This window comes from Meriones unguiculatus, chromosome X, assembly GCF_030254825.1.
Source record: "Meriones unguiculatus strain TT.TT164.6M chromosome X, Bangor_MerUng_6.1, whole genome shotgun sequence".
Lineage (NCBI taxonomy): Eukaryota > Metazoa > Chordata > Mammalia > Rodentia > Muridae > Meriones > Meriones unguiculatus.
This window is the reverse complement of record NC_083369.1, coordinates 139,510,391-139,582,479: the sequence shown is the minus strand read 5'-3', so window position 1 is coordinate 139,582,479 and position 72,089 is coordinate 139,510,391. Positions and strand designations below refer to the sequence as shown.

The 72,089-nt window shown below is 38.0% G+C and overlaps 1 protein-coding gene and 1 pseudogene across 1 annotated transcript; both read left to right on the top strand.

Annotated features, from left to right (window-relative positions):
- Positions 1-26,412: 26,412 nt before the first annotated feature.
- Scml2 (Scm polycomb group protein like 2) lies at positions 26,413-64,122 on the top strand. Its single transcript, XM_060374733.1, is given in 18 exon segments — positions 26,413-26,434; positions 30,143-30,211; positions 31,925-31,995; positions 33,005-33,163; positions 33,165-33,208; positions 33,210-33,232; positions 36,514-36,602; positions 40,339-40,401; positions 40,403-40,633; positions 45,107-45,166; positions 46,133-46,257; positions 48,253-48,469; positions 53,767-53,881; positions 56,095-56,204; positions 56,206-56,263; positions 56,678-56,716; positions 61,750-61,814; positions 63,994-64,122. Coding segments are annotated over 18 exon segments (1,689 nt in total).
- Positions 27,299-28,652, top strand: LOC110542791 (protein dispatched homolog 1-like; annotated as a pseudogene).
- Positions 64,123-72,089: the final 7,967 nt, after the last annotated feature.

Here is a 72,089-nt window from a genome sequence, read left to right as displayed (position 1 = left end):
CTACTCTGCCTCGTTCCAAGCTTGGTTCTTCCTCGACCCTAGATCCTTTCTCTCCCTTTGTATCGTTTTTGCCTTCTGCCTTGCAGTTTATTTGCTTTCTCCCTGCCCAACCCTTTCTCTCTTACCACACCCCCTTCCCCATGTGGCCCTTCCGCCCACCTGGTCTCCCTGCTTCCCCCTGACTGCCTCTAGCCTGCATTTCCAACCTCTTTTCTGTGCACCCTCAGGTTTTCTCCTTTTTGTTTTCCAGGCTTTCTAATACTCTACCCATCTCCTCCTCCTTTTCCCACCTCCCTGTCCTATTCCCTTTTTCTCTTTGGATCTCTGCAACTCCTTTACCTGTCCTCCCAATCATTTTCCCACCTTTTAAAAAACCTCCTTCTCCCTCCAACTTATTCACAGCTTTGCTTTTCTTCCCTCTTAAAAATAGCCCTTTCTATCATTTTCATCTTGTTTCTTTTTTCTGACTTTTGTTTTAAAGACTGTTTCACTATTCTTCCCGGGGGGGGGGGGGGTTTAATCTTTTCTTGGCCACTAATATTGAGAATTGAAACAGGGTACTGTATATTCAGTTTTTATTTTTTTTATTTTTTAATTTTAATTTAATTTTGTTTTTAATTACACTTTATTTACTTTGTATCCCCACTCTAGTTCCCTCCCTCCTCCTGTCCCAATCCCTCATTTCCTCCCCCTTCTCCACGCATGCCCCTCCTCAAGACCACTGATAGGGGAGGGTTTCTTTTTCTTCCTTCTGATCCTTGTCTGTTAGGTCTCATCAGGAGTGGCTGTATTTTCTTCCTCTGTGGCCTGGTAAGGCTGCTCCCCCATCGGGGGGGGGGTGATTAAAGAGCAGGCCAATCAGTTCATATCAGAGGCACCCCCTGTTCCCATTACTATGGAACTCACTTGGACACTGAACTGCCATGGGCTACATCTGTGCAGGGGTCTTAGGTTATCTTCATGCATGGTCCTTGATTGGAGTATGAGTCTCAGGAAAGACCCCTGTGCTCAAATTTTTTTGGTTCTGTTGCTCTCCTTGTGTATCTCCTGTCCTCTCCATATTCAGTTTTTTGAACTGATTTGTGTGTATGTGTGTGTGAGTGCTTTGTGTATGTCTTTATAGCACATGTGTGAAGTGGCCACTGTGGCCTCTTTACCTGCTGTTATAGATATTTTTGAGACATTGTGTGGTTTTGAGATTTGAAATTAGATCCTTTGGTAGGTTAGTCATTGCTCTTAACCTCTGAGCCTTTATCCTCCTAGGTTCTCCTGATAGCTAGGCAAATGTGAGCTCACATTTCCTATTTTGGAAATTTGCATCTTTCTTCAGCTGACCTAATAACTGAGAACCATAAGGAAGGAAACTGATTTGAAATGCAAACGCACACTCATGTTTATAAAACTTACAAACAGAAGAGCAGATTATACCATGTATTAGCTAAATATAAATACACATTTGAAAGCTAGAACGAATATTTTTATAGAGTGAAGGAAAACTTTCATTTTTGCAGATGGTGGAGCTGAGTTATAGAGAATTTAGTAGACCTGTCAAATATTGTTAAAGTATTTGTTGTTAGTGTTAGAGCTATAACACATCATTGATTTTTTTTAGAATAAAACCTTTTGAAGAATATCTTAAACAAGTCAAAGCGTTTTTTTCTCAATTTTAATCAGTTTAGCTTATGAAGTAATGAGTTTTATTCTGCCATCTTCATCCTTGTATATTATTATGCTTCATTCGTATTCACACCCATTACATACTCTTCTCCACATTTTTCTTCCATCTGCTCCCTTTCTTCCTCACCTCCTTGAATTCCCTCCTCTGTTTCCCGGATTTATATTTGGGCATACATATGTTTAAGTTGGTCCTTCTCTTATTAGCCTATTTTTATATGATAATCTTCATTTCCATCCACTCTTTGGAAATAGCATAACTGAATTTTTTCTGGCTGAAAAATACTCCATTGTATATATGTTTGTATGTGTATATCATGCGTGTTTCGTGTTTGTCTATGTGTCTGATGATGTGCACCTAGGTTTGTAGTACTGGGAATAGTATCATAGTCAACATGTTTCTGTGGGTACCTACCTTTGGTTTTTGGTGTATGTACCCAATTACTGTCGAGCACTATAATTTATAGTTGTCTTTTTAATCAAGGACTACCCACAGTGATTTTCAAAGTGGATGCACTAATTTACATTCCCATCAAGAATGTCTTAAGGGTCTATTTTCGTCACATTTTAACAGATGTTTTTAACCGCTTATTTTTTTTTTTTTTCATAGTAGCCACTCTGAAGATGATGAAATAAACTTGGTGTGTTATTTAGTGTATTCCTCCCTGGCTAGTATGTTCAACGTTTTACCATGTAGTTATTGGTAATTTGTATTCCATTTGTTTACTACCTGTTCATTTCACTTACCTGCTTAGTACCTGTTTGTATTTTGGTTTTGTTAAATTTCTTATGTATCCTGGTCACAAGCCATTTTTTTTCATATTAATAACTAAGAAATATTTTTGTTGTATTCTGTGGACTGTCTTTTACTCTGAAAATTGTTTTCTTCTATTGTGAAGTGCCTTGTTAATTTGATCTATCCCCATATGTGAATTCTTGAAATTGGTACCCTATTTGGGAAATCTTTGCCCTATGTCTGTATTTTGAAGTCTTTTCATTTAGTAGTATAAACATTTCAGATGTTGCATTAAGGCTTCGGATCCATGAAGAATTATTTTCTTGTACAGGATGAGAGGTTGGATCTGGCTTCATTCTTCTCCATATGGATTACTAGTTTTCCCAGTACCCGGAGTGCATGTCATCTTCAAAGCCTTTCTAGAATCTGCTGCTCGATTACAAATGTCTACATATCCTTCTGATATACTACTGTGCCATCCAGGAAATGCTGCTGTGATCATCTCCCCTTTTCTCAGAAACCTTTAATATGGCTCTCCACTTACTAGTTAATAGTATGCAGACTGCCCTTGCTTGCTCTTAAAAGGACCTCTAGGAAATGGAACCCGCTGTCTTTTACTCTGGCACTCTGCTCTATGATATTTCCTATATTAAATTAAATGGCTTGTAGCTTTCTCTGTGTTTCTCAAATTTCCTCACCTTTGTGTTTATTGTTTTGTATTGTTGGAGATTTTTTTATATGCATACAATATATTTTGATCAAGTCTACCTCCCATTCCCTGTTCTGATTCCCCTCCTATTTCTCCCATTTCATCCTACTATTTCTCCCTCCCATGTCCTTTGTTTTAAATACACTAAATCCACTTAGTGCTTGCATCGAAACCCCTAAAAGTGGAGTTACAAATATTTCTTAACCATTTGACATGAGTGCTGGGAAGCCAATTTGAGTCCACAGGAAGAGGAAACAAGCGTTCTTAACTACTGAGTTACTCTAATCCTCATTTATCTTCCTTTACCTTCATGTTTTGGAGGCATCAGAAAATGAGGTTTTCCCCCCCAAGCATGGTTGGCTACCATAAAAAGCTAAAATGTTATGCTCAGGATGCGAGGCTAAGCACTGCACTCAGGGTCAGCTGCTTTTGACCCAGAGAAGAGCATGTCTGATTGCATGCGGTTGATGCCCCAGGTCCCGCCTCTGAGAAAAAGGTATCAGACGGGTCTGATGCTCTTTGGGTGGATGACACCTAAATGAATATCAGTACAAAGTCCCAATTTATTTCTAATATCAGAGATCAGACCTCTACTCTTGCCTGATGCGTCTAAAACAAAAAGGGGGAACTGTAGAGAGCTGCGGAATGCTATGCCTTAAAGATGGAGCTAGTTTCCGCCTTCACCTTCCCGATGGTGAGTGTTCTCTGTCACAAACAACTCCACATTTGGCTAAGGCTGAGGATCTGGCTTGCTTCCATGTATGTGGACCTATCTGCATTGCCCATGAGGCACGCTGGGGTTGACTACCCAGAGGCTATTTAAGCTGTGGGCTGGCTTTCCCCAGGGTCAGAAGATTGTTCAAGGTTCCTGAATAAACTGCATTGAAAAAAAAAAAAGAAAATGAGGTTTCAGTACATGGCTCAGACTGACATTAAATGGTCAGTATATGCTGTCTTTGAGCTCCTCCTCCAGCCTCCTGAGTGTGAATAGGTTCTTTTCTTTCTTTGCTTTTAGTTAAAAAAAAAAAAATAACCTTTTTTTGGTGTGTGTATGTGTGTATGGGGCCAATTGCAGATTCATTGCAGGGACTCAGAAAAATTGTGGATAGTTGGATTATAAGCCCGTACTACCAGTCAAGAGCTAGCTAAAACCCCAATGTTAGTACTTTACTAATGTGTATCAGGTTTGTGTTGAATATTTGCATGTGTTCTGGTTCATATTGTCATCTTGTCAACCACCCCTACAAGTTTGTATTGCTGTAATTCATGAGTTTTGTAGGCACATATAGTTTACTGTTTTATGCATATCCTATGGATTGATGCCTTCTTGGGTCAGTGGCCATTTCTGTGTCATATGGATTGATGCATTCTTGGGTCAGTGGCTATTTGCTATTTTTTTACAATGCTAAATAAGTTTATGTACTGGTCTCTGGATAAACTTGGAGCAGTTTGTTTGGGGCATATAAAAGAGCATAATTATTGAGAGTATGTGACTTTCACACTTCATGATTTATGGCAAAACTATTTTTTAGGTAATTGTATCACTTGTAGCTAAGAGCAAGGTATAAGATTCTGTTATTTATATTCTGGAAGCACTTACATATTTAAAGGTTGTCAAGTAAAGAACTTTAGTAACGTGTGGCTGTAGAATCGATTTGAATTTTTCTGGATCGGTAATGGATCTAAATAACTTTTTGGTTTTTCTCCTCCCTGCCCCCCAATGAGTGCTTGTTTGGAGACTCTAGCAGCAGATTACAGCTACTACTTTCCATCAGCCAAATAATAGCTTTTTGTACAGGGGAATAAGGCCCACTGTGGGGAGATCTTTCTGTTACCAAGAGTAAGTAGCTTAATGAGGGAGGCCCATGGAGCAATGATGGGGGAAAGGAACGCCTGTCTGTCCAGCTAGATTATCTGAAGTCACCGTGGTTATCAGTGGGTAGCAGATGCTTCATCTAGATCATCCTTTCGATGCTTAATAGAAATGGCTTTTGGATGTGTAGCCTTGGCTAGCTTCTAACTCTCTGTCATCCTGCCTTGACCTCTTGAGTGCTGGGGTTAACCACCTTAAACAGTGTTGACTTTTAAATTCAAGGTACAGTATACATGTAACCCTGAATGGTCCAGGACTTGCTATGTCTCAGATGGGCCTGCACTTTCATGTTTCTCTCACCTCTGTCATCATAATACTGGGATTACAGTCTTTGTTTGTATACTCAGTCTACTGTCTTTGTTAGATAGTTCTTGCATATAAGCTAACCTGAGGAACAGTGCTTACCAAACATTCATACCCCCCATCTTTGGCATTTGTTATAATGTTCTTGTGGAATGTATACAATTTACCCTTGTTCATTTAAATGCTGATTTCTCTACCCCACTATATGGTTTCAATCTGGACATTGCATTGGGATGCTTATTCTAAGCATCACCTGTCTCAAGTCTGTGTAAACATGCTACCATTTGTTCTCTGTATTTTCAGTTAAACATCCAGCCAGTGCTGAGCAATGGAGAGAATAAGGTGGGACATCCCGGTCCAGAGGGGAGGAGAAAGAAGCAAGGGGTGAGAGCTAGAGAGGAGAGATCAGCAGAAGAGGACTTAGAACCACAAGGAGAAATGAACCAGACTTAAGATATGACTAGAAGCAAGTATATGTGGGAAATCTGAATGGGGGTTTAGGATGGAGTAACTATTGCCCAGAATGTGCTCTAGGTTAATTAACTAAATTCTAGTCTCTGTGTGTTGGTTTGGGTACACAGCTGGTTTAAGAATAACAACTTTTTAACTAAAAGATAAATCAATAATAAGTATTAATATTCAACAACAGGCATCTTTTAAAAATGAAGATTTTTTTTCTTCATTAGGTTTAATCTAGAGTATAAGATTCTATCTTTGTAACAAGCAGATCCTTGCTAGTGAGTCTTGATGGTCTGTTTTTGTTTTTTTGTGTTTTGTTTTTGAGACAGAGGATGGTCTATTCCTTAAGTAGTAAGGATAGAGAATACTTTTGTCCAGTACAAAAGACTGTGGTTTTCTTCCTCCAATTTAAAAGATAGTACCTCTATTTAGCTATATATTATTTGGAATCAGGATAGTATAACAAGCTGAATAGTTTCTTTTAGTCTTCACAGAATCAAGATTTTTGCAATGATGTTATCAAATTATTTTAATACTTACCTCTTATGGGAGAACAATAACATTGCTTTTTGAGTTTATTAAGTTTTCTTATTTTACTAAGTTAGTCATCTTCATGAGTAATTATTGCCAACAAATCCTGGGTATCTACAGGTTGAGTATTCTTTATCCATAATGCCTGTGGAAAGTGGTTGTTTGTATTTGGAACTTTTAGGATATACATGATGAGATATTTAGGGGATCATATCTGTCTGTGCATAAAATTCATTGATATATATATATGATATAAAGTACAGTATTTTTTTTTACAATATTTTTAACAATGTACACAAAACAGGTTTTTATGGTTTGCGTTTTTCTTGAAGCAATGTGTTTGCACTGGTTTTGGATATTGGAACATTTTAGATTGTTGATTTCAAGTTAGAGATGTTGAAGTTACACTATGCTAAGCTACTACTAGAAACATATTTTAAAATAATTTAAATTTTTTATGAACTGCTTGATAATATAGAACTATTTGGCATTAAGTGTTCTTATGCTTGAATATTAAATGTAATATTTATTTCTAATTTATAATCAGTTTTTATAATTTTCTTGCATAATAAAAAGTTTTAATCATGGGTATATTGAATCATCTTATGTTGAAGTACAATCGTTCTACTGCTACTGGGTTCTCATTTGTTTTGTTTATCAGTCCTGACTTACAGGAATGCCCTGGCCTCAATTGGACTTTAAAGAGCAGAAAGATTTTTCAGTTTTTTTCCTACTTATGTTTCTTCAGGTTGAAAATATTTTTGTCCTGTTTTCTTTGGATGTTCACATTTTTAAAATGAATTTTTAAGACAGACATAACTAAATTATTCACTTTCCTCTTTGTTGCTGTGGTACAGTTTTGTCATGTCTTTGTCTCAAACCATGTTATACAGCCTCTCTGCTCGTCCTTAGTTTCTGTCTCTTTCCTTGTAGTAACCTTTCCAATTTTACCATGCTTGGAAAACATCTGCTATAAATCATTGTCAAAGTAGAGGGAAATTTGTGCTCTCACTTGCCATTAACCACTAATCATTTCTTCAGGTAACGAAGACAAAAGAGACAAACCATGATATTTCTTTATGCTCTTTAGTGGCTTTGCCATCTTGCCATCATAGGCTTAATGAGACTCAGGAATTGAGATCAGGTGGGAGCAATAGAAGTGTTTCTGGATCTTCTTGCTGTAATTTTAATTAAAATTTCTCTGTTCAGTACCAGGTTTTTTTTTTTTTATTAATTACAGTTTATTTAGTTTGTATCCTAGCTGTAGCCCCCTCCCTGATCACTTTCTAATCCCACCCTCCCTCCCTCTTTTTCTCCTACGCCCCTCCCCAAGTCCAATGATAGGGGAGGTCTTCCTCCCATTCATCTGACCACAGTCTATCAGGACTCATGAGGACTGGCTTCTTTGTCTTCCTCTGTGGCCTGGCAAAACTGTTCCTCCCTCAGGTAGAAGTCATCCAAGAGCCAGCCCATGAGTTCATATCAGAGATGGTCCCTGGTCCTATTATTGGGGAAACCACTTGGATACTGAACTTCCTTGGGCTACATCTGTGCAGGAGTTCTAAGTTTTTTCAATGCATGGTCCCTCTTTGGAGTATCTGTCTCAGAAAAGACACCTGTGCCCAGATTTTTTTATTCTGTTGCTCCTTTGCGGAGCTCCTGTTCCCTCCAGGTCTTTCTATCTCCCCCTTCTTTCATAATATTCTCTGCACTCTGCCCAAAGTTTGGCTTTGAATCTCAGCAATATCTATAATCTGTTTGAGAGTGCCAGGGTTTGAATCTGGAGTCTTCCACATGGTAGTCAAATGTTCTACCGCTGAGCTAACTTTCAATCCAATTAATTTAAATTTAATTTTAAATATCCACATGTTTTCAGAGCTATTCTAATAGAAGCCACATTTAGAACTTGTTTTCAGGATACAGTGTTGGGGGAAAACATACTATAGAATCATTTCAGGTTCATAAGTGATGGTAGTTTTTTCAGTTCTTCAGTTTCAAAATCAGCATCCTCATGCTGTAAAGACTGTGTTCTTCCTTGAAGTCACAACAGTACACTGTTTTTATGGTTCGAATTCCAGGAAAGACAATTCTATATGTACGTGTGAGGGTGAGTGTGCTACTGTACTGTGAAACTCAGAGGTCATCAAACCTATGCACAGGCACCTTTAGTGCCTAAGTCATTTTTCCAACCCTGGTTTCTAGGAAAACTTTTATCTCAACATTTGAAGCTTGCATTCTAAAATGTGTTTCTCAAAAAATTCCCGAAGTTACCAATGTTTAAGAAAAAAAATAGGATAATCCATTTACATCAATATTTATTGAGAAAATACAGCTAATATAATCTTGAATGTACAGTTCAGAAATAGAAAAATATACCAGAGACAGGCAGCCACTTTGTTACGAAGGATTTAAACTACTTAATGTTGTTTAAACACACACACACACACACACACACAAACACACACACACACACACACAAAGGGAAATAATTTTCTAGGACTGCCAGAAAACTGGCTCATTCTACCCTGCCAAAATATTTTTTTGTGTGTGTAATTCAATAGAACAAAGATTTATTTTCTTTCAATATGAATTTAGGCTTTTTATAATATTAAATATTTGTTTTGGGTAATTCTAGCTCGTTTGATTATGAACATGTATATTTTTAGGAAAATATTTCTAAGAAACTTAAACTGTATGTTTGTATTATTTTTAAATTTATTTTATTATTTTATTACAATTTATTCACTTTGTATCCCCTCTGTTGCCTCCCTCTCATTCCCTCACAATCCCACCCTCCCTTTCTCATCTCCTCTCATGCCCCTCCCCAAGTCCACTGATATGGTAGGTCCTCCACCCCTTCCATCTGACCCTAGCTTATCAGGTCTCATCCAAAATATTTTATGAAAAATGTAGTGCTTGGCAGTTATTTGTGGAAACTGTGCTAACAAATATTAGATGACAAGAACCTGATAGTTCCTGACACAGGAAATTTGGAAATTTGCAGACTTTCATATATTTTTCTTTTACTTTCTTAGCTGGTACTGTATTATATATATAAAAAAAAAATGTTTTTACCTGTGGGTTTATACAAAGCATTCCACAAAGCCACAGGTTCCAGCTTCTTTTCTCGGTCATATGGGTTGAAGGTGTCTACCACTGGAAGGGAGAAGACAGAATAATATGGTATTCAAGGCTGGTGAGACGCAAATCTCTAGATCATCTACGTGGCTGAGTGACTCTAGCTTCCCAGAGCGAAGATTCAGAAAGAAACTTACTGGGGGGTCGCTATGGTAAATTTGCATTTTATTTTTTTGAATTTTCTAAAAACCAGGAGACAGAAAAATTTGAGGGAAATGTTTTCTCCATGATAGTGTTTGTCTTCCTTCCCTTCCTTCCTTCCTTCCTTCCTTCCTTCCTTCCTTCCTTCTTCCCCCTCTTCCTCTCCTCCCCATCTCTCTTTCTCTCTTTTTCTTTCTTTTCTTTCTCTCTCTCTTTATTTCTCACTTTCTTTCTCTTCTTTCTTTCTTCCTCTTTCTCTTTCTTTCTTTCTCTCTCTCTTTCTCTCTTTCTTTCTTTTTCTCTCTTTCTTTCTTCCCCTCCCTCCCTCCCTTCCTTCCTTCCTTCCTTCCTTCCTTCCTTCCTTTCTTTTTTCCTTCCTTCCTTCCCTCCTTCCTTCCTTCCTTCGTTCCTGTCTCTCTTTCTCTCTTTCTCTCTTTCTTTCATTCTCTCTTTCTCTCTTTCTTTCTCTCTTTGTTTCTCTTTCTTTCTTCTTTCTTTCTTTCTTTCTTTCTCTCTCTCTTTCTTTCTCTCTCTCTTTCTTCCTTTCTCTTTCTTTCTCTCTCTTTCTTTCTCTCTCTCTTTCTTTCTTTCTCTCTTTCTTTCTCTCTCTCTTTCTTTCTTTCTCTCTCTTTCTTCCCCTCCCTTTCTTTCTTTCTTTCTTTCTTTCTTTCTTTCTTTCTTCCTTCCTTCCTTCCTTCCTTCCTGTCTCTCTCTTTCTCTCTTTCTTTCATTCTCTCTTTCTCTCTTTCTTTCTCTCTTTGTTTCTCTCTCTTTCTCTCCCTTTCTTTCTTTCTTTCTCTCTTTCTTTCTTTCTCTCTCTTTCTTTCTCTTTCTTCCTCTCCCTTTCTTTCTTTCTTTTTTTCTTTCTTCCTTTTTTCCTTCCTTCCTGTCTCTCTTTCTCTCTTTCTTTCTTTCATTCTCTCTTTCTCTCTCTTTCCTTCTCTCTTTCTTTCTCTCTCTTTCTTTTTCTTTCTCCTTTCTTTCTGTCTTTCTTTCTCTCTCTCTTTCTTTCCTTCCTTCTTTCTTTCTTTCTTTTCTCTATTTTATATCAGCTTTTTTTGTATATTTGGCAAACTATCTGTTCCTCACCTTTCAACTTTCACTCCTTTATTCTCTTAAGAAATAGTAAGCAACAGAAACAGCCAAGGGGAGGTGTAATAGCCATGTGGGGAAATAATTATAGATGTAGGAATATTATTAGAATGTAGATAATTTTACACATTATCTAAACATTCTCTCCCCAAATTAAAACTATTTATTTGTAGCTTTTTAACATATGGCTAGAAAACCCTTAGGTACTGTGTGGCTAGAGTGCCTCTAGTCTGTTGTAAGTTCTCAGGGGACTCACAGAAATATTTTAGGCCACCATTTTACAGTTGATTGACTTGAAATAGATTTTAAGCGGTTGAAATAATGGTCCTATCAAGAACAGTAGGTACAGTCATATGTGATTTTGAAGAGAACTTAATGGATTATTTACAGAGATATGCATAGTTTCAAAGGAAGAAACACAGGAAATCGAAGGTACGTGGACACTAGTAACCACTAGAAATTGGCCATGGTACCTGTCTCCAACCTACAACCAAACTAGTGAACCCTTATTAGAAGCTGTCATTATAGAACCATTGTCACTATAATTTCTAGGACCCAGAATAAAGTGGGGGAAGGATGGCAGCTCAAATGGAGAATAAATTGCACAAAAAATATAAAATAAAAAATGGCATTTTGAATTTGTTTTTGTTTTCATGTCCTAAGGACCACTTGCCAGCTGGCCAGATGCTTTTCCTTTCCATCCAATATTCCATTGACACGGGTTGATTGCAGACTGATACATGAAGCATGAGATAAGAGGTTCTAGTTCCCGTTAACAAATCTTAAAATGTCTTTGTTTTTTCTCTGACGCTAAACTCCCAGATTTTTCAAACTGTCTCCATCATCTTACTGTCTCTGTTTTTAGCAAAGCTACATTCAATACATAAACCTGTCTGAATAAAGAACGAGTACATCTATTGAGGGCTAAGTGTAGTACAATGTGGTTCATGGAATTCATGCCAGTTTACACAGCCTCTAAAATACTTGACTTTGCTAGTTAGCACAGATGTCAGATATGTTGTTAGTAAAAGACTATTTTCTAAAAGTATGAGTATCAGTTAAACAAAATCTATGTGGCTTTCTAATCAGCTTGAATATTTTCTTACCTATGACTTAAATGTAATCGATTTCCTTACTACTGTTTTTATTATTTTTAAGTAAACACTTAGAATTGGTTGTAAAGAAATAGCTAATTGATGGGATCTGGATTTCAGATAATAACTCATGGCTCCTGGTGCTATTCTTATCCTTTCAGTTTCTTTCACCTCTTAGGCTAGCTTCTCTGGCCTCACTTTGTGTTACTTTTTTAGAGAAGTTACTGTTTCGATGTTATGAAGAGGGTTGTTAAGAACCGACAGTAATGATAAAGCCAATTTATGTTTTTGGTGTGTGCTTCCAATTTTAAAATTATATTTAAGGTTCTTCAACAGTCTACAAGCATTTATAAATTCAGTTAACTTTTTAAGCTAACTTACTAGTTATTTATTACCTAACGTGGTTTTTTATTACTAAGGTGGAAATAGACAATTGGTGTTTACTGGTTATACCTTGGATATCTAATTTCTTCCTGATGTAGGCTTTTGTGTTTTAGTAAAAAATACATGGTGCAGGAAAAAAGTTTTTTAATATATTTTATTTTTAATTGTATATTAGTTTATTTACTTTACAACCCAAGGGTACTCCTTTCCTCCCAAAAGTAGTTTTTATAATTCATAATTCATTATGTATGCAAATAGTATTCTATACAAACTGTAAGAGTGGATTAAGTCTGTGTTAAACTTAGGAAACTTAGGAAAGAATATCTTTTCATTCTGTTTGACTGTTGTGAAATACTGAAGAAAGAGTGAAAACTAACTCACCAAATACAACTGAAATAGAGGATTTTACATTGGACTTGGCTTAGGACAAGGACCTGGTAGGGTGATATGCCAATAAAGTTAAGAGAACTATCAGAGAATATTGATAAGGGTAAATCTGATGTTTACTTGAGAAATCACTAAAAAATGGATTATTCCAAACTTAGTTCTTACCCATTCAGTTCAAATAGTCTTCTCTGTAAATCAATCAATGAAATTTGTTCTCTGACAGGTTTACATATGTGTGTAATGCATACTGACTGCTCTCACCTCTGGCTCTCCCATCTCCCTAATACCCCTCTCTATCCCCCTTCCCCACAAATATTTTTTGGCTCATCGTCATATCTATTCATTTTGTTTTGTGATCCGCTAAGTTTAAACAGAAACATAATATGACCACAGGTTCAGAAATAACTCTTCAAGCCTGGAAGACCTAATAGTTGGTACCCAATTCAGGGCAACGGCTCCCCTTATTTCAGAATGTATCATAGTCAGTAGTTCAGCAGTAAAGGATAGAGGCCGGTGAGCCTCTTCCATAACTGACTGTTGACAGGTTCAGTCTTTCTGTGGGGGATCCAATATAGGTAACTACAGTTGCATGGGCTTGATTTCAATGGTTGCATTAAGCCTAGAGAATCTTCACCCCCCTATTTTCTAAATTTTACATATTTCCTGTCTTCATTTTTTTTCAAAAACATTTAATAGGGTTGTATATATGTCTTATTTTAGGGCTGAGCCCTCAGCCATGACTTACTGTACTCAGCATCTTGGGCAATCACGAGTCTCTGCATTCACCGCTCACTCTTGTATGGAACTAGAGAGATTTTATATGACAGCAGCTGTGACTCAGGGGTCTGGAAGTGGCAGGCTCAGAGTGTCTTATGTTAAAATGTTTTCTAGGCAAAATTTATTCAACATAATGAAGGGCATTCATTCTCTAAGTCAGTAAATTATTAGGTACCTGCTACATGTAATATGCTGCCATATAACAGGAAAGGGTGATGCTCTGATCTCTGCTAACATTATTTAAAAGAGATTCTATTTCAACAAAGGAGGAAAAGTAGGGTCTAAGTATCCAAAATATTTATTATTGAAAATACATATGTATAGGATATGATGAAATCTACTGCTGATAACAAAGTGGGAAGATTACTTAGGAAACTTTTGAAAGTATGTATAGAAGCTAACGCTGACACTCAATGTGTGAAATTTGTTTCCCTCGTCTTTAATGCAGGGATAAGAATATCTAACATAACTTTTATAATACTGGAGGTTTAACGTTTTAAAAATGTAGTCATTTTTATATTTGTGGTGTGTAAGGTGTTCATGGTGGGCCACCGTAGCACTCATGTGCAGGTCAGAAGAGAGCTTGCAAGAATCGCTTCTCTGTTTCCAACATACGGGTCTTGCGGACAGAACATAGGTCATCAGGTTTAGTAGCGAGTGCCTTTATCTGCTGAGCAATTGCCGTTGACCCTAGAGGTTTCCCTCTAAGTATATTTTGAACACAGGTGCTAATTAAATGGTAGCTTGCCGGCAGAGTCGAACAGCTCGTGAGTGGGGAGTGTGGATTGAAATAAAATAATATTAAAAAAAAACACACACTACACATGGGATCAGTTGGAGGGGGCTGTCAGTAGAAACCGTCATACCAGTTTATTGCAACATTCCTTTTTATAGTCAGAGCAACGTACCTCGATACAATGAAGGGGTTCATCGAGAAGTCAAACTTGTTTACCTCTACCACCTGTCTGTGTGATCCTCACACAAACAACAGGAAATGAATAAACTCGGCAAAACATCCTGCCTATCCGTGTCTCCAGGTGAAGGCCAGGGTGAAAACAAGCAGCTCTCCACAGTAGCCGTCATTATCAATAGTGCATTTAACATGATATGACTATAAATCCTTTGGTGAGATGGGTATAGTTAGTGAGAAGATATTCTAATGTAGATGGTGCAAATTATGCTTCCCGAGTATGGAATTCAGTAATTATGCTTTAAAAACAGGGATTGTAGTGAGGTATCAGTAGATGGGAAATTTATCAGTATGTACAAATTAATAATTATCTGTATATTAAAAGAAGTGATAGCAAGCCAAATCTTTAATCTGGTGTAGAGCTGAATTTCAAATTTTCAGAATTAGAAAGATAATGGTCATTTATTAAGTATTTAAGTTCATCTAGTATAATTTGTAAAGCACTTACTTAGAATAAAACTGTTCATTTTGGTTTTTTTTTCTGTTGATTTTTTTTTTTTTGTGCTTAGAAAATTCACTGGTCCTTCCTTTTAGATAATATAAACATTCTTTATGCAACAATGGTTGTGATCAGATATTTCTTTAATATTTACCTATCACTGACCCAGTGATTTTTCCACCTATAATTTTACATTAACATAGATTTTCTTTCATTTTAAAAGGATTTGAGAACAATCAGTACTTTAATGTAGCTTTTGTTTAATATTTGTTGGTTTTTGAAATGGGAATCTTAATATGTAGCCCAAGTTGGCTTTGAACTAGTTACCTGCTTCAGTGTGTCTGTAGTGCCAGGATTACTAGTAAGTCTCTTTTCTTTTCATTCTTTTTTTTTTAAGAAAAAACTTTATAAAATTGCTGTAATTCCAAAAGAATGCAAACTACAAACACACACACACACACACACACACACACACACACAGACAGTTCTCATTCAGTAATTCAAACAGTGAATGAAATAATTTTCTGTAACATACAACATTAATATTTGTTTCTTTTAATTATTGCAATTCCCTTTTTGTATATATACTATATGTAATAAGTTTTAGATTTAAGTGTCTGAATATTTGAATACTTATATAACGACTGCTTTATACTATGGAGGTTAAAAACATTGGAACTTGAAATGGTCTCCTACCTTAAATCCAGTTCCTCTGAAGGAAAAATTTTACATATTAGTAAAGACCTGATTCTACATTTTAGTAAAGTTTCTGCAAATAGGGAAATGTTAAATCCTGTTATTTGTTAATTTGTGATGCAAGAAATATTTTTATTAAAAAATTAAAACAAAACTATAGGAAAGTGGTATTTGTAGAAGAGCTCTTATAAGCTATCAAAAGATCTAATAAGCAGCTAGCTATATTGCTCAAGAGAACAAAGAGTATTTCAGTGTGTTTATTTATAGTTATCAAATGATTTTCAAAATTTGAAGCAAATCAACAGTAGTAAGTTCATTATGTTTCAATCTTTTTTGGACTAGATATGTTATAGAAATCAAGAATATCTGATTTTCTGATAAAACAGGGTCAGATGAAAGGGGAGGAGGTCCTCCCCAAGCAGTGGACTTGGAAAGGGGCAGGGAGGAGATGAGGGAGGGATGGAGGGTGGGGTTGGGAGAGAATGAGGGAGTGGGATATAGCTGGGATACAGAGTTAATAAAATGTAACTAATAATAAAAATAAAATAAAATAATATCTAATATCTGATTTTAACATATCTAGAGAGGCTTGGAGTTAGGCACTCTATGGCCCCCAAGTCATCAGCTAAGTTACACCATGAGAATTTTGTATGATCATCTTCATGGAAAGTGTTAGGAAGAGCTAAAGAATTTAAATACCACATTCTTTTGGAGATCTTCTGGTGGCAAGCCTGTTCAGTTTCAAAAGAGTAGATGTCGGGAGCCAAAGCTATTTACTGAAGCCAAAGCCAATTAGTGAGCCAAAGCCATTTAGTGGAGCCAATGCCGATTAGTGGAAAAATTGCCAACAGCTGCACTAGGACCCTAGGTCATGGGTGATAGATTTATATGAGAACATCTGCTCGTTAGTCTTGGAGCATCCTTGAGATATCTTAAGGAAACATTCTTGAGGTATCTTGCAGGTGCGGTATCTCAAACCATAAAACACTTTTGCCATCTTCTGCGGCAGTAAATTAGCCTTCACCCTTTCCTGCCTTCTCCCTATATAGTTGTGTAAAATTTTCAAATAAACGAGTCCTTGATCAGACAAATAAACTTGGCTTCCTTCTTCGTGTCTCTTTGTCCCCCATTCTTCTCACACACACACCCCCTTTAGGACCCCGTTGAACTCCTGTGGGTCTGGACAAGTAGATGTACCAGAGTACATTCTAGTTTATTGTCTTAGGCACTACTGGCTTCTTAGGGAGACAAAAATTTCTTACTGTGAAAGTTGCATATGGCAATCATTTTATTCCATATTGTAGAAAAGTGATATACTCTTTGTTGCTGTGGATATATACTTTTAGTTTTAGGCACTAACTTCAGAATTGTAATTTTGAAAGTCCATTATACATTAAGGTAATATTGGAGGTACCTGGCTGGTTGAGGTTGCAGTTCTTGCCTGGACCAGACAGCCATTAATGAGCTCAGTGCTAAAGGCAGAGTCCCTCCCCTCTGCAGGGTTGGTCCCCTCCTCTCTGCCCGACTTCATCTAGACAATGCTTTTAGATAACAGATTCTTCTAGCCACACTTAAGTTTTGGCCATGCCACAGCTTCCTGCTAGCACTTGCCTCCCTCCGCTTATCTGTTTGTTAATCAAGCACTGACATTCTACTCTTACTATCGGAGTGTGCTGTATAATGCAAATCAAGCATCCTTGGAGTGCTTAGTTTCTGTAGTTTCTGTCAATTATGTGCACCTAATCTTGGACGCCCCTAAACACTCCCCCTACATTCTTTGTTCTCTGGAAGTCAAGTTGAACTAGCCATCATCTGTCCTTGGGTGTGTGATCCCTGTACGATTCTTGTATGCCAGCCAGGGCATTCCAGGTACACTTCTCATCTCCAGCCCCTCCTGACTTCCTGGGCTGCTGCTAGGCAGCCCTCAGGCAGGAAAACTACAAGAGGCAAAACCCATACTCATTTTGCAAAGAGGTGTAGAGAGACAACAAGATCTTTTGGCTAACATGGCACATTGTTTATTTTTTAAACAAAACTTTGAAATTGGCTTATCATAAACTCTGAACTAGAGACAAGTGTTTTCTGTGGCCTTTTGTTTGATGTATTTTGTGCAGCTTGATGGGTTGTTTTAAGGCATTGTTTTTTCCTTCCTCTCTTCAGAGCGATCTCCATTCATGCTGCAGGTTCCTCTCAGGTGAGGAAGCATGTGCGGGGGAAGAACCCCAAATTGCACTAGTTTCTTTTAGGATAAGCATAAATGAAGAGCAACAAAATCCAGAAAGTGGGACTATGAGGACATTGGTGCCAAAAACCCACGGTGAAGAAGAATAAAGCTGAATGTTGCTGGAACCACGGAAGGATTGGTTTTGTTCAAATTCCGTAGTAGGAGCTGAGTTTTCGCTGCTCCTTGGACTTGGTTTCTTGGAGAAAGCATTCATTTTTTGGGTCAGTGGCCAAAGTAGGAGTCTAAAAGGTTGGAACTTGATGCTAGACCCTGGGGGTCTTAGGTGCGTGGACTGCTCCTAGGAGCAAGAAACCAAAGGCTTTTTCAGGATCGCCAAGTCTTCATGGTGGCCACCGCTCCAACTTGTGCAAGGAGGTTGCTGGGTCTAGGGCTCAAGCTCCACCCGCAGCAACAGCGTATTCACAGCAATCCCGGGGCACACAGCCGGCTGTGGGAGGGCGGGGTGGCTACACTGGTTTTGGGGCATGCACAGCTCTGTGCGCGGCTCCTCCAAAAAATGGCGGCGGCAGGGTAAAGTCTGGTGCCTGCTCCGAGAAATAGCAAGACAGAGTTTTGTTGCTCAGGCCGGAGGAGACCCGGGCTGCGTGGTGGCCACTTTCTCCCATGGGGAGTGCAAATGGAGTTCTGGTGTCAGAGTTCTGATGGCTGTCTGCAGGGCTGGCGGCGGGGAGCCTTAGGGTCACGTCTGCGCGGGGAACGCCCCCTTACTGCTGCGCCAGCATCCTGCCTCTGTTCCGACACCCCTGTCTCACAACCCTGGACACTTTACCCCAGATGCCACGGCTAGGCTGCTGTATCTCACTTAGTGTTCTCTGTGGGCCATCTCTGCTGCTAGCGTGCACTGTTGCCCTTTCCTGGAGCCCCTTCACTGGCCCGTCTTGTGGGAGGCATTCAGGCCCCTGGACCCGCTCCCTCCAGGGATCCCTCTCTAGGAGCACCGACAGCGCCCTCGCCCTCTGCAATCCTCCCCGGGGTAGGTAAGGCCAGGCTGGAGCCTGGGGTCTTTGAGGGTGGTTGGTAAGGCTGAGGGGCAGGGATGACTTCGAAAGGTTTGGGCTCAGACCAGGGCTTGGGAGGTAACTTGGATGTTAGGAGGTAATGCCATCTTAGAATGATGCATTTGTGGCCGGGAGCCTATGCAGGTCTGGTGCCAGGCATGTGCCTTGGGGCTTGTCACAGGGTTAGCCCGAGAGAGTGGATGATTCCTGGATGAAGCTGGACAGGAAGGCAAGGACCGATTCCCTCTGAGAGGATTAGGTGAGGATATGTATATACTCAAGGCAGTGGTGGTAAGCAGGCAAGCGAGGCTTGAGTCTAGTGACCACTGCTTCCTTTACCTAGAAACAGCCTTGTAAAGGTCCATCTCCTTTTTTGATTCTTTTTTAAACCTGAATAGTACTTGTACTCCAAGAGTCAGAAAAAGATGTTAGAATTTGATTGACTTTTTTTTCTTTCCTCGGAGGGTTGGGTTGCCTTGAGGTATATATGTAGTTTCAAAGGCTGAACAGTAATCACCCCTCTCCCCAATTCCCTCCTGTCTTACTTGTATGTGGGCAGCTCATATATACTTGCAGGTTGCCCTCTGAGGCTTGATGCTTTAAAGAAGGTTGTTAATCATTTGTCATATATCAGAAAGTATGATTACAATTTGAAATCTGTTTCTACTTTTGAAGGACGACTTGCATCTAGTGTGAATTTAGAATGCCTTCTGGAAGTAAAGAGATGGGTTACTAAGGGATATCTGAAGGCAAGGCGATTATCTTATGGTACATGATTTTCAAAAGTACTGAAGATGCTTGTTGCCTCGAAGACACTCAGCTCTTGCAATTTCATTTTCTCAGGGACATTATTCTTTTCAGTTTAAAGGAAGACTATCGAAAGATGCACTTGAGTACGAGCAGTTGTTTTATAGTAGTAATTCACTGCCATATACTTGATTCTTTACAATCGCCTGAAAATGTTAAGTAATGACGATTTGATATTGCTGTTCCTTTTTTTTAAGCACCTTTAATAAAGTATTGATAACGATGGGAGTTTCTAAAGCTATTCATGGTTTTCTGTTTTTTTAATGGGAGTAATGTGAAAATAAGCTTTTGGAAGTGAGTCTAATGAAGATTTTGAGAAGACAGTAATTTTGTAAAACATCTTACTCTATAGCTTTCCCTTTAAAATAGTCTTAAATTTATAAAAACTGAGTTAAACCATTTAAAACAGCATAGAAATGTTTGAACACCATGTGTGCCCTCCAACCATACTTTCCTTGTGTGCCTGTTTACCCTAGAGAACCTGTTTTGCTTTACAGTTGTAATTTGGAGGGAAAAATACTATAACTGGTATTGCACTATCTATATGGGATGTTTTATAACTGCTAATGTCTTATATGTACACAAGAGTTGCTGTTAAGCATCTATTCTTATATGTCATGAGACATTTGGTCAGTGCTTTTCATTTGTGGCTCAGTTTACAGGTCTTCATTAAGCACCAGTGCTCTTTTATTTTATGGAATTCACCTAGTTCAAGGTATATTCAAAGCTCACATTATGCATTCTTGTTTCTGGTATTTAAGGCAACCAAACCACCAATACCTTATCTCTGCATATTTCAGATTTGCTAAGAAAATCCTAATTGATAAAGAACAATGGACAAACTCAAGTATTTTGCTACTGTTGTTTAAATTCTGGTTGTAACCAACAATTATTTCTGACTTCTTTGATCTTTGTGCATTTTGTTATGATTACATGAAGTTATATATTTTTATGAGAGATTTTTTTTCCTGCTTAGGCCTGTTGAACACCAGGGGTATTTTGCTAGTGTTAGTAGAAATCAGTATGAACATTGGAAATTGAGTATTTTTAAATGCTAACCAACTGCACATTTCTAACCAATTAACTTAGGTTGTAACTAGACTTAAAGTACTTTTTCAAACTATCTCTTAAATGTCAGACTAGATGTGACTCTCCCTTTCTATCGAGTTTGTTCATTTTTAGCTGCTTGCCTGTTCCTCCCAGATGCTTCCAATCACCCCTTTCCCTGCCTCTGCTCTCTTTTGTTGGTGTCTGTTTCCGCATCAGTGAAATGGTCTGGGTAATTCAGGTCTGTCTCACTAAGAAATAATTGATGATAGTAAAACCTATTGAAAAAGGCTAGGTCTTTTGAATGAAAATGACTTATCCCCTTATTCAATGGAACAAGTCAGTTTTAAATACAAATTTTTTGTTTGAATTCTTGGGGTGCGTTTTTTTGTTTGTTTTTTTTTTTTTTTGTGTGTGTGTGTGCTTTTTATTGCCCCTATCTTTGGGTTAAGGGAAGTTGGTAGGTGCAAGAGTTCTGTTCTTTGAGTAACTGTCTCTTAAAAAACTTAAATCATTATAAATGTCATAGAGTTAGTGCATGAGATCTTCAGATTTGAAGTGATCACACAAACAGAAAACCTGGAAATTTGAGAATTGATGTTGGTGATTTTTAAAAGTTTACCTTTCACGGAAAGTCTTGATAATCTTTTTAACCTTTTATCCTGAGAGAACTAGAAGAATGCCAATTTCATTTATCTTATAGCCAAAGTGGTATAATTTATTTATTTGATGTATATATATATATATATATATATATGCATAAAATAGTGTTAAATATGTTTTCTATACTTGGTAGCTTTATTTCTGGTTACTTGAGGCATAGAAATGCTTTTACCTCTGTCTCATTTGAAAAAAAAATCTAACAGAAATGAATAGTTTTTAAGCAGGGTAACTTGAACAAATTTGAGAAATTGTCTAAGATTTGAAATGGCATATATCGTTTGATTTTCATGAGTAAGGCATTTTTTTATTTTTGCCTTTGTTATTTAGTATAAGTAAACCTTGGTAGCCATAGAAATAATCATAATGATGTTTATGTTATGATTTCTATAAAACATAAAATCCCTAAAATATTTCTCCTACCATTGTTTTTGGACATGTGGTAGGAAGTTTCTTGCTGTTGTTGTTTTTGTTTTTACAAGAAAGTCATTCTCCCAACTCTTCCCATATGACTCCCCAAGCTCTGTCTAATGTTTGGCTGTTTCCATCAGCTGCTGGGTGAAGCCTCTCAGGAATTATGCTAAGATGCTGTCTCCAAGTGAAATGTCTGATAATTAGAAACCTATATAGCCCATCTCACTTTGTTTCTGTCTTTAAGTTCTCACACTAGATTGTTCAAGACACTAGATTGGGTGCTATATCTACATGGCTATATCTAATTTTCACAGCTTCGTGGTATATATAGTTTAAGGAATGTTAGCCATAATTTAACATGGGTAAGCCTCTGAGCCATCGTCATGGCCTTGCATCCTTCTTAATTATCTCCTAGACTCATGTAGCTTGTAGTTCTAGCTGGCATCATTCAGTCTTGATTAGTCTAACTTTTAGAGATGAGGTCAGAGATGAGAATGTTGTATGAGATGTATGTATGGGTAGCTTCTAAAGCTATGAGCTCTGAGAGAATGCAGACAGAACTGAGGACCAAGATGACACCTGGGTAACAATGGATTTCATAAGCAGGAACTTCTTTAATGTCTTTAATCTGAAATTCTACTTTGTTCTTTCTCTGCTCATTGAAACTACGAGCTATGTGAATGACTCACTCACAACCCCCCCAACACTGCATGCTTGCCCACACAAATATAACCTCATGTCATTATAACAAAAGATGGAACAGAATTGAATCACTTGACCCTTTTTTCATCTTAGTATCCATTTTATAGCCAGAATTCGCTTAAATCTGCAGTTGAGTTCCAAACATTCCAGCCTCACTAAAATCTTTTTTTGTATGTAAAGTTTTAGCTTCTTTTTTCCTCTGAAAACTTGTGTTTTGTTGCCCATAAAGCCGCCTTGCTTCCTGTTAAAATTCCTCCTTCTGTAGGCATACAAGAAATCCTTGACCCTCTTGTACTATGTTACTATGTTCTGTGTGGTGGGTTGGAGCAGGCAGGTGGATCTCTGTGAGTTCGAAGCCAGCTTGTTCTACAAAGTGAATCCAGGGCATCCAGGACTATACAGAAAAACCCTGTCTCTGAAAAAGAAAGGGTGGGGGGTCTGCGGGTTTTAGGAACATTTATCATGTTTATAAGGGTGCTCTAAGCCCCAAAATGAAATTATATTCTTCATATAATAAATTCAAGAAGCCTTTTATATTTTAAGTTAATTGTTCTTTCTATCTCAGAATAGAATATCACTTTAATCCCCTTTAATGCCTATAATTTTTTGTTTAATAATGAACCCCTGCACAGATGTAGCCCATGGCAGTTCAGTGTCCAAGTGGGTTCCATAGTAATGGGAACAGGGACTGTCTCTGACATAATCTGATTGGCCTGCTCTTTGATCACCTCCCCCCTTGAGGGGGAAGCAGCTTTACCAGGCCACAGAAGATGACAATGCAGCCACTCCTGATGGGATCTGATAGACTAAGATCAGATGGAAGGAGAAGAGGACCTCTCTTATCAGCGAACTTGTGGAGGGGCATTCGTGAAGAAGGGGGAGGGGAGGGTGGCACTGGGAGGGGAGGAGGGAGGGACTTATGGGGGGATACAAAGTGAATAAAGTGTAATTAATAAAAAATAAAAAATGTTATTTTCTTTTTGTGGAATTCTTATCTTTAAAAAAATATAGTTTGTGTGTGTCTGTCCATTGCCATGTTTTGTGCCTATGTTCTTGGAGTTCAGAAGATGTCATCAAGACCCCCTGGAGCTGTAGTTACAGGCAGCTTTGAGTTCCCTAACATGTTTGCACGGAAGTGAACTCCAGTCCACTGTAAGAGCTCTTAACCACCGAACCATATCTCTAGCCCCAGATTCCCAGCTTTTATGGAGTAGATTGTATATCTACCCCCTCCCCCAACTCCATCTTCTTCTTCCTCAGTCACAAGGTCTTGTTATGTAGCAAAGCTAGCTTCAAACCCCTGTTTAAACCTTTTAAGGTTTGGGATATAGGCATGTTCCTTGCTGCTAACTCTAGAACATGTATCTTCTGTCTGCATATTGACAAGTACATTGTAGGAATTATATGAATATTTGTTAAGTAAATGAATAAACCAAACCTGCAATCGGATCCTTGTACTGAATTAAGGAAACAGTAAACCTTTCAGGAAAAAGTTTTATTTATTGATGGTCTCAAAGCACTGGTAATATTTTAAGAAGCAGGTAGTCAAACAATATGAGGAGTCATTGGAAAAGTCTTTTTGAGTTGGTGTGTGCAGTGTGTATCACTAAAGTGTGTCTGGTGGTTTTGAAATTGTGGAGGATCTTAGTGTTGCCACATGGAAAGCGCTCTCTCTCTCTCTCTCTCTCTCTCTCTCTCTCTCTCTCTTAATCGCATAGCCAGTTAAACAGGAGAGTGACTTGGAAGGAAAACAGCCCAGGCTGTATCTGACATATCATGCTCTACTATGTTAGAAAAGTACACTGCTGGCCGAACCAGTTAGATAGCTGTGTTGTTACACCAGGCAGAACTGAAAGAAAGTGTTAACCAGTGAGTGTCAGCAGGAAGGAAAATGAGCATGTAATCACCTAGTTAGGTGTTGGCCACTGACTGGATAGATGGGTGAAAGAAGAATGATGTAAGACAAGCATTAAAAGAAGTGTTGATGTTGATGAGAGAGAACTATCCAAAGATGTAGAGTTGGGGGAGGTAAGACTGGAAATGCAGATAACTTTCTTGGGTTAGAGGTATAGAAAGCTTTCTAGATGATTTCATGAGTATATCCCTTTAATTATCAAATTACGTTCAATCCACACACCATCACATGTTAACTACAAGCATGTAGAGTTGGCATGCTGCATTGAGGGTTTTTTTTTTTATGTATCAGCATCTTGTATAATGCTTATTCTGTGCGTTTTATTAATACATCGATTTGGCCTGGATTGAGCTCTCTAGGACACTCTAATAAAATCTCTTTGTTTTAGAATATGGGTTATGTTAAGGACATGCAGGAAAAAAAATCAGACTAATAGTGGTTTAAAACTATGCAGGCCCTCCTAAAATTAATTTGTTTCTAAAATGAATTTCCTTGAATTTTTGAGACAGAATATCACTATGCAATGCAGGAGAACTTAAAATTCAAGAGCCTCTGTTAGAAAAATGACACCAGAGAGGTGCTTAAAGACAGACTCTGAGCTGCTACATAGATCAGCCAATGGAGGTACTGGTGGGTTTGCAGGCAAGGGTTAGATGGCGGTAGAAAACACCGAGAATAGTCTGATGGGAATGGTGTAGTGTAAAACAGCAGAGGCGGAAGAGCTGTGTGGAAGGACTGTCAGGTAGGTTGAGTGATGTGGCTAACAACAGAAGTGAAAGGCATGACTAGTGAGGTCCTGACACCACGTGGCCAGAGGTCAGAGAGCTTTGCACCTGCACAGAGGATTCGGACCAAGTTGCTGGAGCAGATCTCCTGACAGCCTAAATGGAAAGGTCCATCTCAGCTTCCCATGAGCGGTAGGAAAAGAGATGATGGAGAGATGGCTCAGAGGTTAAGAGCACTGGCTGCTCTTCCAGAGGTCATGAGTTTGATTCCCAGCAACCACAACTATCTAAAATGAAATCTGGCGCCCTCTTCTGGCGTGCAGTTGTACATGCGGACACACATTGTATACATAATAAATAAATAAATCTTAAAAAAAGAAGCAGAATCAAGGAATAGGGTGATATGAATCAGGTACGTTATATAGGGTAAAGAAGAACAAATAGCAGAGGAAGCAAAACACATTTCTGGGTAAGATGTGTTTTTCAACATTAACATCAGGTTCTTTATTTCTTTGTTTCCTTCAAATACCCTGTATAGTGAAAAAAGGCTCAAGAAATGTTCAGTGAATAAATCAGTAGGGTTCTCAGTCTTGTTTCTAATGTTAGCAAATAACAGAAGCTCAAAAATGTAGATTAATTGGAAATTGGCTTATCTGAACTAGAAGGAAGTCTTAATGAATAAAACATATTTAAAGAAAAAAGGTTTTATTATACTCAAATGCTCACAATTAACATTTATTAATTGAAGAACTGTCAAAAGGTGCTTGAAGTTCTGTTGTAATAAATAAAAATTTAATATATGCTACCTATTTCTAAGAAATTCAAGTTAATATATATGTATATACACATATTCTTTTTTTGAAGTCCTCATAGTCTTATTTTTCATTATTGTTTTTTTCAACTCATGTTGATCCTAGCTTTTAATATTTTATATATGTGCATTTGCGTGATTGTTTTGTGAATATCAGTTACTTCTATTACATCCTATTTATGTTTCTTAAAAAAATAAAAATAAAAATTTAAAAACAGAAAAATCAAGATCCTCCTGCCTCATCTTCCTGAGCGTTGAGTTTATAGGCCTATACCACAGTAATTACTTGCAATTACAAGCAATTCTTGTTAGAAGATTGAGCCATGTAACTTCTCATTGCATTCATGAGTTTTCTACTTCTCAGTGTCACTATGTGGGCACTGGCATTGGTCTCAATTTGAACACCAGTGACGCTGGGCTACCATCTACTCTGCTTTACCCTTTCATTTCTGATACCCTCTCAAAGGAAGCCCTATACTTACCCAGGTTCCATTAGCAATTGCTACTCTTAAACTATTTTTTTTTTCTAGCTCAAAACTACCTTACTATTTTTGCTTAAGGGGAAGCTATTGAAGTGGTCTGACTCTTGAACTCATTTTCTGCTATCACCTCTCAGAAATTTATAGTGCTTAAAATAAGGCATTAATTCTTTTTCATTATAAAAAGTAAAGCAGAAGTAGATACCATGGAACAGACAGTAAATGAAGGTAAGATTTACTTATCTATGTGTTGTTTTTAGTTATTTGTTTATAACAAGTATGTTACTATATGTTGACCTTTTAAAATGAAGCCTTTAAAATTTTAAACAAATATCAGAATATTAAACTATCTGCTGAGTTATATACTCTTTTCCCCATCAAAATAGTATCACACTTTGTTTCTCATGTTTTTTCTCCTTAAATTATTTCCTTTTGCATATTTTATTAAAGAAATCCTGTCTTAGATTTCTCTTTAGACATATTTTGTCAACAACTGAATAGGATACAGCATTCCTGGAAGCACCTTTATCTAGAGGATATTTATCAAATTATTGCAGACCTAAGTGACTCTTAATCTCAATAAACTCTTTGTCACATTCTGGGCATTCTTATATTTGTTTCTTAAGGTCATTTTTTTTTTTTGCCCTTATTTATAGTGCTGTCCCTTAGGGGATTCAACTGAAACCTTTTTTTAAAAATTATTTTTATTTTTAATTCCAATCAGATGTGTATGTCTTTGTGGATGTGCGCATGTGAGTACAGTTGCCCATGGAAGACAGAGGAAAGTATGAGATTCCCTAGAGTTGTAACTTCAGGCAGCTATGAGGCAACTAAAGTGGATACTAGGAGCCAAACCTCTGTCGTCCAACAAGAGCAGTAAGTGCTCTTATTTGCTGAGCCTTCTTTGTCACCTCCAAATAATTTTTTTTTTTTTAATATTAGAGATACATGCTTAGAATTTTCAAATAAATAAGGAAACTAAAACTTGTAGAGGTAAGTGAAGAGGTCATAGAATATTCTTTGACAAAGCCAACGTAAGAATTGAAATCTCCTGTGCCTGGGATGCAAGTTTACTGTTAAGAGTATTTCACTATGGCTCTGGATCCCGACCGAGAAGGCAAGGTCATCTTCTCTCTGGGTCGCATGCGCTCTGCAGTTGCCATGGCCGCACTGACCACCTTTGTAGCAGGGGCCATGATGATGCCCTCCATGGTCCTGGCTTACACCAGCGGGGCACCTTCATGATGCTTGTCATGTGCATCAGTTGGACCTCCGCCGCCGCCTTCTTCCAGCGTATTTGTCGGTGCCAGATCCCTTTACCTAAAAAGCTTCAGTGCAGTGCCTTTGCCCACACCTTGTCTGCAAGTCCTGGCAAAGTCCTGGGGACCAAGCAAAACACACACTTCCAGTGCTTGACACCAGGGGCCAAAAGTCCGAACTGGAACATGAGTTTTACGAGTTACAGCCGCTGGCATCTCACAGCTGTGCCGCCTCAGAGAAGAACACTTACAGAGAGCCACACATCTGCTCTGAGTTTTTCAACGGCCAAACAAAGAACTTAAGGATGCGTGTGCCTGAAGCCTACAGCAGCGAACTCACCAAAAGCCCCAGGAGTGAAGCAGGCTCAGCCCTGTTACAGCTCTGTCTGGAGCAGGACGCCATGTGTCACTTCTCTGTCAGTCTGAAGTGCAGCTGCCCAAATGCCTACACACACTTACAGTATGCCCCATACTCTTGTCAGCAGATGGGTGACTCCCTATGTCACGAGTGTGCCTCCACTGCTGGCAGCTTTGTCCAGATTCAGAATGCAGTGGCGCCAGTGAAGGCCACACACCAGGCCGCTGAAGACCTTCTGCATCCCATTTGACACACGCTTCTGCCAGGGATGCAAAATTCACTGCTGAGGAATTTCTTTCTCCACCCATTGCAGCACATTCAGGCCCAAGAAAAGCTCAGTCACACCAGCATACACAGCCTTCAGGACACGGATGAGCATCTTCCCAGGAGAGCGGAGCCACCTCTATCTGCCAGCAGGAGCACTGAGTCTTCCCAAAGAGCTTGTTGCAACCCTGAGATTAACCAAAGGGGGCTCTGCAAAAGCAGAGACACGGAGGACACACAGAGCAGTGGAGGGACTGAAACCAAGGTCTCTAGTTTCCCAAACCAGACTGACGAGGCAGAGAAGGTAGAGCCAGGCCTGCTGCAGACCAATGAAATTGTGAACTCAGAACACTTACGTCATAATGAACCCAAACTTATTTTCAGCCATTTTACAGGGGAGACCAGCTGCAGGTCCTGCCCAAACAGTCCACAAAGTTGTAGAAGCCTTCTGAGATTGAAATGCGGTTCCGTGGACTGCCAGGTGCCAAACCTCGAAGCCAATGTGCCTGCTGTACCAACATACTCAGAACTGTCTGGCGAAAGTCAGTTAATAAAAACACTATAATAAATCCAGCTTTGCCTTCAGGAAAAAAAAAAAAAGTATTTCACTAGCATGTAAAGCACTTTCTCAGGTCACTCCAGAAAAAAAAAAAAAAAATTGAAAATAGTGAAAAATTAGGAAATACAAAAGAAATAAACAAAATTTATTTTCTTACCTGTAATATGAATAAGTGAATAATTCTTTCATCCTGTCTTCCTGTAGTTAGGAGTCTGCTTCTTATTGACTCATTAATATGCCATACTTGTTTATACTTTGTTCTGCTTTGTTTCTCGTAATACATTTTTCACATAATTGCTTTCTTGTTCCTGGTTCAAGTCTTGTATATCTTATTACTTCTGATTAAATGTTGGGTTCTGAATGCTGTCCTTTAATGTTGTTTAGTTTATTAGTATTATCTTGATGTAGTATTTATCAATAGATTCTTGGTTTCCCTAGAACAAGACCCATGCCATTATGACTTTAATTTCTGTCTTACAAGTTCTTACTATAAAACTATTCAGTAAATACAAGTGTGTGTTTTCTTCAGACAATTTAAACAGAAATAAGGATTTAAATTTCTCTGAAGTATTCATATGCCTTGAAATTTTTCTTTCTTCTTTTTCTTCTTCCCCCCCCCCCCTCTCTTTCCTTTGGTTTCTCAAGACAGGGTTTCTCTGTCCTGGACTCACTTTGTAGAACTAGGCTGTCCTCAAACTCACAGAGATCCACCTGCCTCCACCTCCCAGAGTACTGGAATTATAGGTGTGTGCCACCGTGCCTGGCTGAATTTCTTCATCAAAACCTGAATGACATAATTAAACATTAGTATATGAGAATTCTGAATCCTGAGATTCAAGCATTCACACTTAAAGATAATGAAAGCAGTTTGAAAAACAGTGATCTTGTTGATTATTTGATGATATTAAGGACTTTGGTTATTTTTAGAATTATGCTTGAGTTTTATATTTAATTTTTCTCACATGTACTTTAATTTGTCTGGGTGATATAATGCATTTTAGATATGACCACATCTCAAGGATTTTGAGAACTCGTTGAATTATTTAGTATAGCACAGAGGAAAACCTGAGTAGTTCATGGAAGTACATTGTAGTCTAGATTGCATGGAATGTTTTGAATACTTGAAGGCATCCCTTTATTCCTAGGAAGTTATTTCAAGCAGTTTAAAGATCCATCAGCAATTCCTTTCATTATATTGGCATGTTTATTTAACAAATGCTTGAGAGCATTCTGTCTCAGGTCCTGGTCTATGTAGTAAGAATATAGCACTGAGCAAGGCAGAATTAAATGCCTGTTTTTATAAACCTTTCATTTTAGTAGTGAAAAATATAAAGTATATAAAATGAACACGTGTAGGATACACTAAAAATTGTTAGGGCGTGTAACAGTGAAGCTAATCAAAATTAAAACAGGTTTTCATTAAAAATTAAATTAATTTTACAATGTTTGAATTACTTTCAGATTGTTGCAATGTTATATTCTTTCCTTGTGGCTAGAATAAATGGATGTCAAGAAGGACAACCAAGAGAAAACTAATCATTCAAGTACATCTTCAGTGCAAAGCAGTAGGTTTTTAAGTAATTTAATACATCATTTTTCTTCCTTAATGTTATAATGAACTCAGTTTTTTAAGAAAAATTTGGTATAGTAGGTATATATTAACTTCGAGCACCATAAAATCTTAATTGTAGAAAAGGTCAAAAATTTACTGTGACAGTTTAACTTTTCATTTTATTTAAAGATGAATTGAATAAGGATTGCATGAAAGTACAACTATATTTATCTGCAAATCTGTCTGATTTTTAATGACAGAAATTTGCCATTATTAAAATTTATCAGACCTTTTATTTTAAATATGAGATTCCTTCATCAACTAGGCAATCATATGAAGATATAATTCAGGACCTAAACCTAAGCATTTCATTTTAGTAATTAACGAGTGGCTGTTAGACAGAATTTTCATCTATTTATTTTTTTAAGCTTGTGTGTCTGTAGTACTTCGGATATTAATGTCCCTCGTAGGAATCTAGTGCCAAACCGGACAGATGGGATTCCTGCTTTCTCTGAGCTTAAGTGGGCAGGTAGATAGTAAACATCTAATTATAGTTGTGATAAATGCTGTGAAGTAGTGTGTGCTGATCATTAAACTGAGAGACTTCCTGCAGTTTAAAACTTATGAATTATATCTGGAGTTTTCTGATTAATACTTTAGACTACAATTGAATCTAACTAATTTAAATCATACATAACGGAGGCTGAGAGTAAATAAGAACCACTGCATGTAAGAACTGGTAATACGCATTCACCTAGGGAGGAGAAGTTGAACATTTTTATACTGGTTAACAAGAGTATAGAACAACTTCCCGATGGCTGAAATAAAACCATATATATTTAGTATTTCTAATCAGTCGGCCGGGTATCTTGACAGTCCAGTCAGGACAGTGAGTTTAACAAAAGTGTTCAATCCAGGCAGAGCGCACTACTCTGATAGCATAGTGGTGTGTCGTGGTGACTACAAGAAAGAACACAGCAAGATGTTCAGCACTAAAATAATCTATTTCAGTGACTGTTCTGTTCACTTGTTTACTTTTATGTCTTAACACTATGTTATTGACACTGTGGATGGAGATGTAATGGTCCATTAAGAACTAGTACGGTTCTCAGTTATTATTATTTTTTTTTATAAAGCATCGCAGTGGTAAAATTCTGTTAGAACACATAAAGACACCTTTAGGACTCCATAAAAAACAAAGTGCCTTCTAATTAATGAGATGATATAGTACAAACAAAATTGTTGAGTAAATTTACATTTGATGCATCTGCATAGATTTTTTTAATCCATCGAATTTCCTAGTTGTTTCTAGTGTCCACATTTCTTTCTTGCAATGTAGAGTATTGAACCCTAGGCCTCTACTACATCTCCACACCCCCAACCCGTTCCTTCAAAATCACTCTGCTTTAGTCCACGATTCATTTGAGAGGATATGCGTTATGATTTCTATTAGGACCATTATCAGAAAGTTGCTTTTATTTCTGTGCACAATTGAATATAAATTGAGAAATTTGAACCTGTTTTGTAGAAAGTACTTTTTCCTTCTTTAATTTTTAGATTATAATATAATTATAACACTTCCACTTCTCCCTTCCCTTTACTCCCTTCAAACCCTCCCATAGTCCTTCTTGTTCTAGTATGGACTAATACTTCTTTTATTCAGGGAAAAAAAAAAAAACTTAACTACAAACTCCAAACCCACTCTATTTTTTATGTGTTTTTCCAGATAATTTTCACTGGGGCAAGTATTTGAAAGAGACTGGATCTGAAAGAGCTCCTTCAGAATATTTCAGACAGGTACGCCATAATTTTGTTGTTATTTCACACAGTGATGTACACCATTAACTTGTGGAAGGTTATCTGTGTGGTTACAGGGTTCTAGTCATATGAGGAGTAAGTGGGATTAGGCTTGTGCCACTCATAACCGGATGATCTACTTGCAGTAATTTTGTTAGATATACTTAGCCCTTAAAATTGCCCATATGGAAGGAAAGACATAAATAGCGAAGGATTATAAGAAAAATAACCCTATATTGATAGGGCTCATGGAAGAGACACTATTTAAGATTGTTAGAATGAGGAGAAAGGAAACATCCAAAATAATTTGAGCATCAAGACATGACAGAGAGGAGCTGGAATGTAAGGTAAATAGAGGCACCTGTGGGATCAAGGTAAAAAATATGTAGGGATGTTTGAAATGTGCTGGGAAATGTAAATTTATCATAGGCTTTGCTAGGACTTCCAGTTTGCTCATTTCAAGAGGAATAGCTTAAGGAGATTCTTCTTTTTAAAAGTCTTTCAGGGTCTATTTTATAGGCTATATTTGGGTTTTCTGGTGTTTGATGTTTGAGGCTAGGGAGGACCCATGTTTTTATGCTGCATGTCAGTCAAAAGGGAGATTTTGCCTTGAGCCTTGTAATACTGACCTCATTACCTTCTGCTGTGACTCTACCTAAAAATGTCTTCTAACTATTCTGGTAACCTAATTTGCCATCTCTCTCTCTCTCTCTCTCTCTCTCTCTCTCTCTCTCTCTCTCTCTCTCTCTGTCTCTCTCTCTCTCTCTCCTTTCTTTTTTTTTTTAAGATTCGTTATGTATAAAATGTTCTGTCTGCATGTACACCTACATGCCAGAAGAGGGCGCCAGATCTTGTAGATGGTCGTGAGCCAGCATGTGGTTGCTGGGAATTGAACTCAGGACCTCTGGAGGAGCAGACAGTGTGCTCAAACTCTGAGCCGTCTCTCCAGCCCCTGCCATCTCTCTTTCTTAGCATTCATGCGTTTTAGCACAACTTTATTTATGTTTAGTCACCAACTAATGAATTCCAAGTTGGTATGAAATTGGAAGCCCATGACCCTCGCAATATTGTGTCAGTGTGTGTTGCTTCCGTTACTGGAATTACTGGAGCCAGATTATGTTTACGACTGGATGGTGCTGACAGTTAGAATGATTTTTGGAGACTTGTTCGTTGATTCTTCAGACATATGGCCTATTGGAACATGTGAACAAAAAAGAATTACTTCAGCCTCCACTGGGTAAGGATACAGAGTCTTACTAGTAAACTATTCATTAGAGATGGCTTTAAGTGTCTGTTTCAAAATCACTTAGGCCTTTTTGTAAGTGTCTGATCAGGTAGTTACTATAAAACATACACGATTGGAGAGGAACTTGGTACCAACTCACCTTTACACATACTGCACAGGTGTGCGGAACGGCCTCATGTTTGAGCATGTTATAGTCATCTTCCGATTTAAAGAACCGAAAGCAGCTTTCTTAGATCATGCATGTGAATTCAGAAGCTCTTCTAGAGAAGTCCGTAACATCTTCCGTGAGTGGTGCACCTCCTGAACCTGTCCAGTGAGCCGTTCAAAACCTTCGGGGTGAGGACAGGAAAAATGTGAAATGTCACAGTGTGAGACCAGTACAGGAATCAGCACTTTTTTACTCACTGAGAAGAGTTTTTTTCAGACCTAACCATTAGACCCCAAGGGATCCAGTTACTGTTAGTCCTCGGAAAGGATGAGAGAATGAGTTTTAGCAAAGGGTTTAAGTTTAAGCACATGTGGTACTCGTTTTGGGCTGTTTTTAAAATGTAAAAAGGTAATGACATATTTTTTGGAAAAAAAATTCTTTGAGGATTGAGGAATACCTAGGTAACCTAGGTAGAAAATGAGTGATTCGTTTATTTGATCATCATTCTGAATTCTTAGTGAATTTCAGATGTTAGTTTTTATGTCCTTTATAATGCTTAAAATAAGAATGAATGTAAAACTTGGAATACTTTTTAAAAAATTATTTTTATTTTTATTACAGTTTATCACTTTGTATCCCCCCTATACCTACCTCCCTCTTCCCCTCCCAATCCCACCCTCCCTCTTCCCTTCACGCATGCCCCCCCAACCCAGTCCACTAATAGGAAAGGTCCTCCTCCCCTTCCCTCTGACCCTAACCTATCAGGTCTCATCAGGACTGGCTGCATTGTCTTCCTCTGTGGCCTGGTAAGGCTGCCCCCCCTCAGGGGGAGGCAATCAAATAGCCAGCCACTGAGTTCATTCCAGAGACAGTTCCTGTTCCCCTTACTATGGAACCCAGTTGGATACTGAGCTGCCATGGGCTACATCTGTGCAGGGGTTCCAGGCCATCTCCATGAGTGATCCTTGGCTGGTGTATCAGTTTCAGAAAAGACCTCTGTGTTCTGTTTTTTTTGGATCTGTTGCTGTCCTTGTGGAGCTCCTGTCCTCTCCAGGTCTTTCTATCTCCCCCTTCTTTCATAAGATTCCCTGCACTCTGCCCAAAGTTTGGCTATGAGTCTCAGCATCTGCCTCAATACCTTGCAAGGGTAAAGCCTTTCAGAGGCCCTCTGTGGTAGGCTCCTGTCTTGTTCCCTGTTTTCTCCCCCCTCCTATGTCCATCCTCTTTGCCTTTCTGAATGGGGATTGCAGAATACGTTTTTATTAGTGAAATATTTCCCAATAACCAGTAATACAGAATACTGAGAACAATTGTAATATTGTTTCAAATTTTGTTAGTTAAAATTGATGTACTTTAAGGACTAGGGTGTAAGCCAGTAATAAATACACATAATTAACATTCACAAAGAACTGTATTCCATTCTTTTTTTAAAAAATAATTTATTTGTTTGTATCTTATATACATTAGTGTTTGGCCTGTATGGATGTCTGTGTGAGGGTGTCAGATCCCCTGGACCAGTAGTTATAGATAGTTGTGAGCTGCTATGTGGGTGCTAGGAGTTGAACCCGGGTCCCCTGAAATAGCAGTCAGCACTCTTAACCATTGAGCCATCTCTCCAGGCCCTGTCTTCAATTCTTAGTACCAAAAAGAATTCTATTAAAGTAATTTTAAAGGGGGTGCAGTAGAACTTAGTGGCAAGGTGCTTTATTTGTTAGTGGCATCCCACTTCATTGGCTTTAAGTTGGTCAGAGCTATGTTTATTTTCCCGTTCTTGAACAGTTAACCCTTCTGCCTCAGCTTCCGGTGTTGAGATTACACATTTGTCTCACTACACAAAAAGTTGTTTTTTTATTTTTAATTTTTTAATCGCTTTTACATTTATTAATTACGTGGTTTGTACACACACATCACAGAGTTCAGCTTGTGAAAATCAATTGTCTTCCTTGTACCATGTTCTAAATAGCAAACTCAGGTGCTCAGGCTTGGCAGCAAGCATTGCGTTACAACCACTCCATCAATTTGCACCATCACCATCTGTTTCCTAGTTATATTTTGGGGAGTTTCAGTAAAAGATTATTGGAGGATGACTTTGTCTATCTCAAGGTGTTTTTTTTTTTTCGTTTTTTCGTATGTTGCCCTGTTGATAGCTCTGTTGGCAGTGATTCACATGCTTCCCCACCTTAGTGAATGCATCCATCAAGAGTGCATATAACTTCTTTCCAATTCTAGTGTTGGGGCAGGCAGGTTTGGAGTGAAAATAATTGCTTCAGAAAACAGTGAAATAGCAAACTTGTACTCCTTGCTTCATATGACATATGAGTTGGTGAGTTGGTGAAATTTCTATTTTGAGGACTTCTGTTATAAATTTTAAGAGCGTGTTTAGTATGTATGAAAATTGCTAAAGGAAGAAAAGTCTTCTTACTAATATTTTATGAAAAGTTTCAGATGTACTTTTAGTACATCAGTTTCAGTGAATATTCATAGACTTACTATCTCATTATTTACCATACTTGGTTTCTTATTTAATTGTTCATCTATCTTATTTTATGTATTCCAGAATAGTTGATATTAATATACTCCCCTTAAAGACTTAAGCATTCATGTTGTCAATGACAGTATGCATTCATAGTCTTGCACCTTTAAAAACGTAGAATAAGATGCCCTTTGTATATATGCATGTGTGAAGTTCAATAAACATGATCTTGCTGAAAGGACAGAAGTCCGGAACTCCAAGAAAGGAGGGGCTAGAGGCCTTTTGCAACCTTTGTTTTCATGCTTGGATGTTTGGTAGTGGTAGAATAAAAGCTCTCCTGAGCTGTAGTGTGGATTACCTGTTATTATGCCCTGCCCTCAACATAACCATGTTGGTTGGCAAACCCTAGTCAATTGCTTCTCTAAAATGAGAGTCCCTGGTTCCACTCTGATACTGTTGCTAGACATCAGAGTGGTGGATATAGTGACAAGAAGATTAATTTCCTTTTATTCAAGTCCTTAGAAAGTTATTCTCTGAAGAGGATTGGTGAATGTAACCCATTTATTCTCTGTGATCAAAGTTTCACAGGTTTTTCATGATACCTAATTTCTTTTTTTTATTTTTTTTATTTTTTACTTCTTTCTAAAACAGGGTACAGAATGAATGTTTCATCATGGCCCATGTTCTTATTATGGACACTAACTAGATCTGAACCGACACCTGCAGTGTTCTTTAAGAAGGTGAGAAAACAATTCTGTCCTCCAGAACATGATTTTATTTTTTCATTACATTACATTTCACTTCATTTCTTTCTTTATTAATTTATTACAATTTATTCACTTTGTATCCCCACTGCAGCCCCATCCCTTGTCTCCTTCCACTCCCACCCAACCTCCCTCTTCTTCCCCTACTTCCCCTATGCTCTTTCCCTAGTCCTCTGATAGGGGAGGATCTCCTCCCCTTCTATCTGACCCTAGCCTATCAGGTCTCACCAGGACTGGCTGCATCATCTTCCTCTGTGGTCTGGCAAGGCTGCAACCCCCAGGGGGGAGGTGATCAAAGAGCCAGGCCAATGAGTTCATGTCAGAAACCCCTTACTAGGGAATCCACTTGGAAACTGAGCAGCCCTATGCGTTTCCTCTGAACAGGGGGTCTAGGTCCTCCCCATGGATGGTCCTTGGTTAGAGTATCTGTCTCTGCAGGACACCCTGGATTCAGGTATTTTGGCTCTGTTGCTCTCCTTGTGGAGTTCCTGTACCCTCCAGGTCTTTCTATCTCTCTCTTCTTCCATAAGGATTCTGGCACTCTGCCCAAAGTTTGACTATGTGTATCTTCTTCAATACTCTGCTGGGTAGAGTCTTTCAGAGGCCCTCTGTGAAAGGCTCTTGTTCTGTTCCTTGTCTTTTCCTACTCCTACGTCTATCCTGTTTGCCCTTCTGAATGAGGATTAAGCATCTTTCCTAGGGTCCTCCTTGTTGTTTAGCTTCTTCAGAACTACAGAATTTAGTATGTTTATAATATATATTATATGGCTAATATCCACTTATAAGTGTATATACCATGTGTGTCTTTCTCCTTCTGGGTTATCTCACTCAGGATGATCTTTTCTAGTTCCCACCATTTGCCTGCATATTTCATGATTTCCTTGTTTTTGATTACTGTGTAGTATTTAATAGCTGAATAGTTTCCATTGTGTAAATGTACCACAATTTCTATATCCATTCCTCCATAGAGGGACATCTAAGTTGTTTCCAGATTCTGGCTATTATGAATAAAGCTGCTACAAACATGGTTGAGCAAATGTCCATGTTGTATACTTGAGCATATTTCGGATATATGCCTAGGAGTGGTATAGCTGGATCTTGAGGTAGCACTTTTCTTAATTTTCTGAGAAAGCACCAGATTGATTTCCAAAGTGGTTGTACAAGTTTACATTCCCACCAGGAATGGAGGAGGGTTCCCTTTTTCTCCACATCCTCTCCAGCATGCATCATTCCTGGAGATTTTGATCTTAGCCATTCTGCTGAGTGTAAGGTGAAATCTCAGGATTGTTTTGATTTGCATTTCCCTGATGACTAAGGATGTTGAGCAAATATTTCTGTTAGTGTTTCTCTGCCATTCGATATTCCTCTGTTAAGAATTCTCTGATTAGCTCTGTACCCTATTTTTAAATTGAATTACTTGGTTTGCTGGTGTTTAACTTCTTTAGTTCCTTATATAGTCTGGATATTAGCCAGAAAAAGAAAAAAATGTCTCATTGATCCTTTGTATTTCCCTTTTCATTTCATTAATTATATCTCTTAATATTTTCTTTTACTAATTTTGGGCTTTACTTATTCTTGTTTGGTTTTGGTTTTTGTTTTAAGACAAAAATATCTTGCGATGTAGCTCAGGCTGGCCTCAAACTCAAAAACCATTGGCCTCAGCCTCCCTAATTAGGGAGTCCAAGTATGAGCCACCAGACCTGGCTTGTCTTCCAAAGACTTTGAGGTGCATTATTAGATTGCTTATGTGATATATATTTGATATTTTAAATGTGTACATGTGTGCTATATGTTTGTTTGCAAATACATTTATGTGTACTCATGCATGATGTACATGTTTATATTTAAGGACCATGCATGGAGATAAGCTAGAACCCTGCACAGATGTAGCCCATGGCAGCTCAGCATCCAAGAGAGTTCCCTAGTAATGGGAACAGGGACTGTCTCTGACATGAACTCAGTGGCTGGCTCTTTGATCACCTCACCCTGAGGAGGGAGCAGCCTTACCAGGTCACAGAGGAGGACTATGCAGCCAGTCCTGATGAGACCTGATAGGCTAGGATCAGATGGAAGGGGAGGAGGACCTCCCCTTTCAGTGGACTTGGAGAAGGGAATGGGTGGAAAAGAGGGAGGGAAGATGGTATTAGTAGGGGATGAAGGAGGGGCTATAGGTGGGACACAAAGTGAATAAACTGTAATTAATAAAAATAAAAATAAAAATTAAAAAAGAAAAACCTTCGATATCGGCCCCCAGATGCCTTCCATTTTTTTTTTTTTTTTAAATTTGAGATCTTACTCTCTTTTGCGTGGAAGTTAGCCTCTCATGCCAGTGTAGCTGACTTGTGAGCTTCCAGGGATTGGGTGTCTCCATCTCCCATCTCCCCATCACTGAGAGTGCAGATGTACACAACAGGTTTTGTGTTTTACATGGTTCTGGTGATCCAAACTCGGGTATTCTCAGTTACAAGGTAAGTACTTTACTAACTGAGCCATCTCCTGATTCTCTAAATCAATCAATCAATCAGCCTCTTTCTCCTCCCTCCCTCCATCCCTGTTTAAATATAGGCATTGATAAACATTCCTCTCAGATTTGATAAATACTTGATTGGTATGTTGTGTTTGTATTTCATTTAATTCTTGGAATTTATTGTTTCTTCCCTGATTTCTTCATTGGTCTACTAATCACGCAAGAGTATATTGTTATATATATTCTCTATAACTTCTCTTGTTTTTGATTTCTGTTTATGATATCAGGTCCTCAGAATAAACCTTTTCTCAAGATGACACCTAACTTTTTAACAAGCTAAGATATTGGCAGTGGCAAAAGCCCTTCTTTTATTAGAAGGCCTGCAGTATATAATGAGTCGTTGTCACTCCAGATGTCCCCATTGGAATTAAGGTTTGCAGGAACTGTGGACTTACCTTATGGCTAATACTGTTAGTTTCTTTCCAGCAGGGATGACTGATGGAAATTATGGTTTCAGGCTCCACCTTTTCCCAAGAAAACAGCTCTGGAACTGCTTTTTAGTTTTCTCTGCATAGTCTTTCTGCGTGATCGTGCTCTTCAACAGAGTTATCTGTTTTGTGACTGGCTTGCAGAGACCTTTCCTATTTTTATATATTTCCTATTTTCCTATTTTTATCTCTTCAGAATAAAATCTATGCTTTAGTATTGTGTCTCTTGTTTCTTGTAGTCGGAGTCATAAGGTAAACTGATACTTCCCTGGAAGCAATATATAATATTTTTATATAATAAAACATATTTCTTGTATGAGTGGATTGATCAGGCTAATTCTGTTTCCTTCTAGATTTTTTTTTTTTTTGTTTTGTGGTGTTTTTTTTTAAGGTTCATTTTATTATGTATACATTGTTCTGCCTGCATGTACACCTTCAAGCCAGAAGAGGGCACCAGATCTCACCATAGATTGTTGTGAGCCACCATGTGATTGCTGGTAATTGAACTCAGGACCTTTGGAACAACAGCCAATGCTCTTAAGCCCTGAGCCATCTCTCCAGCCCCTCCTTCTAGATTCTTGACTGTGTAGGAAAGAAGTAAAATGTCTAAGGAATAGTTAGTGGTTTTTAAAAATACTCTTCTTCCTGACAAATATCAAGTCTAATTTTTTGATTACTAAGAGTTTATAAAAAAACACACTGAAAAGGTAATTCGTAATCTATCTAAACTGTGAAAAAATTGTAAATGTTTTTGTAGGAATCACCATCATCACCCCTAAATAATTTTAAAGTTGGGATGGAGATTGAAGCTGTTGGTAGAAAAAAATCCATTTATGATCTGTCCTGCCACAATTGGAGCTGTCAAAGGAGATCAAATTCATATTACTTTTGATGGATAGAGTAGAATATTTGGTTATTGGTATGACTCCTGGGACATTTTCCCAGTTGGATGGTGTTACCTCACAGGAGATGTATTGCAGCCAGCAGGAAAAATTGGTTACCTAATGTCTAATGACATGTTCTATTATTTTCGATCTGATTCTGGTGGCATTGTGTTTAGCAGTAGTGATATTACGACTTGATGGCCAATTAGAATGGTGGTAGACTGGTAATAGTGTTCTTGAATCTAGGTACTACAGCTAAAGAAAGATTTAATTTAAGATAATTAGAATTCTTGAGAGCTCCCTGGGAGTCTTATGTTCCAGGTCACTCTAAGAATATGGGCAAAGCCAAAAGTCACATTTAGAATGTTGGAGCCGTGTTATTAATAAACATTGTGTATGTATAGAATATAGCTACATTAAAAATTACCTTTGTAATGACTCTTCAGTTAAAGTGTATATGTGAGGTCTGTAGATATAGCTCAGTATAAAGTGAGGGCATCGCATGCACAAGGCACTAGATTCTATTCTTTTTTCTCAGTATATATATATATATAAAATTTTTCATATTAATTATAGTTTATACACTTTGTATCCCATCTGTAGCCCCCTCTCTCATTCCATCCTAATCCCACCCTCTCTGCCTCATCTCCTCCCATGCCCCTCTCTAAGTCCACTGATAGGGGAGGTTCTCCTTCCCTTCCCCCTGACCCTAGCCTATCAGGTCTCATCAAGAGTGGCTGCATTGTCTTCCTCTGTGGCCTGGCAAGGCTGCTCTCCCCTCAGGGGGAGGTGGTCAAGATCAGGCCACTGTGTTCATGTCAGAAACAGTCCCTGTTCCCCTTATTAGGGAACCCACTTGGAGACTGAGCTGCCATGGGCTACATCTGTGCAGGGGTATGAATGGTCCTTGGTTGGAGTATCAGTCTCAGAAAAGTCCCCTGTGCCCAGATATTTTGGTTCTGTTGCTCTCCTTGTGGAGATCCTGTCCTCTCTAGGTCTTCTTTTTTTTTTTTTAACTTTTTTTAAAATTTTTTATTAATTACACTTTATTCATTTTGTATCCCCCATAAGCCCCTCCCTCCTCCCCTCCCGATCCCACCCTCCCTCCTTTTTCTGCATGCATGCCACTCCCCAAGTCCACTGATAGGGGAGGTTCTCCTCTCCTTTTTATCTCCCCCTTCTTTCTAGGATTCCCTGCACTCTGCCCAAAGTTTGGCTATGAGTCTCAGCATCTGCTTTGATACCCTCCTGGGTAGAGTCTTTCAGAGGCCCTCTGTGGTAGGCTCCTGTCCTGTTCCCTGTTTTCTCCTTCCAATGAGATGGCTCAGCCTTTAAAGGCTAAGCTCACAACCAAAAATAAATTCTATTCTTAACACCAAAACCTTTTAAAAACCTTTACACATGTTATTTCATTAGTCACATCTCAACCATAATTTTAAAAAGTGGACATAAGTATTAGAATATATTTTACTTGGTTCTGTTTATATTTTAAAGGTAACCTGATACTTTCATATTTTCAAGTAAATCTGTACGTGAATAAAAATTTGACTCCTTGGAAGCTGTCATGGATTTCGGTTGTTTTTATTGTTTTTTCCATTTGTAATGGTGTTTCTAGATTTAATATTATGATCATGTAGATACTTTCTTTCAGAGAAATGTCTCCGAACTATCCAAGCTCCTTGCCAACTTGTCCAAGGGCTTAAGCAAGCCTAATGCCTGTTTTTTTTTTGTTTTTTGTTTTTTTTTGAAGTTATCACTGCTGAGTTTTACTAGTCTTGACTTGAATACTAAATTACTGGTAAAATCAAATGTAAATATAATTAAAATTTACTTCACTAAATGTTATCTGTATCATAAAACAGAAATATAAAAGAAGTAGGTAAGTTACATAGAGGAGGCTGGGAATAGGAAAGAGCTTATAAGTAGTTATGTTATTCTTGTAACTAAATGTTATTGAAGTCTTCTATGATTTAACACAGTCTTTTGTGTAGTAATCCATGCCAGTTCTTTGTTGCTGTATCTAGCAAGTAGTTGGTAATTTTGGTAAATGTTTTTGTGATGCATATCTATATATGATACTAAGGTAGCCAAGGCATAATATTTTCCCTCAGGAAATTTATCTTCTCGTGATGATATACGGACTAGGGGCTGTGTTTAAAAATAACACAAATGTGGAAAATACGGAATTAGCTCAAAGTCTGGAAAAAAGCAGTGATTGAGCAAAGAAAAGTCTCTGAGAAAATCGACAGAGGGAAGGGAATTTGCTGTGTAGAATAGAACTCTAGGTAGGATAGATTTCTCACAAGGTATAAACGTTGGATTTATTCTGAACACAGAGTTTTGCTTAAGAGTTTGGAATATGTGAATGAGAACATTATTACCTTTTAGTACCATTTTTCTTCTACATTTAGCCACACCCCCAGTCCTGTGGTAGTGGTTCTGGATATGTTTGGTTTGTTTGTTTGTTTGTGTTTTGTGTGTGTTGTGATAGCGATCACACCCAGGCCCTCTTTCATATAAATGATGTCCATAATCCCTTTTGGCTTTTTCAAAATGTAGCAACAAGAGTATACTGGTACATTAGTTTGTGCTTTAAGTCGCTTTCAGTTTGGAAGAGGTTATCCTGCATGTCCTACTTTCTTCTTATTTTTTTATATTCTATTGTGACCGTGTAGATGATCTCTAACTTAGAATGACTAAATTTTTAAGTCTTGTCAGTACAGTTCGGTGAAAGCCATAAGCATAAGGAGAAGCTATACCTTAAATTATAAAATTTAATAATTCCCTAGTCTAGGAATATGTGATAAAATATTTTTATGATGCTAGGTACTGGCATTAGAGAACAAGGGCAAGTGTTGGTAGTGTAGCTCTTTTTTTTCCTGGATATTATGTTTATGCTTTTACAACTGATTATATTTGCAAAATACCCGTCTGTACCTCATATCTACATACTTTCTTATTTGTACTTTGAATACAGTTTTCAATAAATCACGTAAGATTTTATTTTATAATGGTGTAGTGGTTCAGAAGGAAAGACTCCCTTTCATTTTAAGAAAATCTACAGAAAGCAGCCCATTGATAAATTGCTAGCAATTTTGAGTTTTCTACTCCAACATTTGGGTTGTTTTAAATTAAATCATACTTTTGGAGAATTATACTATTTTCTGATTATAGGGAATTCTTCTGTATGTAAATCTTCATTTATGTGGTGATATTGATTTGAATTAGTTTTGTTTAATGCTTTTATTTATGATCTGATGATTTTCATACATTTTTATTTTGTTCATATTCTTTTCCCCTCCCCCAACTCTTCCCAAATTATCTACCCCCTTTCCATCTTCTGCACTTCATATTCTTATTCTCTTCTAAATAAAGGTGAGAAACACAGTAAAAAAAAAAAAAAAACGGGAGCCTGATTTGTGCTGGCTGTCTGTTTCTGAACGAGTGGCCTGCCTTTGTGTGTGACTCATGTAACCAATGCTATACTTCATTGACGGAAATGGATTTTCCCTTTCGCAGCAGCTATCAATTACTGTACAGGGCTGGGATTTGGGCTCACTCCCCCTCCTCTATGCTGGGATTTTGTCTAAGACAGACATGTGTTCATTTGTGAGTTCCTTTGCGCATCTTCCTGTTGTGTTTCAAAAATGCTATTTGGTGGAAGGCCTCTTCCATCTCTACTTTCAACTCTTTCTGCCTGTTCTTTTGCCTCCCTTCCTGATCCTTGAGGGGAGGGAGGTGATCCAGGCATCCCGTTTAGGAATGAGCACTGCAGTCTCTTTCTCTGTGCAGGTCGTCCACTTTACAGGCCACTGTCTTAACTACCACTCACTGTGAGGAGATTCTGTGATGATGCTTGAGTGATGCTCCCTGTTCAGTCAGTATAGCAATCTGTCCCTGGCGTCATTTTATTTCTATGTTCATTCAGCAGAACCATACTAGTAGGATTTCGCCTGAGCCTTTGAATCTATCTAATCTTCCGTTCTAGGCCTGATTACAGTAGGCTTTTAAATCAAGTCAAAGAGTGCTTTGCTACTCCCATAAAATTTGTGCTCTTTTTTTGCGCCAGTCTGTTTTGCGGGAAGGCTGTTTTGCTACATCACAATGTTAGCATGCAGCTCAGATTCATGGTCTCGTTGCGCCTCTGGCAGTTTGTTTTGCACCTTTTGGCTCCATGAAACATAACCAGTAAGGGCGAAGCTTCCAGTTCAGCACCAGCTAAGTTTTTCCATGTTCCATGAGATTTTACTGTCAAGTTTTGGTCAACAACTAATAGTATTAGCAGTGGTCGGTAGTGTTAGGGGAGGGGGTCTAAGGGGCACCTTTGGCCAACACTTCAATAAGTGATGACCTATTTCTAAAACTGGTTTTTCTTAGGTAACAAGTGGTACCTATTTGGAAGGGGTAGGTGTCCCTTTATTACATGTTCACTCTGCTGTAACTGTTTTGATATGCCTATTTCATGGAGTAGGTTTTCATGTGGCCCTTCTGAAGGCTTTCCTTGTAAGCTATCCTTCTGTACAGTTCCACCTCTTTCTTCAATCCAATTCCCCTACCCAATTTAATACATGTAATTTTTTTTTTGTGTGTCTGTATGTTCAGTCTTTACAAGTTTGCTTATGGCCATTCCGTTTGTTGCAGGTTCTTTTCCGTAGTCATAGATGGATTATGAAACTTGTTACTCCCCGTGAAAGGGACGAGGTATGACACTCAAAGTCCTTTGTTTGTCTTGCCATGCCTCATAGTCTTCATTCAGGTTTATATCATCTCCTCATTTCTGCCTGGCTCCGGTAGTCATTTGAATTTTAAATTTTGATTTATTTGCTTTTCTTTGCCCAGCTCTTTTATTCAGAATCACAGTTAGTTGTATTTTTTATGTAAGTTAAGAGTTTCTCATTCTGTCTCTGAACAGATTGCCTGACTTTATTTTTCTGTTCATTTGAATCCAATTGGAGGTTATTAATCATCTTTCAAAGTAGACTTTTGAATTCTTTTATCCTGTATTTTTGCCATTTAACTATTTTGGGACTTGGTTATTGAGTTGGAAGCTTTAAAACATTTTCTTTAATTTATCTGTATGCGTGTCTGCATGTGCGGTTGTTTACGCATACATATAGGTGTTCCCAGAGGACAGAGGAAGGTGTTGGATATTTCTAGAACTGGAGTTACAGGCAGTCATGCTCCACTCGGTATAAGTATTAGAGATGATACTTCTAGAAGTATCTTCTAGAAGGGAAGCAACAGGTACTCCTACCTTCTGAACCACCTCCTCAGCCTTAAGCATGGTTTTTAGATGGTGTAAAGGGACTAACTCAAGTCATTCCCAAAGACAACCTTTATTCTAAAGTGGAGGTGTTGAATGCTTTGCTTAGTGGAAAATAGATAGAGATAGGAACTTAACCATAATAAAACGCTGTAGGAAACTACATAGAAATCAATCACAAGAGCAACTTTTCTTCTGATATTACCATGATGTTATGGAGAGTAGACCATATCCATCCCATGTAGCTGTATGATGAAACTGGTTTTTATGTTCTTTGGGTATTTTTTATTAAAAGCAATCAAAGAAAAATGTATGAAAGACACCATATGTAACCATCAGAATGCTTACTGTCTGGCTCTCTACAAAACTAGATTGCTAATCTTTATTCTTTTGCTTCTGACTAGAGAAAGTTGATAAATTTCTTGGAAGTGAGAGCAGACTCAAGCTCAGAAATGATGAAGGCAGGGATAATTCATTTAGAGGTATTGATGGAGGTGGACAATTGGGTACAAGTTGTATCGGGAGTAGAGTAAAGCCAGAAGAAACCTAACAGATTAGATGAGACTGACATGCCAACCTAGGACCAGGCATGGAGATAACCTAGAACCCCTGCACAGATGTAGCCCATGGCAGCTCAGTATCCAACTGGGTTCCATAGTAATGGGAACAGGGACTGTCTCTGGCGTGAACTCAGTGGCTGGCTATTTGATTGCCTCCCCCTGATGGGGAGAGCAGCCTTACTAGTCCACAGAGGACCACAATGCAGCCACTCCTGATGAGACCTGATTAGGGTCAGAGGGAAGGGGAGGAGGACCTCCGCTATCAGTGTACTTGGGGATGGGAATGGGAGGAGAAGAGGGAGAGAAAGTGGGATTGGGAGGGGACAAGGGAGGAGGCTACAGCTGGGATACACAGTATGTAAACTTTAATTAATAAAAAATAAATAAATTTATAAAAAATAGTGTCTAACAACAACAACAAAAAGTTCCAGCTGCACCACTCCTAGTCATATACCCAAAAGATGCCCCACCATTCAATAAGGACATTTGCTCAACCATGTTCATAGCAGCTCTATTTGTAATAGCCAGAATCTGGAAACAACCTAGTTATCCCTCAGCAGAGGAATGGATACAGAAAGTGTGGTACATTTACACAATAGACATCGGAAGTAGGAGAAGACAGGGAATGGGACAGGAATCTACCAAAGAAAGCTTTTGAAAGATTCTCTCCAGCAGGGTATTAAAGCAAATGCTGTGACTCATAACCAAACTTTGGGCAGAGTGCAGGGAATCTTATGAAAGAAGGGGGAGATAGAAATACCTGGAGGGGACAGGAGCTCCACAAGGAGAGCAACAGAGCCAAAATACCTGGGTCCAGGGTGTCCTGCAGAGACCGATATTCCAACCAAGGACCATGCATGGAGAGGACCTAGACTTCCTGTTCAAAGGAAGCCCATTGGCTGTTCATTTTCCAAGTGGTTTCCCTAGTAAGGGGTTTCTGACATGAACTCAGTGGCCAGCTCTTTGATCACCCCCCACCTTGGGGGGTGCAGCCCTGTCAGGCCACAGAGGAATTTGATGATTTGATGCAGGCAGCCTTGATGAGACCTGATAAGCTAGGGCCGGATAGAAGAGGAGAAGGTCCTCCACTATCAGGGGACAAGGGAAAGGACATAGGAGAGAAGAGGGAGGTTGGATGGGACTGGGAAGAGACAAGGGAGGGACCCGTAGCAGGGATACAAAGGGAATAAATTGCAAAAAATAAATATATAAATAAAATTAAAAAGTTTCACTGTTCAAATTCAAATTAGCTGGTTATTTTAATAAGTTCATCATTTTTGAGAATTAGATGATTTCTTGATTATAAACCCTTTTAGGTTTATAAAAATAAAGTTCTTTGAGATTATAATTTAATTTCAACCTTTCTGTCTTCCTTTTCCTCCTTCCAAACCTTGACGTATACCCCTCGTGCTCTTCAAATTGATGGCATCTTTTTTCGCTAATTGCTACTATATGCATTCATTGTATATGTACATCCATACATATTCCGAAATATAACTTGTCAAGCCTGCATAACGTTACTTGTACAAATGTTTCAAGTGCTGGCTTTTTGGTACCAGACAAGTCAAGTTTTATTATTTGGCATATATACTGAATGGAGCATAATGTATTCTAGCTTCAGGTGTGTGTGTGTGTGTGTGTGTGTGTGTGTGTGTAGTAAGTTTCATTTCATACCTCAGCAACGTTCAGAAAAAAAAAAGCTTTATGTTGATTTACAACATGACTTCTGTATATCGAGTAATGGTGTAATTTATTTTGAAAGTCTGTCTTTCACTTTTTAAGAAATTATATATGTAGTTACATATATATTCCTTTTTTTTGTCATTCAAAACTTTATTTCTCCCAACCGGAAGTTGGGCATCACTACAGGCAGACGAACACAGAATACTGCTTGCAGCGACGCTCCAAGAACAAAGGTGCAGGTAACGGTTCTGGGGGCCGCCGATCTTGCCTATGTTTTGCAGGCTGCAGAGGGCGCAGGGGATCAATCCAGCCGCTGAAAGTCGTGAGCTGGTCCAGGACCAAGTGCGTTGCAGTGTACTGTGCAGGCTCGCGGGTGGCCTGCGCCAGCTGCTGGATGAGCTCAGAGAGAAGCCTCTCTGGCACGGAGGAGCGGGAAACATTGGTGTGCACGGTGAACTTGGCCGTGGTGGCGGAGGGGCTGCGAGCGAGGAGAGGACGGTTGGTTCAAAGCGTGGCTGTGTGGCCCAAGTCAAAGACCTGAGCCTCTATTTCTTTCTTTCTCTGTGTTCACTCACACCAGAAGAAAGATCCCATTACAGATCCCATGACCTTGTGGTTTCTGGGAATTGAACTCAGGGCCTCTGGAAGAGCAGTCAGTGCTCTTAAGCACTGAGCCATCTCTAGCCCTGTCTTTCACTTTCAAGGAAACAAATACAAGAAGTAGAACAGTGATAAATTGGAAGAAATTTTCACTGTGCTAAATCAAATTTGTCTCATTCTATTAAGTTCATTCTTTTGGAGAAATGTATTGTTTCCTGATTATAGATTTTTTTCATAGTTTAACAGAAAGTTCTCTTTTTTTTTCGAGATTATAACTTACTTTTAGCTTTAATTCCTTCCCTCCCCTCCATTCTAATCCTTCCATTTCTCACTAATTATTACCATAAAAATACATGTCTACATATATAGTACTAAAAATATCTGGTTCAGTCTATATAGTAGTAAATGAATGTATGATTTTAGGGTTAGATTTTTGGTACCAGACAGCCAGTTGGTGTGCTCCTTTCTGGGGAAGGCCAATTCTTCTGTTCCCAGCTTTCCTCAGTTCCTTGTATTTCTTTCTATGGGGTTGGTAGGCTTTTCTCTGTCCGGGTTTACTTCTTCATAGTTGTCATTCTTCAGTTCATGCTAGGGCACTCATGTTGGGGAGACTTATTGGTATCAGTTCTAATATTACTAGAACACACAGACTAATAGCAAACTTTCTCATTTGGTTTGTAGAATCTTTCTACCCTATCAAGAGCAGTGTTCCCTTAGTTTTGCTTTATGTGCAGAAGTGTTCTGCAGATGGACTAGATTCCACCAATCTGTATTTATATTGGTTGTGGTTTTTCTGTAGTGATTTCTGTCTGTTGCAAAGAGAAGTTTTTATAATGAAGAGTGAAGACTATAACTATCTGCGGGTATAAAGACAAATGTTTATAGATTCTTGTTAGAGATTATGCTGGTTTACTAAAATAGTACTTGAAAACTCTGGTGAAGCCACATAGCCAGAGGAAAGTGTTCAAAGAGCAGGCAACCAAGTTCATGACATAGGCAGACTCTGCTCTGCTTATTTGGGAACCCATGTGGATGGAGACTGAGCTGCCTGTCAGCTACATCTGAGCAGGTGGGGGTGTCTAGGTCCTCTCTATGCATGGTCCTTGGTTGATGCATCAGTCTGTTCAGGACCTCCTGGGTTCAGATTTTTCTTTTTTAGCTCTGTTGGTCTCCTTCTGGGACTCCTGTCCTTCTATCCCCATCTTCCATAGACTCCCTGCACTCTGCCCAAAGTTTGGCTGTGAGTCTCAGCATCTCCTTCAATCCCCTGTTGGGTGGGGCCTTTCAGAGGATCCTCTACAGTAGGCTCCCATCCTGTTCCCTCTCTTGCACCGCTTCTGGTGTCTGTCCTGTTTGCCATTCTGAATGAGATTTCAGCATCCTCCCTAGGGTCCTCCTTTCAACCTTAAATTTTGATCTTACTGTGTTTTCTTCCCCAAGTCTTCCAATATTGTGGATCATCTTTCTTTGTCCTAAAACATAATGTTCCTTCTCTTTCCTAACAAAAGGGAAAAGTTAAAAAAAGGTGTCAAATTTGTGTTTGCATACTAAAGAACATTGTGCCTGGCCATCGTGTGGGGTTGATATGCACCATGTCACTCTATTGAAGAAAATTGTTTTTACTTTGTTTTGTTTTAACAGCAGCTGTCAATTTTGAATATAGATTCTTAGCTAAGGGTTGAGACTTTATAACTACTTCACCTCATCCATGCTGGAATTTTGTCTTGTGTAGGTCCTATGCATTTTGTCATGTTTTTGTGGTTTTGGAAGTACATCTTCTCTGTTGCTTCTTAAAACTACACTGTCATCATATTGCTCTTCTATCTCTGGTTAGAATCTTTCTGTCTGCGTTTCTATATTGGGAATTGACTCTTGATGGTAGTACAGATATCTCCTTTAGGATTGAGCACTCCAAAATTTCTCACTCTCTGCAGGAGGTCAAGTTGTAGGTCTCTTCCCTGATTTCCAACCACTCATGGCAGGAAGTTTCCCATAAAAGGGTTGAGTGAATCACAATCAATGAGAATTGATCAATAATGTGTGTCATTCATTAGCAGTCATTTTGTATATGTCCTTTTATCAGAATCATGGCAGTAGGATTGCCCATGGGACATTTGACCTGTTATGTTACAGGTTCTTTGCTTCTTAACAGTATCAATTTTAGGTTCAATCTCATGGAGTGGGCCTTAATTCTAGTCAAAAGTAGTTGGTTGCTCCCTGCTTCTCCCAAAATTTAGGCTTCTTTTTTGCCTGTGGATATATCTTGTAGGCAAGTGATTATTGTAGTTTGCTCAGCTTGTAGCTTGTGGAGATGTTTACTTTTCTTCTCTGGTAGTGTGTATAGCATACTGTGAGCCATAGCCAGTAGAAATGAAGCTTCCATTTGTGTACCAACTCAATTTTTACATGTTTCTTGACATGATATGTGGTACGTTCAGCAAATTAAAACTGCTTTAAGATTCTTGCCTCAAGTTGTAGAGGGAAAACGGTACATTGAAGTGCCCTTGTAGTATTAGATATGGGAGCTGTTGGACCCCTTTGACCAACACCTCAAAATGTGGTAGCCCGTTATTGGTAACTGTTTTGGTTTTTGATAGCTTGTACTGTCCAGCTGGTGCAATGTCCTCCTCTGTGGCCTAGCAAGGCTGCTCCTCCCTCGTTGGGGGGGGGGGGGGGAGGTAAAGGAGCCAGTCGTTGAGTTCATGTCAGAAATAGTTCCTGTTCCCCTTACTAGGGAAACTCACTTGGTTACTGAGCTACCCTGGGCTACATCCAAGCAGGGGTTCTAGATTATATCCATACATGGTCCTTGGTTGGAGAAACAGTCTCATAGAGGGCCCCCGTGCCCTGATATATTTTGTCCTTGTGGAGCTCCTGTCCTCTCTAGATCATACTAACTCCCCCTTCTTTCATATGATTCTCTGCACTCTGCCCAAGGTTTGGTTATGAGTCTCTGCATCTGCTTTGATACACTGCTAGGTAGAGTCTTTCGGAGGCCCTTTGCGGTAGGCTCCTGTCCTGTTACTTGTTTTCTCCTACATCCAATGTCCATCCCATTTGTATTTCTAAGTGAGGATTGATCATCTTATTCCATGTCCTCTTTCTTGTTTATCTTCTTTAGGTGCACATATTTTAGTATGTTTATCCTATCTTATAGGTCTATATAAATGAGTATATACCATGTATGTCTTTCTGCTCTTGAATTAAAATGCAGATATTTGAAAAATAGAATTTTAAAGAAGATTCAAATATATCATGTCTATAAAATATGTACTCTAAATATAAAGGTAAAAATATTTTAGCAATATTATCTTAACACATCTAGTATTTCAATGTGATATCAGCATGTTTGTTTCAGTGAATGCTTACCATGTGGAACAAAATGTCATCTTGTTTTTAAAATACTCTGTTATTTCTATTTAAAACATTTGTAATATATAAATATCAGTATGAAATAGTTATAAATATATTATGATATATTTAGATTCTAAAGTAGTTAACATTACTTTTTAATAGGAAATAAAATTAGGAAAGGTTGATCTTGAATTTAATGTGAAATACTTTTGTATTTTTTATTATTTTTTTAAGACAGGGTTTCTCCGTGTAGCCTTGGCTGTTATGGACTTCTTTGTAGACAAGGCTATCCTTGAACTCACAGAGAAAAACTTGCCTCTGCCTCCCCAAGTACTGGGATTAAAGGCAAGCACCACTGTGCTTGGCATGAAATACATTTTAATACATTTGAAAACATTTCCATCTGCTTAAGAAGTTAGTATAATAATAGTGATATGAAATATCTTTAATATCTTTTCGATTGCTATATTTTCTAGTACAAATGCTATTATAATTTTAGAAAGTTATTTTGTTAAACATTATTTAATGATAAAAGATAAAGGTCAAGTACTATAATTTGTATATTTTTTCAAAAGGACCATTTCAGTTCACTATCATCTAACTTTATTATTTCATTAAAAGATAAAGATGTTCAGAATTTGAATAACTGAGAACATTTTGGCGGAATAGAAAATATTCTCAAAATAGATTTCTTTATGAACTGTCATTTTCTTCCTACATTTAAGAAGATTTTTGCACAGGGACTAGGGAGATTACTTAGTGGTTCATCACTGAGTGATCTTCCACAGGACCTAGGTTTTCTTCCCTCTACGCTCAGGTCAGCTCACATCCATCTGTAGAACCAGTTCCAGGGATCCAGTGCACTCTTCTGTTTTCTGTGGACACCAGGCATGCCTGTGGTCCACCCATATTACTTGCAGGCAGAAAAACCACACATGTAAAAGATCAAATATAACTTTAGAAACTTAGGAACACATGTTAGCACATTTTCTAAATAAATGTGCATATTCAAGTAGAGGTATCAAACACACTGTCTTTGTATATATCTTCACAGGGTTCAGAATTAAAACACTGAGAAAAATGACATGTGTGATTCACATGTAATTCATGTGTGGTTCACATGATTTACTAGACCAATATGAATCTAGATGAGTCATTAATTTAAAGAAGTATATTGCAGTAACCTTAAATGATACTCTCGGGTTTTACTCTTTTGTCCTTTTGGCATCTTTCCTTGTTGCAAGGGTTCTTCTTGTGATACCGGGAAGCAGTCTAAAAGTAGCTCCTAGAAAATCCCAAGATTTCACATAAACAGAATACTAGTAAAATTTAACTGTGTTCAAGAGACATTTAGTTCTTATGTGTAGCAAGCAGTCTTTACTAAACTATAATTTTATGAAAATTATTGATGTGTGCATACAGAGAAATGTAGACTAGATACCATGGGAAAAAAGAGCTGCTTTCTAAGGTGCCTTGCTGATGATATTTTTGCTTATTGGAAAGAAATTTATAGAATTAACAGTGAGAAAAAAAGTCTTACAAGGAATCTCAAAGTATCAAGCAGGTTTTGCACAGTTAACTAATTTGACTAAGTTATCATCAGATAATAGGATGGGCAATCCTACCTAGCCTTTTGGTTTCTTTCTCTGACACCTGAACAGCTTGTAGGCCTAAGTTCAGTTTGCAAAGTACCAGTTCTTGGTACCCTGAAGGTTTTCAACCTTTCTTGGTAACTGATAATTTTGTGATACAATGATATCTACCTTTTTTTTTTCTAGTCTAGAAACTTTTAAAAGATAACATGTACCTGCATTCATCATACCTTTCTTTGTTTCAAACAGGAAAAATGTATTCTAGTAGTTTCTTCTACATCTAAAGCTTCTATAAGTTCACTGATAAGAAAGTGTTCATCTAATAAATACTCTGTGGGGCCATCTAAAATAGTGATGTCTACAGGTAAGTTAGTATTTTCAAAAGAGTAATAAAAATATATGTTTCATCCAACGTTTATTTCAGTGTTGTTGAATACCAGGAAATGCATAAAATATTAATGTATTTTGTTATGCTGATAGTTCAGTTTAATGTTAAGCAAAACCAGTCTATTTAAATGTCACCTGAAAATCACTCTCCAACATTTTGAATTTGTGGCATTATCAAACCCTTCTTTCTTTTCAAAGTATTTTGTTATTTCATATTATGTTTCCAAGGTAAATCATACATTTTTTTTTAAAAAAAATAATTCTTTTGACAGAAGACACAGTGATTTTAAATTCTTCTCTGTTGGTTTGAAAGAGCACAGACCAAAAATCATCCCGTGTACATTTTCTTATTTTTTTTCCTATTGTCATTCTCCTTTCATTTTTATTTTGTATGAGTGTTTGCCCTACACGTGTATCTGTGCATCTTGTGTGTGCCTGGCGCCCAGAAGAGAATCTCAGATCTCCTGGGACTAGAGATAACAAACAACTTGTAAGCTGCCATGGGGGTGCTTGGAAACAAACCCAGGCCTATTGGAAACAGCAGTCAATGCCCTTCATAGTTTGAGCCACCTCTCTAGTCCCCCTTTCCTGTTTTAAAAAAGTATCTCTTATTAGTTTTTTTATCCTTAATTACCTCCTTCATACTCTTGTATTTCTTTTTACTTCTCAGTTTTCTTTCCCACTTAAAGGATATTATTTTTTTTGAAATACCAATTGTTTTTGAGACTTATTTAGTACACCTTATTTTTATTATTTCTGATTTTCAGTCCACTAGCTAAAGAAATGATCTTATATCTAACCCGAAAATGTAAAGACTGAACCTTTTGAGTACTGACATGACACCCTAACTCAAAGACCCCTGACTTCATATGATGGGGTGCAATCAAAACACAAGTACACAAGTGCTCCCGAATTGTTGTTTCAAACTACCTTCAGGCTTTGTGTATAAACTAACTATAAAGTAGCCATGACTTTAATGGCCCATCCCCAAGTTATCTCACTATGTTTGTACTGATGTTCGTGTCCCAATAATTTCATCTAATGGGTGCTCAACACGTGTAGTAGAACGATGGTAAAATATTGAAATCCTTTTTCCTTTACTTCCTGAATATATCTGTACCGTGAGTACCTTGAGTTGAGGTTTTTGTTTATTTTGAGACGGAGTTTCTCTATGTAACCTTAGCTGTCCTGGACTGGCTTTGTAGACCAGGCTGGCCTCAAAACTCACGGAGATCCTCCTGTCTCTGCCTTGCTGAGTGCTGGGATTACAGGTGTCTGCCACTGTGCCCGGCTTTGAGTTGAGTTTTTAATTATGGCTTTATTTTTGTGCCAGAGCCTGTTTTTCCTTAGGTCAAATTGTCATATATTTCAACACAGTGAATTTTTTTTTGTCAGTACGAATTAGTATGTTAAAATGTTCTTGATTTAAGAAAATAGTTTCAGTAATGATAAACCTGCAAATTTTAGTGTAGATTGATTTGCAGTTGTTGATTTTGGTGATGAAAGTTATCTGCACTTATCACCATGATAGTAAATGAAAAACTTTTGTTCTATGTGCTTTTATTGTACAAAGAAAAAGTTTGTTAAAAGAAAAACTTTAAAATTTCCTCAGTGAGCCTAGGTGTATAAGGAAGGAACATTTTTATTTTCATATTTAAAGTTCAAGGCATTAAAATTTACTATTACATGTACCTTGAGTCATTTGATTACTGTAGAAAATGCAACTGAAATACTACTGTAAATGAGTAAGGATGACAAGTTTTCAAAGGAAATTTAGATGCTATAATATACAGTGAAGTTCAATGGGTAGAGCTCTAGGAGGAGTTGGGGAAAACCTCAAAAGTTAAAGAACAACAACACAGGAGATTAGTCTTTAATTTTTTGTATCATTCTTGCAATAATAAAATAAAATTTATTTTATGATGCCCTTAACTCTTCTGAGTCATAAACTTTATATAATCACTTAGGATTCTAAAATATTGAATAAGCATTTTAAAATATTTTCATGTTCAATATATTTACATAAATGTTACTATACCTACCTGCATGTTTTCAGTAGCAAAAATTATCACTAATATGAACTACCTTTAAGTTTTCCTTAAAAGAAGTCACTAGTAGACTATGGCAATTATGTAATATTTTAACAAAAATTATTTGAATTCATCTCATGCATATACATTTTTTCTCCAGTCCATGTTTATATAAATAAAAATGGAATTTGTGGCCAATACCTGGATCCACACAGAGTTCAACAGCTATATGACCACTTTGGTCCATGCACTGTAAATGTGATTCTCTGACCGACTGACTATTCAGGCCTGTGTGGATTGTGCCATTGAGGCCAAGACTATATTTCTTTCTTTTTTTTTTTTTCAATGCAGTTTATTCAGGAACATTGAACAATCCTCGGACCCCGGGGAAAGCCAGCCCACAGCTTAAATAGCCTCTGGGTAGCCAACCCCAGCGTGCCTCATGGGCAATGCAGATAGGTCCACATACATGGAAGCAAGCCAGATCCTCGGCCTTAGCCAAATGTGGAGTTGTTCGTGACAGAGAGCACTCACCATCGGGAAGGTGGAAGGCGGAAACCAGCTCCATCTTTAAGGCATAGCATTCCGCAGCTCTCTACAGTTCCCCCTTTTTGTTTTAGACGCATCAGGCAAGAGTAGAGGTCTGATCTCTGATATTAGAAATAAATTGGGAGTTTGTACAGATGTTCATTTAGGTGTCATCCACCCAAAGAGCATCAGACCCGCCAAGACTATATTTCTACTTCTTAAACCAGACAATCATGGAGGAGAAATGATAACTGGTATGCTATTCTAATTATTCAACTTCTGTTCTAAATTTGGTTTGAATTCTCAAAGACAGACTATTATAGCATATATTATATATTATAAATATTATAAATAACATTAATAATAATTAATATAAATAATATTAATATTTATATTATTCTATAAAATTTTACTATACTGATATATAGAATAAGTATAGTGGTTACATGCTTACAAAATTTTAACTATTATTTGGAAGTTTACTTTCATCAAAACAGACAGATGAAAACCAGGTATGGTGATATATACCTATTGTCCCGGTATTCAGGGTTCTGAACCAGGCCAAATTATGTGAATTCAAAGGTACTCTGGGTTATACATAAGGTATTAGGTCACCGAAGGCTGAGTAAGTAGTGAGACCCTGGTCACACGAACAAACAAAAGCCGACAACTGATGTCAGTACAAACTGTACATTTAAGTAAAAGTTACAGTCTTTTTTTTTTTCTTATACATGCTTTGTTAAGCTAGTTATTTAGGCATCATACTGTGTATGAAACCTTAAAGAACAGAGCGGGGATAAGAGGGAGGAAAGGTGGAATTGTGAGAGAATGAGGGTGGGCTACAGCTGGGATACAAAGTGAATAAATGTAATTAATATAAAACATAAAAATTGAATTAAAAAAGAATAGTGTGAGAGAAAACCTTATGAAAATAAAATAAAAAGGCTAAGGAGTGTAGCTCAGCGATAGTGTGCTTGCCTTATATGCACAAGGCCCTAAGTTTAGTCTCTAGCACCATAAAAATTTTTTTAAAAATAGAGTAGGAGAGAAGAAAGTTATAGCCGGTGTCTGTCATAATTGCATGCCATAACTTTTATACTCATGTGACGTTTAGAGTAGAATTTACTGTAAAACCAAAACCTTTTCTGTTATCCTGTTTGTGAATATTTTAAATAGAAATTGCTATCAATTCCCTTTTAAGTTTCAAAACCTATAAAATAAATTTAAAGCACATTTCCTGAACTGATTCTTCTGTTACTGTAGAACCCCTGCACAGATGTAGCTCATGGCAATTCAGTCTCCAAATGTGCTTCCTAGTAAGGGGAACAGGGGCTGGCTCTTTGATCACCTCCCCCTGAGCTGGGAGTAGCCTTATCAGGCTACAGAGGAAGGCAATGCTGACAGTCCTGATGAGACCTGATAGGCTAGGGTCAGATGGAAGGGTAGGAGGATTTCCCCTATCAATAGACTGGGGAAAGGGCATGGGAGGAGAAGAGGGAAGGAGGGTGGAATTAGGAGGAGATAAGGGAGGGAGCTATAGCTAGGATACAAAGTGAATAAGCTGTAATTAATTTAAAAAATAAAATTTAAAATAACCTTAAATGAGAATAACAAATAAAACCTTAAGTTGACTAGATTCAATAATTTAACTTTTGTCTTATTATTCCTATAAGATATCCCTGGATTCCCCTCTCTTTCTTTTCAGCCTCTTTTCTCCTTATCTAAGAAAGAAAAATAGAGAAAAGAAAGAGGAAAAGAGAGAATCCCTGAGTCTAACCTTGCTTTCTCTCTGAATAAGACCATTAATAATTTATAACCATCTCCCAATGGCAATAAACATTCATAGCCACAGAAATCAACCAAAAACCTACCCGACCCCCCTTAAAGGAAATTGGACACTATTCTCATGAATTTTTTGTAGTTGACTTTTTGGACACGCAGAAATCCTGTTAGGAAGCCCAAAGGAAATTGGTAAAATGGTTAATTAACATTCTAGCATTAACATTTGTGGTCCAGTATTTGAATATTGAGAAATTTCAGGCTTAATAGAAGTCCTGTTTGGAACAATCTAAAATGCTAGACCAATTGAGATGAGTAGCTCTCTTGGGAGCAGGCTTTGATGAGAAACAGCAATTGAAGCAGTTGAGGCAGGAACAAGCAGAATGCTGGAACATACAAGATGCTGGAACAGATGTGTCAATGTCTCTGCATTCTGGAAGGATGAATTCTGTCAGGTTTGATCCAGTGTCTCTAGTGTCCAGTCTTTTTTTCTGCAAACATATATTTTCTCATAGCATTATACAGTCCTAAAATTATAAATGTATGAGATGTGTAGGATGAAACCAAACTGTAAACCAGTTTTATTTTTGCCAATTAAAAGAATGGTATAATAAATTTTGAGGATATTGTAGCTAAGGATTTATTGGGCATGTATTGTTGGAGTTCTGGCTAGAGACATTTTTTATATCTCAGTCAGTTTCAGAGTTGTTCCCATGTGAAGGGATCAGCAATTTATGTTACCTGTTTTGTTTAGTCTTCTTAATTTTTCTCTTCTTGTGTGTGGCCAAGATCTTCTGGTGGTCCTCCTTTGTTATTTCTGATTTTTATTACTTTTGATGGAACCCATAATTTCTTTTTCCTATATGAACATAAGCAAAACTTCTTCCCCAGCATAACATATTCCCTGTTCTTCATTTTGACATTAGGACCTTTACATGTCTAAAAGTTTGCATTATACAACACATTTTTCACTTCCTTTGTTAGATTTATTCCAAGATACTTTAATTTTTTTTGAGACATCTTATTGTGTAACTCTGGCTGGCTTGTAACTCACTATGTAGACCATTCTGGCCTCAGACTCATGAAGTTATTCCTGTGTCAGTTTTCTCACTGCTAGGATAAAATAGGAAAATAGGAAAAATAAGGTGTTTTTTTTTTTTTTTAACCCTTTTGGTGTTTTGATTGAGAAAGGACTCCACAGGCTCATATATTTGAATGTTTGTTCCCCAGTCGGTGGGAACTCTTTCGGGGGAGGATTAGTAGTTGTGGCACTGCTAAAAGAGAAATGTCACTGGGAGTGGACTTATGTGGCTCTCTCTACCTTGTGGTTATGTTTCAAGATGCATGTTTTCAAGTACTTCTCAAATGCCACGCCTATTCGCCTTTTGCTGTGCTCCTCACCATAAACTCGCTAACTCCCTGTAACTGTGAGCCTCCAAAATAAATTTTCTCTTTTGTAACTTGCCTTGGTCATGGTGTTTTGTCAGGGAAATCAAAAAAGTAACTAAGACAGAAATTGGTACCAGGGACTAAGTTAATGCTATAATAGGCCTAACTATGTTGCTTTTTGGAGTGATGTGGAAGGTGTTTGAACTTTGGATTAGGAACATGGTTGAATGCTGTAAATGGAGCTTAATGGGCCATCTGTGGACCCACTCAAGAGTTTTCAAAGAGGAACACTATTAGCAATTTGGTTAGAGGCTGTTCTGGTGATATTTTGGATAAGCTCAAGAGATTTTAGACAGAAGTAATATTAGCCTGGCTAGAGGCTATTCTGGTGATATTTTGGATAAGATTATGGATGCCTTTTGTCCTTGTCATAAGAATCTTAATGAGGCTAAAGTGACCAGTTTTAGATTAATTTCATTTGCAGAGGAGACTTCAAGACATCCAAATATTGACTCTGTTATGTGATTATTAATGATCACCTTTATGCAGATTTACTATGAAAAAGAACAAGCAGGAATACAAGAAATACAAAAATATACATGTGGTTTGAAAAGAAAAAGACCACCAGGAAATTTTATGTTGGTTTGCGCTGAAAGAAATAAGGAGAAATGGAATACAGGGAATGGTGACCTCAGGGTAAGATCTTACCCAACTAATCCTGCAACTTGTGAAATGGCCTAAGGTAGAATCTGTTCCTAAAGAGCAACAACAAATCAGAGCTTGTATATATTTAAGTCAAGGAGGGCTTTGGGTTCATCCCAAGAAGGCAGCAGAACTTGGCAGGTTTGGCCACATGGCCTGGCTTTAGATTCAAGAACGATAGAAAAGTAAAGGGGTTATGGAATATTCCTAGACCATTACAAAAAGCTTCTGAGGCCAGGAGTGTGGCAGGGAAGTCTCTTCATGGAGGCCCAGAGAGACCATTGCCTGAAACTGTGAAAGTGAAGCCTGGGTTGTATTGGTGACTCCAGGATGTTGGAGATGACAGAGCTGTAGAATACCTACCAAGGAGAGCTGCACACGGGGAGTGGAACCAGTTCAAGAGAGAAATGTGTTGCAGTCAGCAAAGCTGTACAGGTAGAGCTATCTAAGCCCTTGGACAATTACATAGAACTACAAGATTTGGAGTTTGCCCTGCTAGGCTTTCATATTTGGTCCAGTATTTCATCGCTATGCTCCTATTCCTCCCACTTGGAATGGTAATGGGTATTCTGTGCCATTGCACGCTGGTTGTATATGATGTCCTTTTGATTTTGCAGGGTCTTACAGTTAAGAAATCAACTCAAATATCTGAAGAGACTTTGGACTTTTATTGAAAGACGATGGGGAGTTTGGAAATTGAACTAAATACATTTTGCATTATGACATGGCTATAAGCCTATGCGGGCCAAGTTGTGGAATGTGGTGGAAATTAGCATGGCACCCATAGGCTCCTATGGTTGAATATTATTTTGTCCCCAGTTGCTGGAGCAGTTTGAGAAGGATTTGGAGGTGTGGCCTGTTAGAGAAGATGTGTCACTGAGGGTGGGAGTTAAGGTTTTAAAAAACCATGTAATGACAAACACAAGAATCCTCCATGGATCTGTTCTAGTCTAGGACCATGAATAGGAGGGGTTGACCAACAGCATACACCAGTATGGCCTTCTCATGATACCCGGGGAAAACAACAACACCATTATGATTTGAATACCAAATAATAAGCTTTAATAACATAAATTGTATAATTACAATAATAAAGAATTTCAAAAGGATTCCTTGTGACTTCTTAAGTAATGTATTCACAGTAGTTTCTAACAAAGTTACTGATTTAATGTCTCACGTACACTATTTTATGCGTGTGTGTGTGTGGTGTGTACATGTGTGTGCAGGTGCAGAAACACATGTGCATGTGTCTATGAGGACCACAGGAGAAAATTCTCTAGTGTCATCTTCAGGAAGGCCATCCAGCCTTCTTTGAGATAGGGTCTTCATTGCCATTTGGGGGCTCATCAGTTAGGTTACACTGACTGGCCATTGTACCCCAGGAATTGTCACCTGTCCAATGTTGGGATTAAAGTAGGTGCCACCATGTCTGGCATCTTTGATGGATTCCGGAGAGCTAACTCCACTCTAAATGTTTTCAAGGCAAGGGCTTTACTAACTGAGCAAATCCTTCCTAGCCTCGAAATACTGATTCTAAGTGAATCAATATTTATTGTAGCACTCAAAGTAGCTTCAGATAGCTGATTAGCTTTCAACATGAAGATGAAACTGTACAGCACATTTATAGTTTGCATGGATACTGACATACTACTTACCGTTCTCAGAAAGTTAATAACATGAAATTTCTACTATTCACAGTCTTTAGCCAGTTGTCATAGATATGTAGTAGTATTTTGTTCAATACACAGTAAAGTCATAATTTGATACTTAGGACATTTATTAAAAGTACTGGGTTAGCTTCCTTAGGTGTACAGATTTTGGTATGTTTATCTTATATTATAGGTCTAACATCTACCAAGGACTGTATATATTTCCTGTGTGTCTTTCTGCTATTGGGATACCTCATCCAGGATCATTTTTTTCCAGTTCCCACCATTTACCTGCAAATTTCATGATTTCCTTGTTTTTTATCACTGAGTAATATTCCATTGTGAAGATGTGCCACAATTTCTGTAGCCATTCCTCCATAGAGGGGCATCTGGGCTGTTTCCAGCTTCTGGCTATTATAAATAAAGCTGCTACAAACATGGTTGAGCAGATATCCTTGTTGTATACTTGAGCATCTTTTGGATATATACCTAGGAGTTGTATAGCTGGATTGTAAGGAAGTGCTATTCCTAATTGTTTGAGAAAGTGCCAGATTGATTTCCAAAGTGGTTGTATAAGTTTATATTCCCACAAGCAGTGGAGGAGGGTTCCCCTTTTTCTACAACCTCTCCAGCATGCATTGTCTCTTGAGTTTTTGATCTTGGCCATTCTGATGGGTGTAAGGTGAAATCTCAGAGTCGTTTTGATTTGCATTTCCCTGATGACTAAGGATGTTGAACATTTCTTTAAGTATTTCTCTGCCATTCTATATTCCTCTATTGAGAATTCTCTGTTTAGCTCTGTTCCCCATTTTTTAATTGGATTACTTGGTTTGTTGGTATTTAACTTCTTGAGCTCTTTATATATTCTGGATATTAGCCCTCTGTCAGATATAGGATTGGTGAAGATCCTTTCCCAATCTGTAGGCTATCATTTTGTTCTGATGACAGTGTCCTTTGCTTTACAGAAGCTTTTCAGTTTCATGAGGTCCCATTTGTTGATTGTTTCTCTTAGAGCCTGTGCTGTTGGTGTTCTGTTCAGGAAGTTGTTTCCTGTGCCAATGAGTTGAAGGCTCTTCCTCACTTTTTCTTCTAACATGTTTAGTGTGTCTGGTTTTATATTGAGGTCTTTGACACCTAAGGAAGCTAATCAGGAAGGAGGACACCAGCTAAGAAGCTCAATCTCCATTCAGAATAGCAAAGAGGATGGACATCGGAGGAGAGAGAAAATAGGGAACAGGACAGGAGCCTACCACTGAGGGCCTCTGAAAGGCTCTACACTGCAGGGTATCGAGGCAGATGCTGAGACTCATAGCCAAACTTTGGGCAGAGTGCATGGAATCTTATGAAAGAAGTAGGAGACAGTAAGACCTGGAGAGGACAGGAGCTCCACAAGGAGAGCAACAGATCCAAAACATCTGGACACAGGTGTCTTTTCTGAGACTGATACTCCAGCCAAGGACCACTCATGGAGATGACCTAGAACCCCTGCACGAAGGTAGCCTATGGCAGTTCAGTGTCCAAGTGACCTCCATATTAATGGGGACAGGGACTGTCTCTGACATGAACTGATTGGCCTGTTCTTTGATCACCTTCCCCTGAGGGGGGAGCAGCCTTACCAGGCTACAGAAGAAGACAATGCAGCCACTCCTGATGAGACCTGATAGACTAAGACCAGAGGGAAGGGGAGGAGGATCTCCCTTATCAGTGGACTGGGAGAGGGACACGGGTGGGGAAGAGGGAGGGAGGTACAGGGTGGATACAAAGTGAATAAACTGTAATTAATAAAAATAAAAATAATTATAAAAATAGCTGTTTAAACTTTTTAAATTTAAACTTGCAAATTCTAAAATGATACTCCATTACACAAATAAAATGTCATTAGTTTTCATAAAAACATTCAGATAATATAAATTTATCTCTGGAATGGACAATATTTTATTTTACTCATTCTATATATAACTAACTTGATGGGCTATGGAAGAACTCTTACTATAATTTTCTTCTCTCTGTAGGAAATTGATGGGAAAGCTCTACTACTACTGAAGAGTGAGATGATGATGAAGCACATGGGGCTGCAACTAGGACCAGCATTAAAACTCTGTTACTACATTGAAAAACTTAAAGAAGTAAAATATAATTGAAAATATGCAAATTTAGATATCATTCTTAGGTATACCGAAAACGTTTTATTTTAGAAGTTTTCGTATGTTTTTATTTCTTAGGAGGTTTTTAACACAATGTTTTATCAAACTTGTACAATTATATTGATAGTATTCTTTTACTTTATAAACACCATTTAATATGTTTGTATTAGCATACTTAAAACTAGGTGTTCATTATTTATGTGCTTAATTATTTTTATTATGTTTACAAGTTTGTTTCATGTAGCAAACAGAAGAAAACAGTTTATTTGGATTAATCTTTATGTCTAGAACCAAATAATTAAACCCCAAAGGGGAAAATACGAGGAACTGAACGTCTATTATAAAAATGAGAATTTTTTCCTCAAAAAAGAATTTAAAGATGCACTTAAGCTCTCATCTTCTTAATTATTTTATATGTCTGATACCACATAGTGTTTTTATTCGTGACCTGCTACTACTACTGCTAGAAAGGGAAGAGCCATAGAAGTTATTTTCTTTCTGTCAGGGCCCTTGGTGTTGTATTTGCTCATACTAAAGGGGAAAAAGCAAGTTTATAAGTGTACATAAAATAGTCTTTGATATGTTTTAAACTGTCAGATAGATGAAATAATTTGTGCAGATGTTCATTCTACCAGAGTGAATTGTAGAAACTTTATACATATTTTACAATTTTCTGTATTTTTGCTAAGCGTGAACATTAGACATTCAATTCTGATATCTCTATTTCCAAGATATTTGTGTCCATAGTTTAAAAATCTGTTTTCTTATTACTCATACGAATATTTTAGCATGTTTATAAGATATTCTGTATCTGTGAGAAAACACAAGGGACTTTTTTAAAAATTTTTTATTTAACTTTTATTAATTACACTTTATTCATTTTGTATCCCCCCATAAGCCCCTCCCTCCTCCCCTCCCGGCCCCCCTCCCCCCCTTTCTGCATGCATGCCCCTCCCCAAGTCCGCTGATTGGGGAGGTCCTCCTCTCCTTCTCTCTGATCTTAGCCTATCAGTTCTCATCAGAAGTGGATGCATTGTCAGGGTTCTAGGTTATCTCCATGTATAGTCCTTGGTTGGAGTATGAGTCTCTGGGAAGTTCCCTGTGTTCAAATTTTCTGGTTCTGTTGCTCTCCCTATGGAGTTCCTGTACAAGGGACTTTTTGAATTTAACATGGCACTTTGCCCTGCCATCAGAGATAATAAAGAACTGTATATAGATGTTTATTCTATAAAAAGTATGTACATAATTTTGTTATCACCATTACCTCTCAGCTTATTATTCAGGTGATAAGAAACTCTCCATAGATTGGTTGCCACACAGGGAAGCTTTTTATCTTCTGCAGTATTTCTATTTCTTTTTTGTTTCTGAGCCATCAATTCTACTACGTTTTGAAAGATACATTAATTCTTACATTGAAGCTTTATTTTTATGAATGACCGCTTTCAAAGGAAAATGGTGCTGCATGTTATTTATTACTTTCTATAGTGGTGTAATGCATATAAGCTATGAGAATCAGTCATACATGTGTTAGCCATTTGTTCTAAATGTCAACAAAATGTTCACTAAGACAAGGATGTATATTTTCTCTTTAGAATACCAAATATGTTTTAGACAACAATGCAAATGTGTAAAAGTTTATATCACCTATATCATTTCTGATACAACTAGATTCTTACTTAAATTTGTTCTTTCAAATGAAGATCTTGCTTGTATGAAGATGTTATGTCCAGTTAAAGGGTCCTCAGGTGTTTATAATACTGTTTTATAATCTTTATAAGAATATAATAAAGTTAAATAACCACAACAATTAACACCCAAGCCTGGGATCTTATTTTTCTTCTATTCTCCACAGTTTATTAGTGTGCAGGCTTGTTAGTCTTGAAAAGACAGACTTTGAGACAACTAAGTAGTGTATCTAAGAGTAAAACCCTCGTTTTTCAAATCACAGGAGAGATTTTACTTGCAGTTTGCCATGTAAATGAATGAGGTTGAAATCCCCGGGGCCCATTCTACAGGCTGAAGCTGTCCTATGACGTCCCCTGAGACTGCCCCAATATGGGCCAATGTAGCGCAGAATATATACGCACACACATGACCGCCATCGGATGACACGGCAGACAGTCTTTGTTTCCTCTAATTCCTCTGCATGTCAGAATTCCACATGGACAATAAACATTTACGAGCCTTTCTTCAAGCGTGCTAAGGGTCAAACCCCAAGTGATGTATGACTGAAGTATATCTCCAACCATTAGTGTTTTCAGTCTCACTTGAATAACTTCAACTGACCTTGATCTCCCAATGCTTCAAGCCCCTCTGGTGCTAGAATTGTATGGGTGTGCTTTTTTTTTTCCAGTTAGAGACTTAATAATAATTAGTTGGTAATCATATTGATTATTTAAATTTTGGATAGAAAAATGAAGTGAGAACATGCAGAAATCAGATCCCTTATGTATTGCTAGTGGGAATTTAAAGTGTAGCTGCTGTGTAAAACAATTACTGTATTATATATCAAGTCTCCCAACTTGAAAAAGCAGTGCCAGTATGCCAAGCTTACGATATAATTACTCCTAACAATCAAAAGGTAGAAATGAAATCTCTGTCATTAGAAGAGCGAATGAAGTATGAAATGCACTATGTTTATGCGTGTGATATTCAGTCTTTAAAGGGAATGCAATTCTGATACATACTGCCACATGAATTACATTAAACCAAGTAAAAGGGCAAATATGGGAGAAAATTGAGGTTACCAGGGAGTCCTGAAAAGGAATGGAAAGTTACTGTTTAATTGACCCAGAATTTCAATATGAACTGAATGAAAAATCCTAAACTCAGATAGTACTAATGGCTGTGCTACATTGTGGACATGCTTAATACTCATTGTATATTTACTGTAGGTAAAGTGGTAAATTTGTGGATATCAGGGTAAATTCATATAAAAGAAAGCAGGGTTCAAGTCACAGATGTGAAATCATATACAGCTCAAAGCATTTCTTTTTCACACTCTCAGGAGTCATGTAGAAGCCATAACAAAGAAGTAAAGGAACCCATACGAGAGTAACAGTGTGATAAATCTGCCCCTGTATTGCTGAAATCACAGGTATTTCACGTATGTAACCTAGAATGAACAATTGTCAGAAAGGGAAGACCCTCATCATCACCTAAGCACACTGGGTCATGTCACAACTGGTAAATTCTTCCATGTCCAAGATGATTACCATTATTCTCTGTTTGGTTATCCAGTTAACTCATGCTTGATTTTCAGCCAAAGGGTTATATTTATTTTATTTTTTTCAATATTCGGTACTCTTTATATATACCTGAAAAACTTTATAATTCATATTCATAATATGCCCCCTTTTCCATCTTACTATGTCCTCTGAGAACAATTGTTAAATTCCTCCATGTACAAGAACACTACTGTCTAAATTTAGTTATGTCAGTTACTAATTCATAAACGATACCGACTTCAGAAAAAGGAATTTATTTCTGATTTCATTTCACCCATCTGTGAGCCACCTTAATATATATGAAAAGGCCTTTCAGATTTGAATTTGTAATACGCCCTGTTCAGCATATTTCTAACTTCCTTCCTCCAAGGAGAGTCTATTTCAGTCATCTCCACCATAAATGATGAATGGTGAATTTTTACCAAATGATAAATGGTGAATTTTTGTGTGTTGTGATCTGTTTTCACCTTGGTAGTTTACTGATTTTCTAAAAGTATAGCCTGAGCCATAGTTGTCCTGGTTGGCCCTTGACATTTTTTAGAAGTGGCATCATTTTTACTTGACAGGTTAGACTGTATTTAGGAACTGGGTGTTCTGAGTATGTTCCCGACTGCACTCAGGATTTCCTTTTTCATGCGTGGAGCATCTTGGTACCCTATGCTGTAATAAATCCAAGAGGTACTATATCCCAAACACATCTGTAACTTTTCTCACAATCTAAATCAGCCTATCCTTCATTTGAAATCTCAGGCTCCACCTTGTGGTCCATCATTCTCTTGGTCCTTGGCATCCTTCCAGATAGCTATGATACAAGTCGTCTTTGTTACCGTTGTTCTAGATTTTGGTCATGTGCCCACTTCTCACTGTAACACATTGTCTGACCAAGAAGATAAGGAAATGCGTTTTAGGTAAATAGCAGTCTCAAATGCTATTGCTCCTAATAGCATAACAACATGACGCAAATGCCTTCCTTAATCCCCCTGTCCCACTTCTAATGTCCCAGCAAACCTGGCTCCTCCCAGCCTCTGTTTTATTCATTTAACCTTATGAATTTTTTATGTTATTGTTCACAATCAGTATTGCATCCAGTTGTAAACCCTTGTTTGCCTAATGGGTTACATGGGGCAATCAATGGATCTCAGCTCTATTTTCTTCTGCCACAAGAGCAGTTTACACCAAATGATTGCCACCTTAAGACTGGAGTGTGGTGTTCACAGCAGTGTGGCTAAGCCACAGGCATTCTGTCATCTTCACATTACATGAACAATGTAAGCAATTTTATGGCACTGCAATCTGGGGACTTCTGTAGCTCAGATATGTGGTAATATGTCAGTGATAGACTTCCTTACATCATATGTTTAGTTGTAAATTGTCTTTTCCCACTATTCGAGGAAGTCAGTGTAATCTTTGGAATCAGACACAGGTTGGTGTTCTAGATTCAAATAGATAATCTTTCCTCATACATTCTAAGTAATGCCACAAACTGCTAATTCATCTTTAGAATATGTTCTGAATGGTTTCACTTTCCGTTTTGCATACAGCCTCTAAGGAACTAAAACAGTAGGAAGGAGTGACTAAATGTCCCGATCCGTCATCTGACTCAACAGGATGTCTTGCTGGCAGCCATTGAGGCACTCTTGAATTCTCACTAAATGTGAAAATTAAATCCTCACTCAGTATTATCTTTTCTAGTTCCCACCATTTGTCTGCAAATATCATGATTTTCTTGCTGTTAATTGTCCAGTGGTATTCCATTGTGTAAATGTACCACAATTTCTGTATCCACTCCTCTATTGAGGGACATCTAGGTTGTTTCCAGATTCTGGCTATTATGAATAAAGCTGCTATGAACATGGTTGAGCAAATGTCCTTGTTGTATATTTAAGCATATTTTGGATATATGTCCAGCAGTGGTATAGCTGGATCTTGAGGTAGCACTATTCCTAATTTTCCGAGAAAGCACCAGATTTCCAAAGTGGTTGTACAAGTTTACCTGCCAGCAGTGTAAGGTAAAGTGGAGGAAACTTCCCCTTTCTCCACAACCTCTCCAGCATGCATCATCCCTTGAGTTTTTGATCTTAGCCATTCTGATGGGTGTGAGGTGAAAAAGACATATGGTATATACTCACTTATAAATGGATATTGGCCACATAATATAAACATACTAAAATCTATACTCCTAAAGAAGCTAAACAACAAGGAAGACCCTGGTAAGATGCTCAATCCTCATTCAGAAGGACAAATGCAATAGACATTGGAAGCAGAAGAAGACAGGGAACAGGACAGCAGCCCACCACATATGGCCTCTGACAAACTACTGATTGAGGTATCAAAGCAGAGTCTGAGACTCATAGCCAAACTTTGGGCAAAGTGCAGAGGAAGATGATGCAGCCAGTACTGATGAGACCTGATAAGCAAGGGTCAGATAGAAAGGAAGGAGGACCTCCCCTGTCAGGGTCCTGGGGAAATGGCATAGAGGGAGAAGAAGGAGGGTGGGTGGGACTAGGAGGAGATGCGAGATGGGGTAGAGCAGGGATATAAAGCGAATAAATTGTAATAAACAACCAAGCAAACAAATAACTAAATAAAAATAAAATGAAATTCAAGGTGGGCAAGATTTTGTTAATCTGGGAAATTGCCCTACTAACTCAAAGGTGCTAGATTGAGAAGGTACCGGCACCATCAATTCAGAGATAGCCTCCACACTGACACTTAATGTCAAGGATACTAAGATATTGGTTATTTAACTTGGAGTGATAAGAAGCAAAAGGAGGGAGGGAGGTATGTTTCTGTTATATTTTGTGTCAGGATTTAGAAAATGCACTCCATTGTGGTGGGAAAGATGTAATGACAAATAGTTCATGGACAGATGTGGGGACATAACTTATCATGTATGAGATGATCAGGAAGCAGAGATAGGAATTAGAGTCAAGATACAAACTTCAAAACCTACCCCACAGTCATCCACTTTCTTCAGCTAAGCTCCACCTCCTGAGGTGCCACAATTCAAAACAGTGTTCATACATGTGAGCCTATCAGGGAGATTTTGAAGTCAGACCACAACTGTAAGATTGGAGAAATGGATCCCATGTAGGTTTTGAATGTTGGCTAGCAACTTAGCATGTAGACATCAACCAGATTCAGTCCTACGACCCCAGGAAACATGTAGTGGGTCTGGGAAATGATCACTAAAAGAAAAATTGCATATATAACCTGTAAATGTATAAAATGTGGCAAAACTGGAATAGTCATGTAAAGGTGACCTTCACGTGATGAAGAGCATGATGGGCTTGTCTGCTTAACTATTGATTTCAATAAAAACGGCAGGATGATAAGTCAAGTGGAAAGGAAAGGGGTACTGATGGCAATGCCATGTGAACATGAGAATTTCTGTCAATATGTACATCTATCTTCTCTGGTAGGTGCGATTTCTTTGGAAGGATTCCAAAATACATTTAGTTATCATTTTGGAGAAATTTTCCATTTTCACCCTCTGATAAAACCAGGATTCCCATGTCACTGAACAATTCACCAAGTGTTAAGAAATACTAAAAATGTGCAAGACTTCTATGAATAACACTTTAAGGAAAAGTTTTGTTTTTACTATTACTTTCTATTTACTTCCAATATGATTTCACTTTAAATTAGCATACAAAATAATGGATTCGTCGTGTCTTATATAGTGTTCTTAGTTCATAGTTATCCCCTATCACCCTCCCTTTATCTCCCTTTCTCCTCTCACAGGGCTCCTTCTTCCTCCCCAGTAGTCTTCCTTTTATTTTGTTTGAATCTTGACTATTTGTGTGAAAGAAAGATTACGTTTGTGTTTATGAATTTGGTTTATTTCGTATAACATGATCTCTATTTCTATCAATATTTCTCCTTTGTGGATGAATAAGGTTTCACTGTGAATAGAATAGATACCATTTATTGGTCCATTGATCTTTCTTATCTAAGGTGATTCCTTATCTTAGGGTTAACGGTGCCACCAAACACATGTGTATGCTGGCTTAGATTTTTTAAGGTATAGAACAAGTAAGTGGTAGAGCTGGACCAGATACTAGTACTATTTTTAGTAGCTTTCAGGAAAAACAATACTGATCTACAGCGTGGCAACATTAATTTACCTTCCCACCAGCATTGTGTAAGGGCCTCTTTTATTTTTTTTTATTATTAGCCCTTTAATTAATATGGTGGTATTATATCACCCACTGATAGTGGTGATACAATCAAATAAAATGCACATACCTGTTATATTTTATATTTGCCTTAAAACACGTTGGGCTGGCAGATAACTTTAACTACACTGTCTCAATAACCTCCCCATCCATTTAAGGGCCTCTTTTAACTTCATCCTTGTCAAAACTGTTTTCTTCATGATGGCCACTCTAACTGGAAAAAGATGGACTCTCAACAGTTTTAATTTTCATGGTTAAGGATACGGAATATATTTCTCTAAGAGATAAATGTCTCAGTATGGTCTCTTGGCAGAGGCACCTACTTCAAGTAGGGATTTGTTACTACAAATTCTGAGACCCCATCTACTTTTAGGATAAAAAAGTATAGTGGAGCCAAGGGATCTGTTTTGATAAGCCCTCCAGGAATTCTGATGCACCATCAGGTGTGAGAACTATTCCCGGTGTTTAGAAGCCATAAAAGATTTAAATGTGCTTACCCTCCAAAGGCCAAATCCTCCTATTTGGGACAGTTTAAGTGGACAGGTAAGACATGATACTA